The following is a 72089-nucleotide window of genomic DNA, read 5'->3' as shown; positions in this document are numbered from 1 at the left end:
TAGGTTACAGGCCCTATTAAAAATCTAACAAAGTTTTAGACTCACTATCTAAAACATGTGCACACATACATGGTCATTTATACATTCATTCATCTAATAATTGTTTATTGATTTCCTGCAATAAGCCAGGCGCTCTTAGGCTAAGTCACCTGTATACAGGAGAAAAGAAGCTCTTATAAAGCTTAAAGGCAGACATGTATGTTTGCGATGATTCCACTTTGTTCTCGGTTATACTGAAGTCCAAATGTGGAGACTCCTGTTGCTATTGACCCCAGTTTCAAAATCCCTGGAGAGGATAGGTGGAGACATAAATTTGACGTAATAGATTCAAGGATCACAAAAGTAACTATGGGAATTCAGCAAAATAATAAGGCAGTGAGAAAATCAGATGTTAAAACTATAGATAATATCTTTACTGTGGGAAGAAAAGTTAGCAAGAGACTATAAAGAATGCTGGTTAAAAAAAAGAAAAAGCGTGATTTAAGCTGTTAGGCTCACTGAACTTTAAAGGATGGTCTGACTATCTGGCCAGAGACTAAGTCATTGAAGCTTTGAGGTGAGAGCACCTGAAGCTGCCTGCAGTGGCTGGTTTTCTAATGAACCATATCGCTCAGGATTCATACTCTTATGTAGTCCCCGTCCACCCTGAATTCAGTCTGGTCGTATAACTCTATGTACCAATAGAATGTGGTGAAAGTGACACTACTCACGTTTGGGGACTAAACCTTAAGAAGTTCTGAAAACTTCTTCTCTGGCACAGTTGGAACACTGAGCCACCATATTAGAAGTCCAGTTACCCTACGGCAAAGACCATATTAAGAAACTCATGTGGAAAGACACATTGAAAACCACATGGAGAGAGAGGAAGTCTTAAGATTACAAAGAAAGAGAGAGGGACTCTGGCTTCCAGCTATTCACCACAAGATGTCAAATATATGAGTGAGCCATCTTGGATGTCCCTGACTTGTGAACTTCCAGATAACTATAACTCCAGATGATATCATGTGCAGTACAAAAACTTCCCATCTTAGTTCATTAACCCCTGGAGTTTGTGATAAATAAAAATATAGTTATTGTTTTAAACTATTAAGCCCTGGGTAGAAAGAATATTGAGAGAGATAGTCAGCTCCAAACATGGGCCATTTCTTCTAGAAAATGAAAGATGACTCAGAGAGTGGAGCCAAGAGCCATAGAACTGGGGCGTAATCTCTAGAGATTCTTTACCTCCTGAATAGTGGGCCATTTTTTGTGTGTACCTTGCTGGATTTAGAATTGCTGTGGAGGGGTGACTGATATAGTTTTCTACATACCCTGCCCTTTTTGAATGCAAGTGTCTACTGTGGTTCTTCTCTTTCCTATGTTATCTCACAATTTTATGCTAGGTGTTTATGTGTGGGGGGAGAAGGGCACAGATAATTTCTCTTTAGAATATAGATCTTCAGCTAAAAAGAAACCACACTTAAAGAAACCTGATCTGGAACTGAAACTGATTCAGATGGTGAGATTTTAAAGCTGATGGCATAAAGGAAGGGAACTTCAGGGTATGTGTACTTGGCATGTGGGAGGAGTGTGAATCATTAGCGATCAGAGGGAGGACTATGGTGGCTGATCTCCAAAAATGATCTCTCAATAAATCATATCTTCTGTATTAATGCCCTTATGTACTTCTCTCCCACATCGAATCTGGGCTGGCCAGATGACTTTAACTAAAAGTATGTGGCAGAAATGATGCTCTGCCAATTTTGAACTGGAGCTTTAAGAAAGCTTGGCATCCTTTGTTCACATATTTTTAAGGTGATGTTCAGGAAGTCTGGCTACCTGGTTGGAGAGGACATGTAGAGAGGGAGAGTTGTGTAATTGCACCGAGAAAAGCCTCACTGTACCGGGTTTCCAGCCGACTTCAGGCATCCCAACGTCCCAGCTGAGCCAATATTCCTGCTCTACCCTCCAAAGTTCCAAATGGTTGCAGCCCCATCCAACAGGAGCTCAGCAAAAGAGCCATCCAGTTGAGTCCAGTCAACCTACAGAATCAAGACAGATGATGAAAACTTTCTTGTTTGAAGTTGCTACATTTTGAGGGTTTTTGTTACATAACAATATATATCAGAAAGTGTCTTATATGCTTTGGACATTACTTTCTGTGCTGAAATAACAGCTTGTCCAAAAACTTTGTTTTGAGTTCCACTCCCTTTGGTTCTATCTCGGTCTAACTTATCTCAGCCTATATTTAAAAAATCATGAAATAAAAATATTATTCTTTCCTAATAGTTTCCTAAAACCAAGATCTTATAGAGTAAGTGGCCTACAGGTGCTTTTCCCAAACTAACTCTGTTGGCTAAGCTGCTTTCCCCAAACAAGAATTCTTAAAGGACTCACTCTTTTGATGAAGACTCATCAACCAAAGGCCATCATGATCAAGCCTAGAGTTCAACGGGATCACACTTATTGACTTGCTGCAAGTGACATGTTTCCAGAGGAAATGTGGAAGGCCACTCTGTAAGAGGAAGCTTTTTTTTTCAAAGGCTTGGTTCATGTTGAAGTGTTCGGAGGAAGGTCTGAGTGAAACAGGATGTTTCTGAGGAAGCTTTAGGAGAAACAGAGATTAACCAGGGATCGGTGCTGTTTTAAGGCAAGGGCAATTTAACAACCGGATATTCTCATTAATACATGAAAATAGCCAAGTGGATTTGGGGCATCATTGGTAAGAAAGCAGCAATCACTCGGAAAGGGGGTCGTTAAGGCATTTTACAATTGCTGCATGACTTTGGGAAAAACAACATTTTATCTAACTTTTCAAATGGTTTTATCTGTCCTCCAGCGTGATTAATGGCAAGACTGCTTTTGCTTTTTCAGTCCAAGCTAATTTTCACTCTTTTATCTCTGGTAGGTCTTTACTACTTTACTTTTATATTTTGAAATTTTACATTTTAAAAAATGCTGAAAATAATTTTCAATGTAAAAAGTAATTTTAAAATTCTACCTTTTTTTTTTTTTGGTGGAAGATTAGCCCTGAGCTAACTACTGCCAGTCCTCCTCTTTTTGCTGAGGAAGCCTGGCCTGAGCTAACATCCGTGCCCATCTTCCTCTACTTTATATGTGGGATGCCTACCACAGCATGGCTTTTGCCAAGCGGTGCCGTGTCCGCACCTGGAATCTGAACCGGTGAACTCCGGGCCGCCAAAGCAGAACATGCTTAACCGCTGCGCCACCGGGCCGGCCCCAAAATTCTACTTTTTTATCCTTACAACAGCTTATGAAATTTGGTAAAGAAAAGTACTGTTATGTATAACTGCTGTCAGATAAACCACATAAATTATTCATTAATTTTATTTTATTTTTAAATGTTATTTTTTTCGGTTTTATTGAGAATGATTGACGTATAACACTGTATTAATTTAAAGTGTATGATATAATGAGTTGATATATTCATATATTGAAAAATAATCTTTACAATAAGTTTAGTTAACATCCATCATCTCACATAGTCACAAATTATTTTCTCTTGTGATAACTTTTAAGATCTACTCTCTGAGCAACTTTCAAATACACGATACAGTATTGTTAACTATAGTTACCATACTGTACATCAAACCTTTAGAACTTATCCTATTTATCTTAATTAATCTAATTTCAAATTTATAAATATATTCAACAAATATATTTTGAACATCTACTAGGTAATGTTTAGAGGTTTTCAATTAATAAATAACGTTGATGACAGATAAAACTTTTATCTCTTTATTCCAGTTCATTTCTTTTTTCAATTAACTAAGCTACTTACTCTAATTATATGATTGCTTAAAGTACAGTAGGTCAAACTGTGTGTGCCAGTTTAGAAAATCCTAAAACTCAAGGAAATTTAGTAGAATTACTTCTAAACATGCATAGCAGATGCGACGTAAATATGGATGTAATCATTCTCAAGTACTAGAACCTTTTTCACAGTCTTTGACTACAAAGTAGAAAATTATCATGTACCATCTGGTCTGTGTTATATCTATATGGCAATTTCTCTAATGTAAATTGTTCAAGGTCAATCTTTCTCTAAGCTCCCTAATGTGCAAAATCTAATAGAGGCTTAACATTACCATATAAAGGCAATTAGCATTGTTTATATCAGACAACAGCAAAACACAGTTCTAAATTTCGAGAGTGATTTCCATAATGCATTCATCATGATATGAAAATGAGTATGTTACTAAAATTTTAAATTTTGCAGAACAATAGAGTTTTATTTAATCAAGAATAGGTTTCTCAATGACACTGGGCTGATCATTTTACTTTCTTCCACATCTTTGTAACATATTTGAAGAAAATATATCATTTTCTTTTCTATCTATTTTTCTGTCTATTTATGCCAAAATTATGGCTAAGCAATTCTTTTATGTGTTTTGGAGGTAAGCTTTATATGAATGAAGGTTTTATACACCAACCTTTACTAGGTGTTTAATTTCTGAAGTAGGACTTTAGAAGTATATACTTTTGACATGACTTAAATATGAGTGAAAATTTTAAGAGTTTAGCTTTTATCGTTTCCCTGTGTTATTGCCCATCTCTTTCATATTGAATCTGTATCTAAGATACAGTGAACAACTGAAAATTTCCATAAAATTATTGACAACATAGTAGTTAACTCTAAATAAACAAGTAAGCAATCTGCTTAACGTCATGAAGACAAAACGACAGATTGACTTAAATGTTCTTTCTCAAGTAATTGGTTTATCATGTTATAGAAACATCTGCATATTATGTTATTAAAATCAAAGTGTCAAAAGAAAGAAAATGAGTTCAATGTTCTTTGTAGTAAAAGCAACAATGGTGATGGAATAAGAATCAGACTGGCATCAAACTTCTCATCAACAATAATGGTTCTTAGATGATAACAAAATAATGCTTTAAATTTCTGATGGAAAGCGTTGAAACTAATATTAATATTCAACTACTTATCAACTTTGGACATTCAAGAGCTCACAAACTTTACCTCTTACAAATATTAAGTTCCTTAGAATGTGCTTTATCAAAATGTGATACTAAATCAAAGAAGCAGAAGAAATAGAATCCAAAATATATAACATATTCCCCATTGAAGTAAAGACACAAGTCACATGTTGACAGTTCTGTAGGAAGGCAGGAGAACATTTATTTCAGGTTGGACTAGGGAGGGGACTCCAATAGGTACACAGCTCTGATGGAAAACGGGTTGATGCAAAATATTTTCCCCCAAATTTGGAACAAATTCATAAAGTGACAAAGTAGAAAAAAGAAAGCAATTATGTTTAAAGAATATAGATATTTGGGTCAAAATTACTGAATTTGATGAAACCAGATGAACCAGGACATAGATCAAATTAGCGAATTTAGGAATTTGTAAGTTGTGGAAAAATCTCAGATAGTAAGTAGTGCTTTTAAAAGCATTAAGTTTGGAAGGAAGGGTTAATAGTCTTTTCTCCGCCCTCAGGGATGCTTGAGGACTTGAGTTTTATTCTAATCCTCCTTCCATCCTAACTCAAGGTATTTATACCAGCATCTTTGGAACTACTTAGATTACTATGTATTGACCTTGTAATGTACCTCATTGTCAACATTAGTTTTTGTCTAATCTGTAATTGATTTGTAACTGGTAATTGATGAGATGTAGCAGCACCAGAGAATGGGAGCTTGTTATATACACTTCAGGATCCTACTTGACTAGAAAAATTCAAAAGCTAGAGACTTCATAGCTGACAGTGTTCCTGTTTTAAGTTAATCATTACCCACCTAACCTTGTCCCAGTGACTACATGTGTCCTAAGATTTACTAAGAGAGTAAATCTTAAAAGTTTGCATCACAAGAAAAAAATATTTGGAACAAATTTTTTGTAACTATGCAGGGTGACAGATGTTAACTAGACTTACTGTGGTGATCATTTCACAATATATACAAATATTGAATCATTATTTTGTACACCTGAAACTGATATAATGTTATATGTCAATTGTTCTCTAATTTTTTTGAAAGGGGGGAAAATATCAGATGCCAGTACAAGATATATGCAAGAGATTTATTGGATGAGTGAAAAAGGGGAGTGATCTACAGTAGGTGAAGAGTGTCTTCAAACTTTTAACTGTTGGGTTCCTGTGAAGGAGAGACGGAAATAAAAGATATTAGGTAGCAAGACTCTTAGACTGCAACATAGTTTCCTAAGAAACCTTCAGCTGGGTCAATGGGGCAACCTAGAGCTAAGATTGCTTGTTAAAATAGTTCCGCATCTAGTAGAAATGATCCTGTATAGTACATCTACCTTGCTCATGGAACCACTTCCTTCCTCCCTCATTGTTTGGGAGCAAACTGTGGGAAATGTAGCTTCAGCACAAATATGACGATGGGTCCAGAAGAGCAGTATCTCAGCATTCATCAATGTGCTTCCTGTAGAAGATGTGAGGGTCTTATTTTATTTTTTTTCATTATATTATTATTTTCTTTGAAGATTGGCACCTGAGCTAACAACTGTTGCCAATCTTCTTCTTTTTTTTTTTCCTTCCCAAAGTCCCCCAGTTCATAGTTGTATATTCTAGTTGTGAGTGACTCTGGTTGTGCTATGTGGGACACTGCCTCAGCATGGCCTGATGAGAGGTGCCGTGTCTGTGCCCAGGATCCCAATCAGTGAAACCACGGGCCGCCAAAGCAGAGCACATGAACTTAACCACTTGGCCGTGGGGACGGCCCTTAAGGGTCTTATTTTAATGACCAGCACAGTCCACTACTCATGACTCATGGTTGTACTGAAGTATACCGCAATTTCCAGGAACAACTCCTCAAAGGCTCCCTTTGGCCTCTCTTCCTGAGAGGAAACTTAAAAAAGACAGGTCAGTGGAATGTAGTTTTTTGTCGCTGTTGGTACAAAGGCCACAACTGGCAGCCATTCTTTCCCCCTGTTATCTATCCTAAATTCCCCTCACCTTCGTCTATCTCCTTGCACCTCTTGGTGTGTTACCTGATGAGGTTATCGAAACTGAAATTCCTATGGAATATTAGTCCTTGGAAATCATACCTTTTCCAGAATGGGTTACTACACGTTTGCATTCAGCGATTGAGGGGCAAGGAAGTACCAGGAGGTACCCAGTGGATCACCTGGGTTCCATATTACCCTGATCTCATTAGGCGATGAGATCCTCCTCCTGCTGACTGTAGTCATTACACTTCCCATTATGACGCCTCTTCTACTAGCCTGATGATCCCTCTACACAAGGAGACCAAAGTGCTCAGGTGGCAGTTGTAGTTCAGTAGAACATTTACTGTGTCTTGTGGCAAGAATGAGCCCCTTTAGGGAAAAGAACATCCAGTTCTGCAGAGCTCAGTGTTGCAGGGATAGGAAACACAAAATATCATTGTGCATCATTGGGAATAATGGCAAGAGGAACCACTCCTACTTCTATCACTTGGTTTACAGACTATTTGGGGACACAGAGCTATACAGAAGCTTCTGACTTAAAGCATGTTCTGTATCCTGAATAATGGCAATGCGACTTTTCAAAGGATTGCCTCTAAGGTGGTGCTTCATCTTTGCCTTTAGAAGGCTGTTCCAGCTCTCTATAGACCAGTTGTTTCTGAGTAGTACACTGGTAATACATGTGGATTACCTGATTATGGGTGCAACTCACTCACACTACCTTTGCTACGAAGTGAGTCCCCTGGCTGCATGCAATGTTGTCTGGTCTCCTGTGGTAGGAGGAATTCTAAAAGTGACCCCTTAGGTTCCCATCCCCTGATATGCACACACTGTATAATCCATTGTGCATCATTCTCATCTTATGACTGCCTATAGGCCCCTCTGAATTCATAACTTGATGGGTCTGGAATAATACGGCTCGTAATGGGAAGTTCCTGAAACCAGATCACTTGTTGCTCTCTGGTCAAGTGTTCTGCCTCTACCGAGACTCAGTGACATGCCATGAGCTGTTTCTCATAAGACATATTAGTCTTTGCTGGAGATTTTATGTCCTTGCTGGGGAAGGGGTTGGTTTCAGAGTTTCATTTGGCTTTCCCCAATATGAGAGCTCCTATTCTGCAGGCCACAGAATTAATGTAGAGGTTACTCCAAATGGCAAGTATATTATCCCCGTGAATGGGCCTTAGCTAATCAGATGAGTCATTTAAAAAGAGGGTCTAGAGACTAGAGACAGAATAAGTCAGAGAGATTTAAAGCTGCAGAAGATGCTCTTCTGTCAGCCTTGAAAAAGAAAATGACATGTCATTAAGAGGCATGTGGCAGGAAATGGCAGGCAGCCTGTAGGAGCTGAGAGTGGCCCCCTGCTGACAGCCAGAGACCTCCATCCTACAGATGCAGGGACCTAGATTCTGCCGCATAAGCTCAGAGAAGACCCTGAGCTCCAGGAAAGCACACAACCAACACTTTAAGTTTTAAGGTCCTGGGCAGAGACTCCAACTAACCTGGACCTGGACTTCTGATCAGCAGAAACTGTGAGATAATAAGTGGATATTGTTTAAATCCACTAAATTTGTGATAATTTGTCGTGAAGCAATGGAAAATTTGTATAGATTCCATACACATGGAAGAGAAATCTGTAAGCCCCGTTTAGTAGTATTTGTTAAGTCTTCACAGGTGGGAAAGCCAAACTTACACCTGGAATATGTTTCAATTTCTATAAGGATAAATTTCTGACTCTTCTAGAAAAGTGAGGGCCCATTGTATTTGATTTGCCACCACCCAGCTAATACTTGAAGAGTGGTGTCATATTGGGGGCTCACAATAGGCCTGTGTCTGGCAAATTTGGCATCCAAAGAGGCGGTAGCTAGATCCATCTTGGTAAGTGGAAGTCCATGTTACTGAGTTAATTCATAGTCTCCCTTGCTGCTACTCACTACTCTAGCAGATGTTAAACAGGGTTTGATTGCTAAGGAAGACTCACAATCCAAGATGAAATACTTACAAATCCCAGTTTGTTACAAGAAAAAGATATATTAGCAACAGCAATAAAGTAAGCGTATGCATTACAGAGGAAGGCTGTCTTAGCCAGGGGTTCAGAGACATCAGATGTGGACGCTTATTGTAATCTATCTCTAAAGGCCACGGATGGATACACTTTTTTTCTTGGATCAGGAACCAATGTGTGCATGGAACATGCTGGAATTAGGGAGCTCAAAATGGAATCTTGGCTGGAGATTTTTATTTTTTGCTGGCCATGTAACATATTTCTGCTACATAACCAGCTTTAACAGCAGAGTCCTCCAGGGTCTCACAGAGACCAGGTGTGAATCATCAATCTCATTGTTATCAATAAACAATGCTGACGAGCTGGAACAAATGGGCCGGAAACTCTTCAGACCCATGGTTATAAAGCAACACTATTAATCAGAATGTTTCAAGCCTTGACTAAGGGTCATTGCCATGCACAAACTTTAGCAAGACAGTTCAAGCTAGTTCCAAGCCTGCTGTAATTAACCTTCACAGCACAGCCATTATTTCATTTGTGTGCCTATCATGCCAGTCCCAAAATGGCATATGAAGTTTGGCTAACATCAACTGGCCAAGCCATTTTATCTACTTGGTTTTCCAATGCTGCTTTCATGATGGATGCTTTATGATGGGCATCAGCATGTAATACAAATATCTTCACACTTGATGTACACTTCCACATGCCATCTATCCATGTGCCACTTCTGCTACCACACAAAGTAGGTGGCTAACTTCACTGTTAGTAGCTCCATCCACTGGGAAATATTTTCTTTCCACTGTTATTCATAGCCATCCTGAATGTGGCTATAATTCTGATGACACCCATTTTCAGCTTGTAACCACATACTGAAAAAACCCTTTCATAAATGAAACCTGGGGGTTATTCCTTCTCCTTCAATTGAACATACAGGAACACCCATACGAACAAAGATGTGAGCTGTGAAGGGTTTATTTTTGCAACATTAGTGGTTACATGAGGGTATAGGCTACCCACTCATGCAAGCTTATCTATGCTCTCATAAATTGCTCAAACTCAATTCAGGACATAGCAATTCCAAATTATGCCTGCCGATGGGACCTCTACATTTATAACTTGGTGGGCCCAGCAGAACACAGCTCATGATGGGCAGTTCCCGTTGTGCGTTATCACTTGCTGCTCTATGGTCAGATGTTCTGTCTTTATGAGGATTCAGTGACATGCCATGAGCTATTTCACAAAAGGTGAATAAATCTCTGCTGCAGATGTTATGTTGTTTCTCGGGGAGTGAGTAGTTTCAGAGTTTCATTTGGCGTCTCCCAATGTGACAGCTCTTACTCTACAGGTCAATGAATCAATGTAGGGGCTACTCCAACTGGTAAGTGTAGTAGTCTAATTACACACTTGGTGAATAAAGAAATGGCCACTGGGTGGGCCTGTGGGCTCAGCAGGCCCACTGTGAGCTAGACCTTAGCCAGGGCCCCATTTACTGTCTGTTATCCCTAAGTCTCCATTCTAACAAGGGAGCTATAATGACAATTTGTGTCTCTGAGTATCAGTATCAACTGGATCTTATGCACAATAGTCCTCAAAATATCTGGAAACTATCCTTTGCCTAGTGTGGAATCCCCTGAGTAAATGCCTGTAGCTTCCTTTGATGAGACCGGGAAAATCATTACAGAATCTAATTGCTGTGGTATTAAGGTCCTTCCTTTTAGGGAGCTGATTACTTCTTATGCCAATGAGTTCTGGATTCAAACCTGGGTGAGATGTGAGTTCTAAGTAGGGATTGAGGCTTCAGCTCTTGCCTTATTACCTTTTATGGTTGGATATGTTAAGTAGCACTTTGCTGCCTATCAATTTTGTCCATAGGCACACCGTGCTCTATTTAATATCTTCACTACTTCTTGTCATTCCATCCCCCTCAGCATCCCTGAAGGTCCCTTTAGCATTGGTGGTGAGATCTGAGCACAAAGTGGGCAGCAGATGTGAGGTTTAATGATTCTTTTAGACTTATATAATTTTTCCTTTCTCACATAAAAATAGATAGCTGGACCACAGAAAACCACATCTGAAATTGATGGAGATGATTAAACGTCACCCATAGATTGTGAGATGAGATGAGTGCTGTATCAGGATGAGACTTGACTTGAACCCGTATAAGAGATGGTGAATTTGTTCTTCTGTGTGAAGAAGTATTCAGGATTTGGTGACCAGAGGGAAAGACTGACCCACCGTATTTGTGCTCTTTTCCCACAGAACATAGTTACTGCCTGAAGTGCCGTGTGAGGTAGGCACACCATCTCTGAGCCTTCCCTTGCATCTCACAATGGAATCTTTCTTGTTTATATATGATGAATAGCAATGACGAGTATTACTTCAGGGCCTGAATATAAGGAGTGGTTGTGCTTTCGCTACAATCTCCTCCTTCCCCAGCTGTTTGCAAAGAAGATGCCCTAAGACAAGGATTCTGAAAGTGTGCAACAGCATCAGCAGCATCTAGGAACATGCATGAAGTAAGTTCCTGGGCCTTCCTCTGACTTTGTAAATAATAAATACTGTAGTGGGAAGGGTATGAGGGTTGAAAGCAATGTCTGTAATTCTGAAGCACAGTAAAATTTTATAACAGCCCGGGGGAAGGATAGACACAAAGGATGAAAGGAGACTAGATCCCTGAATCGCCATGTAGAACAAAGTCCCTGCTCTCCAGAAGCCCTTCCATGAACTGGGAGTGAGAAATAGATTCTCTTTTTAGATCTGTTATAAATTTTTTGCAATAGTTTAGCATTATCATAACTAATACAAATGCAGACTGAGGGAATGGTGATAATGAATTTCAAGTGTACTATGAAGAATACTATGTCTCAAGAATAAGAGAGGTGACATGATAAACAAAGGTGGGCAGAGATGCAGCAAAAGGATTGCTTTCATTAGGAGAGCTTTCTTTATTTGTATAGCCTGATTGGAAAAGACTATGTATATTTTCAGTTTGAAAATGATCTTGTGAAATAAAGATGCTTCTGAAAGTATTCACTTTTCATTGTGTTATAGACCTAATTCTGTCTGCCACAGTTTTTTTTTTACTCAGCAGTGGTGCTTTTAAGATCATTTTTGTCCCTATGTATACAACTAATTTGTTGCTTCTAACTGATGTGCAATATTTTATGATGCATGTGTGTATTTTACCTCCTTTCCCAATGAAGATGGGCTACATATCCAAACATGGAAAGTAAGGCAGAAATGAGAGGAAATGTGACAACATAGGAGAAAGGTGATAGTGATAGGAAGGGATATGTACAAGTTTTAACTCTTTTGAACTACAGATTTAGTTTTGTTGTATTTGATCTGCATAATTGATTAACTACATAATTTCATAAAATATTATGCAGTAGGTAACATGTAAACCATAAGCATCATTATCTCACTTTGTAACTAGAGACTACTCTGTTGTTTTGCGGATAGACATAATTTCTAGAGTTTGGAGCAATTCGAATCAAAAGCCAGAAATGTTTGCTCTAAATAACAGTTGACCAATATGCAGTTCATGTGCTACAAGGGCCTAGAGATTCACCTTATTTTCCTGTAAAATAATTATTTTTCCCAATCAGCTAATAGTTAAAAATTGATGGTTTCGTTTCAAAATTAGGTAACATTTGTTTTATTTCATGGAAAATATTTTAAAACATTTTTATACCAAATATGCATATTTGTAACAAAATATAAGATTGCCCCTAAAATGTTAGGTAAAATAGAAAATTCTAAGAAAAAGTTCATGCTTGTTGAAGGCCCCTTCAGGCTATAGAGCAGGAGTGAAAGTTTACTTTTCCCCAGAGTTAAGGATACTACCTTGATGCAATTTGAGATGCCCTGCCCTAGAGCATCCTGTCATGTCATCCCCAGACTCTCCCTTCAAGGAAAACAGCTAAATGGAGTCTAATACTTTTGGGAAAAGATGGCGAAGAGGTTTTACTGTAGCATTCACTCTTATTAAAAATGTAAATTCTAAATATTGTGAATAAGAAAATAAAGCAAAATATATTCTACATGGTATTTTTAATGAATCATTAATATCAGGTATTGTTTTTGAAAACTCGGCTAGTGTCTTTAAAAACATGTCACAAGGAATTTATCTCTCTGTTTGATTAAACCATTATCCAAAAGATTATACTTACCTTTCTTCTTCAGTTGTTTAACAAGTAATATTTATATTCCTTTTAGAGCTTTTTTGTGTATTAGACTCTACGTGGAGCAGTTTTCAAAAATACTGTGGCTTTTCCCAGGACCAGACAGCTTCCCTGGAGAATTCTACAAACTTTCAGAGAGGATTTAATACCTATCCTTCTCAAGCTATTCAAAAAACTACGGAAGACGGAATGCTTCCTAACACATTCTACAAGGCCAACATCACTCTGATACCAAAGCCTGACAAGGACAACACAAAAAGGGAAAACTAAAGGCCAATATCACTGATGAACATAGATGCGAAAATCCTCAACAAAATATTGGCAACCCGAATACAGCAATACGTCAAAAAGATCATACATCATGATCAAATGGGATTTATACTAGGGACAAAGGGATGGTTCAACATCCACAAATCAATCAATTTGATATACCACATTAACAAAATAGGAATAAAAACCACATGATCATCTCAATAGGCATGGAGTAAGCCTTTGACAAGATCCAACAGCCACTTATGATAAAAACTCTTAACAAAATGGGGATAGAAGGAAATTGCCTCAGCATAATAAGGGCCATATGGAACACACCCACAGCCAACATCATACTTAATGGGGAAGAACTGAATTCAATCCTTCTGAGAAAAGGAACAAGACGAGGGTGCCCACTATCACCACTCTTATTCAACATAGTACTGGAGGTTTTGGCCAGAACAATTAGGCAAGAGAAAGGAATAAAAAGAATCCAAATAGGGAGTGAAAACGTGAAACTCTCCCTGTTTGCAGAAGACATGATCTTATATATAGAAAACCCTAAAGAAACCATCAGAAAAGTATTAGAAATAATTAAACAACTACAGTAAAGTTTCAGGGGACAAAATCAACTTACAAAAATCAGTTGTGTTTCTATTCTCTGATAACAAACTTACAGAAAGAGAGCTCAAGAATACAATTCCATTTACAATTGCAACAAAAAGAGTAAAATATCTGGGAATAAATTTGCCAAGGAGGTGAAGGACTTATACAATGAAAACTATAAGACATTATTGAAAGAAATACATGATGACATAAAGGAATGGAAAGAGATTCCATGCACATGGATCAGAAGAATAAACATAGTTAACACGTCCATACTACCCAAAGCAATCTACAGATTCAATGCAATCCCAATCAGAATCCCAATGACATTCTTCATGGAAATAGAACAAAGAATCCTAAAATTCATGTGGGGCAACCAAAGACCCAGAATTGCTAAAGCAATCCTGAGAAAAAGAACAAAGCTGGAGGTATCACAATCCCTGACTTCAAAATGTTCTACAAAGCCATAGTGATAAAACAGCATGGTACAGGCACAAAAACAGGCACAGATCAATGGAAAAGAACTGAAATCCCAGAAATAATACTGCACATCTACAGACAGCTAATCTTGGACAAAGCTGCCAAGAACATACAATGGAGAAAAGATAGTCTCTTCAATAAATGGTGTTGGGAAATCTGGACAACCACTTGCAAAACAATGAAAGTAGACCATTATCTCATGCCATGCATGAAAATAAACTCAAAATGGATAAAAGACTTAAACCCATGAAACCATAAAACTCCTGGAAGATGATATAGGTAGTACACTCTTTGACATCGAACTTAAAAGAATCTTTTCGAATACCATGTCTTCTCAGACAAGGGAAACAAAACAGAGAATAAACAAGTGGAACTTCATCAGACTAAAAAGCTTCTGCAAGGCAAAAGAAACTAGGATCAAGACAAAAAGACAGGCCATCAATTGGGAGAAAATATTTGCAAATCATGTATCTGACAAGGGGTTAATCTCCATAATATATAAGGAACTCATACAACTGAGCAACAAAAAAACAAACAGCCCAATCAAAAAATGGGCAGAGGATATGAACAGACATTTTTCCAAAGAAGATATACAGATAGCCAACAAACACACGAAAAGATGTTAAACGTCACTAATCATCAGGGAAATGCAAATCAAAACTATGCTAAGATACCACCTTACACCTGTTAAAATGGCTATAATCACTAGGACTAAAAATAACAAATGTTGGAGAGGGTGTGGGGAAAAAGGAACCCTCACACACTGCTGGTGGGAATGCCAACTGGTGCAGCCACTATGGAAAACAGTGTGGAGATTCCTCAAAAAACTAAAAATAGAAATACCATATGACCCAGCTATCCCACTACTGGGTATCTACCCAAACAACTTGAAATCAACAATCCAAAGTAGCATATGTACTCCTACGTTCATTATGGCACTATTCACAATAGCCAAGAGATGGAAACAATCCAAGTGCCCATCAACCAATGGTTGGATGAAGAAGATGTGGTGTATACACACACACACACACACACACACACACACTATGGAATATTACTCAGCCATAAAAAAGACAAAATCATTCCATTTTCAACAACATGGATCGACCTAGAAGGTATTATGCTAAGTAAAATAAGCCAGACTGAGAAAGACAAATACCATATGATTTCATTCATATGTGGAATGTAAACAAACACATGGACAAAGAAAACAGTTCAGTGGTTACCAGGGAAAGGGGTAGGGGGCTGGGCACAGGAGGTGAAGGGGAGCACTTACAGGGTGACAGACAAGACATAATCTACAACTGAAATTTCGCAATGATGTAAATTATCATGAACTCAATAGAAAAAAATATTGTGGCTTTTATTGTGTATTTAATCCTCCATTTGCAAACAATCATGTTATTTTACCAAATTTGAAGTAAAAAATAACTTAGTTATTTTGCTTGATTTTTTACTAAAATACATTGATTTGTGTGCTATTGGCATTCATATTATACAGTGTAATTGCCTCTAATTTCATGGAAAATCTCTCATTTCTTTTTCTCTTTAGAAATTGATAGATTTCACTGTTTTTTTTCTTAACTTTAGGGTATGAACATTGTATAATTATTGCTAAATTTATTTCTAAAGTTTTCATAATTGTTCACTACTACGCTTGAGGAAATAATGTATTTTTTCTATATTTTGTATTTTGATTTTGTGATTGAATATAGCATTCACACAAAAGTGATGATGCCTATACGTCTTAGAGAATAATAATTTACTCCCAAGTACAAATACCCAAGTTTATCAAATAGAGTAATAATTTTAATCATCTTATTTTCCTTCTATCTCAATCACACATTTAAATAAAGGGCTTTCCAACAATATCAAACAGCTATTATTTTAGTTAACCATGTTAGGTAGTTTTTTCTGAGAAGTCAATCTGTTATATTGCTAAAAATAAAATATATTTTCAAGTATGATTATTGCAGACAGTTGCATTTTTAAATTTAGTCATATTCAATATGTATCTTAATAAACTGTCTTATCTCTAAGAACTTTTCAGTTGATTGTCTCAGATATTTTAGATAGAAAATCCTATTCATTTGCAAATAATTATCATTGTGTCACCAAACTTCTAATATGTCTTATTTGAATATCTTAACTTATTGTTTTACTTTTCCAAGAACACTATTAAATATTGATACAGTAGTCATCTTACTGCCACTTGATATTATGAATAATGTTAAAAGAGAGTGCATGAGATAAAAAATGGAGAGAAAGAGACACAGAGAGAGAATATTTGGGAAAACAGAGTATCTAAATGATTTTTGAACACATATAAAAATATAATATGTTTTTTATTTAACATAATGGAATATATTATTTATAATTATTATATTTACAACTTCAGTTACTAAGCTAGAAATGGGATGTAGGATATAAGTAGTAGGGCTAGAGAGTTAAGCTGAGGTAAGAGCTACCAAACAGGAAGAGAGAGAGAAGGAAGGATGAAGGGAAGAAGGGAGGGAGGAAGGAAAAAGAAGAGAAGAAGGAAGGAAGGATGGAAGGGTGGAAGGAAGAAGATATGACAGGAAAGTTGTCAGTTTCTAAAAAGGTAACATGTGCACTAAGGTTATTTGCTCAGGAGAAAAGAAATCATATATCCGTATAAGAACATGTGCATGAGCATTCAGAGAAGATTCCAACTGTGATCATCAAAACTGGAAGCAACCCAATGGCCAATGACAGCTATATGTATAAACAATTTGTGGAAAATCTATCCATAGGGATTATATTTAGCAAAAAAATCAACAACAACTGATAAACAGAACAACATGAATAAAACCAAAAATAATTATGCTGGGGAAAGAAGTCAAACAAAAAGTGCATACAATGTAATTCTAATTATATAAAAATGTAGAAGATGCAAACTAATTTATAGTGACAGAAAACAGAACTTTTATAGGTGGAAATATGTTTATTATTTTGATTGTAGTGATATTTCTTTGACACACACACAAGCATAGACATTCTTAGCAATTGTGCAACTTATTATGTGCATTTTATTATGTCAATTACAACTCCATAAAATATTAAAAATTAATGTCAAAGAGGTTAATTATCATAGCAGTTTCAGAAAAAAAGAACTGACAAAAAAGTAGGGAAGGCAATTTGGAATTGATAAAAGTAGATGACACTCTAGGATTGAAATTAGACACAAGTGTTCAAATAAAAATAGCCCATTGAATGTCAAGTTGTTAATATTAAAAAGGCCCAGAGAAAAGCATATTCTCAAGGAAATTTCAAAATTATAAAAATAAAATTATAATCTTAAAACATTTGAGGAAGAATGTAGTCACCAGAAAATGAAAATCAGATTGTCTACCAGTTTTCTGTAACAACATGCAGAAATGCCTTCAAGTTTCTAAGAAAAAATGATTTGGAACTTTTAATTCAACACCAACAAAAATAGGAATCAATTGTGGAGGTAAATAAGAAATAGGATGAAGAAAATTGAGACATAGAATCCATATATAAATAAAATGTTAACTTAGAACTGAAGTACAATGAAATAAGTTCCCAGGATTTGGTTATAAGGCAGTTCTAGAAAGCAGCTGGAGCAGAGTGAAGCAAGAGGGTAAAGCACTGTGGAAAACAGAGAGTAATATAATAGATGGATAACATGAAGAGATTTTGAATGATAGAGAGAAAATTCAAAAATAAATTATTTAGCATTAGCATTTTAGATGTTTTCACTTGAGCTATGCAAGAATGAAGGCAATGAAGCCATGACAAAGACAATGTAAGTCTGTCCCTCAATTTGGGTTACGTGTTGAACAATGTTAGTATAGCCATAATGCTGTAAACATATGTTTTCAGGGATTTTTCAGTTTTGAGAGTTAATTTGACTGCACAGCATGGAGAATATAATTAAGCCCATAGAAATAAATATTCGATTACTATATTTTGATAATTGAAAAAGTTCTTTTATACTTTAATGTAATCGGAGGCCAGCTTGTCTGAGATAGCGTACGTGGAAAAGATGAGGGGGTAGTAATGGCCTGTTATTAAACCGTCTAACATAGATGGAACAAAAGATAGGAATAATTGTTAAGAGATATTTATATATTTGTATAGGCTTACTGATAATAGTAATTATAATGTTAGATAACTTTATTAGATGATTATTAAATGCCAGATAGTGTTCTAATTAATTCATTTACATTCTCTCACATAATCCACCTGTCTGCCTCCAACCTGGGCAACTGTGGTGACATTGTAGATTAGAAAACCAAGAGACAGAAAAGTTACATAACTTGCTCAAAGTAGATATATTTTTAAAATATATACATACGTATAAATATAAATATTTGTGTGTGTGTATATAGAAAGAAAGAGAGATTGAGGACAGAGACAGAGTGAGACAGAGTTTCAGTCATGATTTGAATACAGTTAATGTAAAAAATATGATCATTTAAATTAACTAAATGAATTGAATTAACTGCTTATTAAATACAGTCATGCATCAACTAATGACAGAGACATGTTCTGAGAAATACATCGGTTAGGCAATTTCGTCCTTGTGTGAACATCGTAGAGTGTGCTTACACAAACCTAGATGGTATAGCCTACTACACACCCGGAATACACGGTGCTAAGCTTCTGGGACGACGGTTGTACATGCAGTCCGTCTTTGACCGAAAGGTTATTCAGCGATGCATGACTGTAAGTAAAGTTAGTAATATGAGCACAGAAAGTAAGTGATAGTAAGATGAGCATAAATGAGCTAAACTTTAATTCCCCAAAGATGGAAAGATAGATAGTAAAAAACATATTTATGAAAAAAGATATAAATACATATAATGTATATTTATGGAGTAGTCATTTAAAGAAGTGACTACTCCAAAGATAAAAGAGTTTTCCTTTAGAAAGTGAGCTAGGATTTGGGGAATGGTTTCAGAAGCTTGTTTTTTATTTTGGTATTATGTGATTCAAATTTTTTTTACATTTGTATACATTATTTTGGTAAAATGGAAAATGTGCATACCTTGTTATCATTCCCCAAAATTCGATAAAGTTTCTTTGCAAATTTGTTTTCGATAATAGGTCTCTGTGCACACATATTTAATAAACAAATATATGCACACGCAGACTATCTAATTATGACACAAACAAACCTTGTTAATTCACATCCTCTAAAATGTATATTATTCTATGCATATCAGAGTACATTCAAAAAAATATTCTAGTCGGAAAATTTTTGTTTGGCTGGAATATTACAGAAAAGGTAAAATTTATACAATTGCTGTGCTCACTAGGCTGGGTTCGGAAAGCATACCTCCTCCATTTTACGTTTCCATGGTTGTGGTGGTGCTTATGCCTTCATTAGGCGATCTGCAGACATAGAGGCTAAGTTGTGAAGAGTAAAACAGTAAGTACTCTAAGCTTGGGGATAGAGGGGAAAAGAGAAGACAAACAAGGAGAAGATAAAACTGTCTTTAGGTTGAAATTTTTAGGATGGCTCCACAAATTTACCAGCACTGTCTTTTAAGATACGGAAACTTATTAACACTGTGGCTTTTACCACAAATTACTTTTAGTTGCTTATATATATACAAAACAGTTATCGGTTTGCAGAGTTTCTATCGCAAATACAAGTCACTTTTACACAAGATTTAGGTTTGACACTATTATGAGAAATTGCTAAGTGACGGAAGTACCCTGTGCTTCCATCCTATCCTACAGCAAAGCTGTAGCAATACCTCACCGTATTTACTCTAAATTCAAAACACCTTGAAAAAGATACTAAAAATTATTTCTCCTTTCCCATTTTTGCAAAGATAAGATTTTAAAAAGATATGAAAATGTATTCGTCTGTACAAGGAACATCCAACTTCAAAGATGTATGCTTTATGTGCCAAACATAACATTATCATAAAAAGCCCTCCAAACTTCCACAGTTTAGGAACAAAGAATGGAATATATGAGTTCTCTAGAGAGATATACCTAATTTACTGGATTTTATCTGTATAAATGAAACCTGACTATAAGGCAGATGCTTTGATTTCAAAATGCACATCTTTATTTTAGTGGGCAGATCTCCAGATTTTATAGTCTATGCATTCCTGCGAATGCTCTCCAAGCTGTTTTCTCTTCAAACTTCTCGCATCTGAGACAAAGGCAAATTAAATCTCCATCATTCTCTTATCCATTGGTCTCCCTTAGGTTTAACTCGTTCCTTCTCCCTGCCGGTCACTATTCTCTCACGTACATTTTTATATCTCCACAAAATTAGAAAGGGGGGTTACTTAAAAAATATTTTAAGGATGCTTTGAATTTAGGGTAAATACAACAAAGTATTGGTATGACATTTATGAAGGATAGGTATGAAACTATAATTGTATCTCTGTCACTTAAGTTCTCACAATAATGTTAAAAACTATCATTTTTGTTACATCCTCACTGACAGGAGCTTATCACATTGACATCTCCAGCTTAATAGGAAAAAGCATGGCTGGCCTAGGTAACTAAAACTCAGAGCTACTTTTACTAAATAGGGAAAGAGGACACTGCATGTAGCATAGCAATGATCAGACTCTGCCTCAGCCACCCAAATATGTATGAATATTGTTGTTGTTATCTGCAGCACAAACTCAACCCTCCCCAAAATGAAACAACACAAGACTGATAATTATCACATCCCTATCCAGGTCTAAGATAGTTGTCAGTGCTGTGTAGAACTCTTCATCAGTTTGGATGTAGCTATTTGTGGTCTAGTGACCTATAATCTAATGAAAAACTATCTTGACACCTCACAGCCAGTATCCAATGGTGTAGTATGAACAGGGTAGGCTTAGGAAAAATTTTCATACAGGAAACAAAAGAATGAGAATTTCCCAGAATTCCCTGGTCTGTAGGAGTTACAGCATATTGTTGGGCAAGAATTTTGAAAAGTGCCTGCCTGGGCAGTGGAGCAAGTTACTTGTAGAGTCATTGGTTTTGCTCTCTGAGTTGACACCTGCTGCACTGTGTTCTGTAGACCCTGCCTTTGCCCACTGGGAAACGTGTCCTTGCACAGTGTCTACTGTGGGTGCGTGAGAAGCATGAGACGGCACAGCTATCACAGCCGGCTTCCATCTAGTGCAGGTTTGGAGCCCGAGTTTTGCCTTAGGAATCAAACAGCCACTGTGCTTTTCAGGCTAGACTTGTGGTATCTTTGGCAATGTAAGTCCCTAGAAACTAATTTGACTTTAGACTTATCTTCTGTCAGTCAGTTCTATGGGCCAACACTGACTCTTGCTTTGTCCATTTATCAACGCCTTTGTGCTGAACCCTTTCCACTCTTTTAAATTAATGATGGCAAACTTGAGGGCATCTGAAATTATAAGCTTTGGTGGGAGGGTAACATCTGATATTTGATATTCGGCTTTCGGCTTAAAGGAGGCTTATAGTGAGACTCTTGGAAAATTCTTGCAGTCTTCTCTCCTGCTAAGGCTGCTTCTTCACAGCCGCCTGTTATAATGAGCCTCAGTTAATCGCTCTCTTAACAGTAATTTGGTGAAAGTCAAAGGTAGTAGCCAACACACAGTTACAATTTGAGGTTTACAAAATAGTCCTAGGAAGTCTCAGCCTCTTAGTAACGTGGACAACCATTGAGAATAACACAGACTACAGTTTCATGAGACATTTTGCCACAGACTAACAAATAAGTACCGTTCTTTGCCTTCTGCCACTGACACATAGTCAATGCCACATATTTTAACTCACTTTTGATATCACCTACCACGTTAGTTCTGAATTCAGAACGATAAATAAAATCAATTTTAGTTATGTTAAATTAGAATATATTTAGTTATTGTAACATACTGTGTATTTACAATGTTGTCGGAAGGGATCGAGGAGCAGGCTTTTGTCAGGGATTCAACAAATTAATTGTCTAAGACGTAATTATCCATTAAGGAAGCTGCCACCTATCAAGCCAGTACGAGAACCATTGATCTAAGAACTCTATGACCTTGGCAGCTATGTAAGGACCAAAAAGTAAAAATAAGAATTCAGCACTACTACCACCATTATGATTGAAAAGGAAGATGGAAAAGGGACTTTGGAACAGTAGTGCAGGGTAAAAAATCCTCTAAAACCTGGCCTAACAAGCATAAAACTTGCAAAAAGAAGTAGGAGATTAATCTCTGTGTTAATTGTGCCTTCCACATCTTATGTAAGAGCATCAACCAGAAAACGCCCAATTTGTATTCAGAACTTTAGCTACAAAAGTTTTCAGGAAATGTAGTTTTCAAACTTATAGGCTTCTGTGGTATAAGAAGGCATCTTAGGAAGTGTATGGAATAGAATATCACAATAATTGCCACATTCTGTCTCTTTGGCTGTTCAAAATCCATGCACAACCTTCTACTTAAGTTTCAAATGAGAAAGAGTAGCAATAAAAATTTCTTTTGCAGGCCAGTGGCATAGTGGTTAAGTTCACATGCTCCACTTCGGTGGCCTGGGGTTCACAGGTTTGGATCCTGGGTGCAGACCTACATACCACTTATCAACCCATGCTGCGTCAGTGTCCCACATACAAAATTTAGGAAGATTGCCCCAGATGTTAGGGCAAGGATGATCTTCCTCACCAAAAAAAAAAAAAAAAAAAAAAATTTCTAATATACATAATTACCTAATTATGAAAATACACCCAATCTTTTATCAGTAGGAGAGATCCATAACCCATGAAATTTTCCCATCTCTAGGCAGTATTCAATACTCTTGCAGGCATCTTACATTATTAATTTAACCACTACTAAAATAACCTAGATTATTATTAAATATGAGGAATAAGTAAGAGGGAAAACCAGAAGTTAATATTTATAAATACTATAAATTATAAATGTGTGATTTTATATTTACATGTATAAATTTTATAATTTATAAATTATAAATATGCAAATATACATCAAAAAGAAAGACAAGACATATAACTGCTATAGTCAGGTCTACATGTAAAGTTATTCAGTGTTAGTTATACTATACCACCCTAGGTGGTATCATTAATATCATATACGTCAATTGTATATTAATTTATTTATTATGGCAATTTTCTATCAGATGTAAGTAAACTGTCTTGAAGAAAGAAACACCTCTTTCTAATTCACGGAAAGATACTCTATGGTCTAGGTTGCCACTAGTGTAATATTGTGTCTCAGGGATATAACTAGACACTTCTAAACAGGCTATTATTATTGGATTCCTTTGATCATGGAGGGAGTAGTGATTTGTTCTTATCAGAACAGACATTTCTTCTGATTATAGATTTGCCTTCTCTGTCCAAAATGCTTCCCCACCATGAATTTCCTATATGCTTTCTTCACAGTAATTATATCCCATACAATGTTGTCCTAATTAAGGAATTTAATTTATAGCAATAGAAACGGAACAGTAGTCAATAGAAATGAAACTATGGTCTGTTTCTACCACTGGTCATGAGACTGTGGTCAGTACAGTAAAAGTCAACCAGAATGTGATATGTGGGGTTGAAATAAAAAATTTCTTAAAATCATGATCATGTTATTTTTTGGTATGTAAAATGACCCTTCGAAATCATGAGATATAATAAATGGTTTTTATCTTTAACTACTAGGTTTTTGAGTAGTCTGTTAAACAGCATTAAATAACCATGCAGGTGTGATGGCCGCAAGCTTAGCAGTACGAATCCTGCCATGTTCCTTTACCTGGTTAGAGTTGACTGAAGGTGGGAGTGTACTTCTTAATCCTCTTCCCTCTGTATGTCTCTTCCTTCCTTCCTTTATTTCTTCTTTATTCCCTCTTCCTTTCTTCTTTCCTTTCTTCCTTTATTTTTCCTTCCCTTCCGTCCTTTCTTCTTTCATTACTTTCACATTTCCACCCCACTTTCCTTGTTTTCTCCCTTATTTCCTTTCTTCTCTTATTTTCTTCCTTCTTTGTTTATTCCCTACTCTCCTCTTTCCTCACTTGCCCCTTCCTTCCTACTTCCCTTTATCCTTTCTGTCTAGCATTTCTCTCTCCTGCACTCAGAAGGAAATACATGAAGCAAGATTATCAGACCTACCAACCTGGTTTGCTCATACTCTTTATTAGTTTCATTTTTATGTTACTTATAGTTTGACTAGAGTGTAGGTAACCTATACCTAAACCTCCCAAACCTTATTTATTATTGCCCACGGTTGTAAAACTGTCAGTGTTCATTCTGACATCCTTGAACTGGGCTGGACGCATGAATGAGTAAAAGAAAGAATTAGGGTCAGTGGCAGACATGCACTTTGCCAAGTTTGTCATATCTATAGTGAGCTGCCCTTCTGTCTTAATAACCTGTACTTTACATTCTCTAGCACATTCACATAAACAGTTGGTTCCTCTTACAGTTTTTTCCAAAGCAGAAATTAGTACCCCAGTCTTAGATTGTCTCACGATAAAGTTGCAGAGTTGTGGGATACCCTAGGGTTAACACATTTGAGTGTACGGTTTTAACCAACTTACTGAGTCACTAATAATGCCAATTTTGAGTGGAGGTCAGAGTAATGGAAAGCTTTGTATCCGATGTAGGCTACAATTAAAACAATGACCTCTCCTCTGCTATTATGGCTAGAAATATTGGAGAAGTGATAATAAAGAGCTTTGGAAAAGAGAAACATTGATAGTTCATGGGCTGATAAACACGGGACCAGCATCTTAGTATGTATTTGGGATCAATGCAAGTGCTAGGAAAAGAGAGGTGAGGAAATTCTTCGTAATAAACATTATGGATTAGAGGAATAATTCTGTGGATGTCAACTAATGGGCTTATGAAAAAGGCCATTATACTTAGAGTTGTAGAATGGAGGGAATGCTATTGCTGAATAATAGAGATGTATAAAACATTATCTGATAATGCCTTTGCTGATATGTTCCCATTGCTGTAAGCATCTTCCACCCTATCCCCCACTCCACATTAAGGCACTCACTGACTAAAAATTTAAATGATCAAATCATATTCCCAGATGTCATAGATCTTACATATCACTAAATTTACCACTAATAGCAAAGGATTTGAGCAAAAACCAGGCAGAGGAATAACATTTCTCTCTTCTGCGCAGCCCTACACTTTCAAATTATTTCTTTGTAGCATTGGTGCGTGTTTTGGCTTCAGAGAGGCAGGCTAACACTAATTATATGTGGTAGATGTGAGCTCAGAGGAAGCTGTGTCAATTTGGGACTTAGACTTTGTACTCTATTAATCACATAAGCTCAAGAATTTACACATGTAACTTCAACTTTACAGCCAGATTTGTTTCAGGAAAGCAGCCTAGACAGACCACGTGTACTCTTTTAAAAACGTATTTACATAATTTCATTGGTTATCTTCTTTCTAGTAAAATTATTTTAGCATGTTTACAAGAAGGTTTATGAGGTCAACATGGACTTATGTGTCCTCAAGGAGGGAGGGAGTAAATTTCATATGTGCTATGGGATTTTTCTTTCCAGCTTCCAAACCTTGGGGAGAAGAAGAACAAGATAAAAAATTAATTAATTACATTGGAGTCTTTCCATAATGGTGGGAGCAGCAGGATTAGACAGATTTTGAATTGGACACATTACCCTCCTCATTATGTTTCTATTATTAATTATATTTGCATGTTTGCTGGAGCTGTTAAAACTTATTAAACCATACCACTTTACTTCTAAAGAATAGACTCTTTTTGCAGCGAAAGGAATAAAGAAAAGAGCTGATTTCATGTGATTTACCTGTGATTTATCATATGCTACATCAACCAGAGAATATAGCCTTAGATATTATTGAAATGCTAGAAAATTACATATTGGAAGATTAAAGGTGCCGTTCCTCAAGTGTTGTATATCTTTTGACCTAATAAACAAAATATAATCTATTCTTCCTAATCAGATTTCATGGATTTGAGACCCAAATATTGGAACTGAGGATGACTTCTCTCATAATTATACCTTATTAATAGTAAATTTTTACCATTCTTCCCTGTGATTCTGTGATCTGCTGATATCATAATGTTAGAACCCCAAACAGAAATATTTTTATTATGGATAACAGCAACAGTCCCATCATTGTTGGAAGTTAACTGTCTATTTGGGGATTCTCACGACTGAGTCAATAGGCAAAATGTGTGGTTACATCACTCTCTGAGATGACCAGTCCTGGCAATCAAAGAGGAACAAAGATTTCTGTCGTATGGTGAGATTATGGGAACATGTGAATGGAAGACAGGGATTACTGAGACTATGAATCATATCACAACATCAAGTAATAAAAATAAGGGCAACTCTTGGTATTTGCTTCATTTTCCAAGTCCCATAATCTTAGTGTGATGGTTTGTTCTTTGTCACAGCACACCCATAGGATCATAATGGGAGGGATTTTCCTTCTCATCATCCACTAATAGTTAAAGAATAAGCCTCAGGAGTAGCATCAGTCAGTAACATTGTTCTTCCTAGGGTATTGAAGCTGAAGAGAAAGAGAGAGAGAGAGTGTGAGAGAGTGAGAGAGAGAAAGAGAGAGGGAGAGATGAAAGAGAAGGTGGAACTCCCTTTTCCTATCTGGTGGTGGCAAGGGCAATCCCCAGCAATGGTAGTGGTAGCTTCCTGACAAAGCTGTCTCTGCAGTGCAGTAAGTGAAATATTTTTACCTTTTTTCAATTTTTAAACCTCCCCACCTATACTATTAGTTATGTAATCCTCAACATTGCTCCAATAAAACCCCTATTTGTTTAAGAGAACCAGTGTTAGGCTCTACTGTTTACAAAAGATAACTTTGATTGATATTATCTTTTTGTGTCCCATGTTGCTTTTGAAAATTTTGTTCCCAATTGGAGTCTTTTTTCTTTGTGAATAACTATTTTCTTATTCCTGGAAACATTTCTATACTTGCTGTTGTTTTAGTTTGTTTTTATTCTTCTTTGAAAATTTTCTTTTACAATTTTATTTTATTTTATCATCTCAGATACTATATTTTTCTCCCTATGCAACTCCTGTTAGAAGGATAAGACAAATTTTGAATCATCTGATATCTTACATTTTCATTCACATTTTCCATATCTTTGCTTATATCGCTTGCATTTTGAAAGGATATTCAATTTCTGTCCTCAAACTCAAATTTTCATTGTCATCTATGTTTGCAGTGCTATTCAGTCCATTCATTGAATTTTTTCCCAAATTTAGAAAAATATATTAAAATTTCAAAATACTGTTTATTTCTACTACATGATAGCTTGTTTTTTCTTATTATGGACATTAGATACATTATAACATTTAAAATTTTTAATTTCTCACTTTTATTCTTTCAGAGTTGAATTTTCTATAATTTTGGTACTCATATTCATTTGGTTTTCCCAAAGCATTTAATTCCGTGTTATCTCTCTCTTTATTTTTTTTTTTTGGCAGTTGAAAATCAATATTTGCTTGTTCTTAAATTTGGATTTGATTTTAGTAGTATATTTAGTAGTATATTTATATACTAGTTACAGTATATAAATAAAAAAGCAGCACATAATAAAATATTTAGGATCCCAATTTACAAATCCCTTTTGGGTCCTGAACCTCCAAATCAAATGCTACTATCCATTGCGACTGCATCTCTTTGGTCACAATGATAGTTGAAACCTGAATATCTTATTAGAAATAGGGAACAGCAAGATATTTATAAGGTGTTATATTTATAATTTGAGTATAAGTGTTATATTTGAAAAGTATGAGTATGTTTGATTTAGTTAACTTATTTTAAAGGGGTTGGTAAATTGTTTTACAATGGGTAGCCTAGCTCTCATCTTCACAGATGTTCGACACCAATGCTTCTCAAATTTTGATGTATACACAAACTATCTGGGATTGTTATTAATTTGCAGTGTTTCAATAGTTCTATAGAGAGACCGAAATCATCACTTTTAAAACACTCCCAGATGATGCTAATGTTGGAACAGCAGATTACACTTTGAATCATAAGGATATACCTAGGAATTATGGTGGCTACAATTATTTGTAAGAGGATCACCAAATGCATGTTAATTAACTCAATGGGGGGAATCTTTTCACAGTGCAGATGTATAGCAAATCATCACATAGGACACTTTGTCTTACAATTTTGGCAATTATACCTCAATAAAGCTGGAAAAATAGAACAAAACGATACTGCTTTAAATAGGACAAAATAAAGAATATAACTATGTATATTTCTGAAGCAGTTTGAATTGGCACGTAGGATCTCTTGTCAATGAAGGTGCTGCCACACCTGCTGGAATCCCACTGTGGAAGTGTGATACCCCCCTGACTAGAAGACGTCAACTCAAGTCCTCAGGAACCTGAAGGATACACATCTGATCTCAGTGGTCCACTATTCCTTGCTCAGCTCCTTCTCTGGAGTGTTGACAGTATCACCTTTATTCTCTCTTGAGTTGATGGTCCTGCGTTCTCTCCTTTAGTGTGTCAAGGTTAGCTGGAAAGCAGGGTTAATTCTCGGTATTGTTTTACTCCTTAGTGTATCAGTTTGCACAAATGCTATGAAAAATGAACTTTCTCTTGATTTCACTTTTGGATAAATGTGATTCTCTTATAAGACTAACGGAAATCTTCCTCTGCTGACTAGGGAAGGTGCTGGACGGTGGCAGTTGAGCTGTATGTACAGGTCTCCTAGTTTCTGGATCTTGAGGCCTTTAGATTCCAAGTCCCTTTCAGAAGTCATCATTTAACTGGTGGCACTGTCATGTATCTAGCCCCAAATACACTATTATTCCTCTCTCCGTAGCTCCAATTTCTGTGATCTACACTTAGAAATTCACCCTAGAACTTGCACTAAGAGTGGTTATTTTCCCTCTAAATTTTTGTCTTCTTCTGGTCTCCTGAGGATATCTGGAAATACTTCAGGATCCATTCTGCAGCACCTGGATCCTGGGTAGGTAAACTATCCAAACAGATACTTAACTTATTTGTGAAGCAGTTCTGTACTTCTCCAACCTGTTGGAAATTATCATTGCTACTGCTTCTCAGCATAGGAAGTAGTCTGGGGGGAGGTGATTGTATTGCACTAATAAATGTTCCTTTTATCTTGTTCCAGATTTTGCTATTGCTCCTTTTTATTAGTTGACTGCAAGCTTAAGGATTCCTGGCATTGACCTTATTCTGTACTTGCTTTCTCCAGAGCTCAATTTGAACTCTGATCCTTTGTTCTAGTCTCTGCTAATGCCAATCTGTCCTTTCAGACACTTATCTATCTATATATTTATCTACTTTTAATTTATTAACCATGAAATATTATAAACATACAATACCAAAGTAGAGAGAATGATATGAACATCTACAGACTCATCACCCAAATCAATCTGTTCATTATCAGTAATTTGTTACTTTAGCTTTATCTTAATTTTTGGTTTTGTTCGCTTTTTACTGCTGAAATGTTTTAGAGCAAATCCCCTTCCTTATACCATTGTCCTCCTACATCACTTTATACCTCTAAAACATGACTATTTTATTACATTGCAGCAATGCTATCATCACCCATAATAACATTAAAAATAATTCTTCGGCATCATTTGTTATCTACTTTATATTAAATTTCCCAAAAGTTACAAAATTCACTGTCATATTTTGATTTGTTTGACTCAGGATTCCAATTGTTTGTCTGATTCTTTGTGATGTTTTTTAACTTATTATTGTACTTACCATATTCCTGTGAGTAAGAGTTAAAAGTTACTTGCAATGGTTTAATTAGATTTTGGTTCAAGTGTTTTGGTTAGGAACACTTTAGAAGTTGTTCTGTGTACTTCATACTTTGTCACATCCCAGATAATAATTGGTTGTCTCACTCTTAGTGATGTTAAGCTTGATTATTGGGTGTATAAAGTTTTCTATAAGCATTTTATAAAACAGTCGCACAGTAAGAAGCTTTGCTTGAATTAGTTTTTCATTAGGGATTCCAAAACTATGATTTTCTAATTCTTTCCACAATTATTAGCTGAACCTCTGTAGAGAAGAATTTCTCTTATCTGCTAGGGCTATTTTGATATCCAGAAATGCAGTTATTTCAGAAAAGACAAGATAAACGTTTAATTATTTCCCTTTGTTTGACACTTTTAAGATTACAGTATTGGTGACCTCGTTGCTGCCCATGGTGAAACTGGATTTTTATATATTCAATATGTTTGAATCAACTTTAGTCATTCTTTTTAATGCTCAAATTACCCTTTCCTTGGTTAAATGAACCCTTTCAATCCATCTTTGAAAGGTGACTTGCTTTGTGGCACAAGGTATTCTGGTCTCATTTCATCCATCCTGAGCAAGACTCAGAGTTTGTCATTTCTTTAAGAAGCCTTGGCTTTTTGAAGTTGGGGAATATATCTGGAGACCATATGTCGACATTAGTCATGCTTCTTAATACTGAACTATTATTGCTTCTTGGTCTTTACATGGACAGGGCTAAACATTTATTTTTGAAAAGACTATGACTCACTAATGATATTTAAAATTTAAGAGATTTAGTTAAATTATTTGATTTTATACTTTCTTTTCTGTTATGCTCATGTCTTGGTTCTGGAAGGCATTAATACAATTATTTATTTGCTTTATTCATCTATATATACATATACAATATGTGAAAGACATATATGTTTCTAAATATGAACATAAGTACTAACAGGAAAACTATGAATTGAGGTTGGCACTTTTCTTGCAGCTCTCTTTTTCTTACAGGATGTAACACTCTGGATATCACATGAAATAATTCTTTGGGTATTTATACCAGACATTCATTTTGGGATCTAGAGTTTTCTTTTTTTTCCATTACCATTTTAAATAGATAAATAGCTTACAGAATGCAAATTTAAATCTTCATATCAAATTATATTCCTAAAAATCTTTTACTTTTTCATTCATTTTCTGTTCCTATACATAATCTTTATTATTTAAATTACTTTCCATTGATCTTTATTCAAGTGTGTCCAAAAATATACTTTCTGCAATACGTCCTAAAAATCCTCATTTCATTTTGTCAATACAGAAAGTTCCACATTGTGGATGCATCAGGGTATATTCAACCAGTCTTCAATTTGTCAATCATCTAAAATTGATGGACATTTCAGATGTTTTCAATCTTTTGTTATTAAAAATTATGCCTAAATAAAGAATAAGAATTGCATAAGCATTTTTTCTCATGCATCTTTAGGATATATTTATAGATTTGGGATTGCTTGGTCAAAAGAAAAATGGTATGCAGTTTTGATACTTATTTCCAGTTCTCCTTCATAGTAGTTGGAGTATCTTTCATCTCCAGAAGCTGAGATGACCTCTTTTCTATAGTCTTGCCCAAGATGTATGATGAGAAACTTTTGGATATTTGTGAAACTCTGTAGTTGAAATATTGTAGCTCAGTGGAGTTTTAATTTGTATTGTTCTTACGAGTAAGTATAAGAGAATTTCTTTATATTTAAGAAACTTTTTTACTTTCCTTACTGTGAACTTATCTACTTATTTATTTTTCCTATGTTTTAATCATTCTTGGTCTTATTTTTTATTTTAAAGATTTATTTATATGATATAAATATTCGACTTTTTATGATATATCAATTGCAAATATTTTTCCCAGTTTGTATTTTTTAAGTATAGATGGTTTTTACTTTTGTTTACATTTTTTCTTTCATTCAAGATTAAAATTGTTTTTGAATATTTTTTATGGATATGGAGAAAAATTGTTTTTTCCTCATGCACATGTTATAACAAATTCATGTTTTCTTTAAAATTTTGGTAGCTTATTATTTACATTCATACGTTTAATTATTTGTAATCTATACAGGTATATAGAATGAGATATGGATCCACTTGTATCTTTTACCTAACTTCCCAGTTTTGTAATACTATTTATTTTAAAAGTTTTTTTCCCCTTAGATATGAGATGCAACCTTTATCATACACAGTATTTTCAAAGTTTTGCTTCAATTCCGTTTGTTTCCTCTTGTATTCATAAGCTAATTCCACAAAGTTTTAATTTTAGGGATTTTAAAATATGTTTTAAATTCAGATAAAATTACATCCACTATTGCCCTTCATTACAGTTCCTTTTCAGGATATTCTTAAGATCTTTTGCTTGTTTAGTTTTCCATATGTATTTTAACATCATCTTGCCTACTTCCATGAAATGCTTGTCAGTATTTTTATTTCAATAAGAAATTTATAAATCACACTAAGGAGATTAACATCTTTGTAATGTGAGTCTTCAGCGAAGACGACTTGTCAGAGTTTACTTTGGTGTCTAACTATAGAATGTTAAGGTTTTCCTTACATAGTTTTTATATATGTCCTGCTAAGTTATGCCTAAATTTTAACTTTTCCTTTGTGATTTTTTTTAAAAGTGGAGTATTCTTGTCTGAGTACTATTGACTTTCACTTGTTAATTTTCTATTCCACTAAACTATGTTATTGTTTGCAGTCATTTCTCCACGTATTTTCTGAATTTCAAAAAGATTCAGTTTGTTCATTGTCATAAAGCTTTATAACTTTCTGTTCATTCTCTCCAATTGCCTTCGTCTAGTTGCACTGGCTAAAACTCCCAATACCACCTCCAATAGTAGTTGCAAAAGCATTTACTGTAGTGCAGTAGCAGTTGAAGACTTGTAGATTCATGTTCAGGAGTACTGGTGGCATCAAATTCTTGTATTACCCCTTTTCTTTTTTAATTAAATTCTCCAGCCTCATCTTCTTCTAGCCTTCCCAACATATTTGTACACAATTCCTTATATTTCTGATGCTCACATTGTCTCCTCAAACTGTGTGTTTTGTCTTTTAATATGCCTTATATTTTTTTGTTGAAAGTAAGAGAGAATGTACTGGGCTGAGGGAACCGAGGTAAAAAGGTTTTAGCATGAGGTTTTATGTTTCTCTGTCTCAGAGTTAAGCTGTGCTTATTGTTTGTTGTAGCTGTGGTTTAAGAGGCTAAAATTCCTCTGGTGCTTTTTGTCTCCCTTGTTATCTTGGAGTGTCCCTAAAGACTTCTTTGGGTATTCTTGCTTTCTTTTTTTTGGTTAGTAAATTTTTTATTTTGAAACAGTTTTAGATTTAGAGAAGAGTTGGGAAGACAATAGAGAGAGTTCCTGTATACTGTTTACCTAGCTACCACTAATATTAACATCTTATATAACCATGTACCTTTATCAAAAGTAAGAAATCAACATTGGTATAATATGATTAAATAAACTAAGGACTTTATTAGAATTTCATAAGTTCCCTCACAATAGCTTTTTTTTAAAGTTTTTTTCCAGCTTTATTGAGATATGATTGACATATAAAAGTGTGTAACATTAAGGTATACAATGTGATGATTTTATACATGTATAAATTGTGAAATGTTTACCACAATAAGATTAGTTAACACATTCTTCACTTAACAATTACAATTTTGTTGTTGTTATGGTGAGAAAATTAAAGCTCTTCTCTCATAATAGCTTTCAAGTATACAGCACAGTATTGTTAACAATACTTGCCCTGCTGTACTTTGGATCCCAGAACTTATTTATCTTATGATTGAAAGTTTGTAGCGTTTGACCAACGTCTCCCCATTTCTTCTACCCATCAACCCCAGCAACCACTATTCTACTCTCTGTTTCTATGAGTTTGATGTTTTTAGATTCCACATATAAGTGCAATCATACAGTATTTGTGTTTCCCTGTCTGACTTATTTCACTTATCATTGCCTTCAAGATCCGTCCATGTTATCACAAATGGCAAGATTCCCTCCATTTTTATGGCTGAATAATATTGCATCATATATATACATGTATGCTGCATTGACAACTGTGTGGTCATTGGCGAGCTCTTCAGGGGATCCACACTGGCTGAAAAGGCTGTTGGAGTCCTCAGTGTCACCTTTAGGTCCAGCGGCTAGGGTCAAGACAGGCAGCAGTGGTGGCTGGAGCCAGTGGTATGCACACACTCAGCTGTGGGCGGCCAGCTGCAGGTACCTTTATAGTGTTAGGGGCTAGTTGCAGACACACACTTATTGTTTGTGCCAGGGTCAGCAACAAGGGCGAAGGCCAACTAAGGGTGCACCGGCATCTGTCGGGGCTCTGGCTGTCATTGTGCATTCCTGTGACTACAGGGTTTTGCCATGGGTGTACTCACAGCAGTGGAGGCTGGTGACAGGAATTGGGCCATCAGGGTGCAGGTGCACAACTGGGGGGCTAGCTGTAGGTGAACCCAGTGGTGTAGGCCAGTGACTGGAGACAGGGCTGAATTGAGCACATAAGCAGCCGTGGGGGCCTTAGCTGTAGGCATGCACTTCTGTGGCTGCAGGATCTCACCATGGGCATGCACATGGCAGCGAAGGCCAGTAACAGGAGTCAGGCAGGCGATGTACAGGTGCACAGCTGTAGAGGTTAGCCCTAAGCACAGCATGACAGTGGGGGTCAGCTGAGGGGGTTTAGGCTGGTGTCTTGCACTCCAGCAGCCACAGAAGCTTGAGCTGGCTGCCAGTGTGGATCTTGGGCTCCAGCAGGAACCGGAGTAGGAGGGAGTGGGAAGGGCCTTAGGCAGCTGGCTTATTCAAAGGCAAATACCTGTGAGGCAAAAACAGGGGAAATTTGCAGAGGGTCCACAGTGGATGTGCTGGCTGCTGCTTTCTTCAGTGGTGAAAACTGGGAGGATTCTCTGCAGAGCAGGTCACTGGGAAGCGTGGTCACTCCTGCTGCATGGCTGGTACTGATAGTCCCTTCTCTTCCTTGTTTCTAGCTGTCTGTGTACATCTCAGCTTTACCAGTCTCTGGGTGAATTGAAACCCAAGTAGATCCTTTGTGTGAAACCCTGAAAGGCAGGGGAGGCTGGTCACTCACCCTGCTTTCCCTTTTCTGGGGAAGGGAACTCTTTTTTATCCGAAGACCTCCCTCTGCACTGAGCAGTGCCAGCCCAGGGGACGGGATGATGCAGGCAAAATGAAGCTGTCCTTTCTCCCCTTTTTGTGGTGTTATTCTCAGGTGTTTTGTTCCACTGTGTTGCTGAAATTTCTTAAGTGGACGTCAGAGCTCTTCCAGAGCTGTTTTTGTTCGTAGACAGCTGTCTAATTGCTGATCTTTGTAGGGGGACAGAGAATTAGATATACTACTTGGCCATCTTGGTGACATCACTCTCCTAAAGACTTCTTCCGTAAAGTCAAGATGAGCAGTGTTTCAATTGTATTCTTCTGTCATAGGAGCCCTATTGATGCGGTGGTAAGGTGTGGGGGAGAGAAAGCATTCTCTAGTTCAGTGATTAGGTCTCAGTCTTTTAGTGAGCCTGTGCCTCTGGACTGTAAACTTCACAAGTGATTCTCGGTTTCCCCACCCTGCTTTGGGGCAAAATGGCTATAGGGGGCTGGGGTTGCATGTTTCCCTTCCACCAGGTCGTTTAGGCTCTGGTAATACCATGGTTTATTGGGCCCTACTAGTTTCTCTTGGCAGGAGTTTCTCTTGAGGGCAGGCCGTTTTAAGAACAGGGATTTTTCTCAGGTCTTCACTGTGAGAACCTGGTAGGATTCTTGGAGATACAATTCACAAAAATGTGGGGGCCTCCTTAGAACTGGGACTTCCTGGAGATTTAAACTCCCATCTTGTCCACATGGAGCCCCCACCAATTCATCAGTTACAGTTTAGGTGTTCTTTCTCTGTTCCTGTTTCCCATGAACCAGAAACCTTCAGTAAGTTGTGATTCTCTGTATCTCCCTGTCTGTCTCTCTAACTTTGGAGACAGAAGTTTGCCCTGACCCCAATTCTCTTATGGAGCTAAGAATAGTTGACAATTTTCTGTTTGTTTATTTTATTTCTTGTTGTGATCATGGGAATGACAACTTCCAAGCTCCTTACATGACAGACTAGAAACCAAAAGTGCTCCTCCATTTCCATGTATTTAATTCTCTCTCTTTGGCGTATCTAGAGAGATCTATGTTTTCCAGAAAGGACTAAATCATACAACACACAAATTAGTAGAGGTTAATCATATTATCTAAAATTATGGTAATACTCATCTGACAAATATTAATAGAAATGGTTAAAAGTGGTTCTCTGACAGGAGGGACAATAGGAGGAAGGACATTTAATATTTTTGTAGTGTATTTGAATATTTTATTTTCATTCAGTGAAACATTGTGCTTCCAAACTTAAAGAAAGTCATTCAAGGAAGAAAGAAAAGGAAAGAGGGAAAAGAAGGAGATAATGAAGAGGTTGGAGGGCCAGAATCAAGAAAGGAAAGAGAATGGATAGAAGAAAAGAAAAAAATGGATAGAAACTACTGATGCTTATTAATAAGAGGTTAATAGTAGCTTCCAAAAGATAGATTTCAAACTCAAGTTAGAGAGCCATTCCAATTCAGCAAGATGTCAAAAAGTAAGAGAATGATAAACATATATACTATATGTTTAAACTACATGTTTGTTTCCTTTTTGGAACGGTAGAGAGAAGTATTACAATACATAACAACTAACCAGATCAAAGGGAAGTTTTGTAGTTATTTTGTTTAGAATAGATCATTGTTTTGTTTAAAATAGGATCAAAGGCTGAGGGTCAGAAGAGTGATTGACGGCAGGAGAGAGAGATTAGACATTTGATAATGTATTCTCCTGGAGGATATGGAGAAGGTTGGATATGAAAGCACCAGTATTTTAAAAAATGATGCTATTAAGCTGTTTCCCCTCCTGGGAAAAGTTTAGGTGTCTGTTATAAAAGGACACCTTTTCCTTTGGGCAAAATAACTAAAGCAAAGCTGAGAAACAGGATTGCTAAACCAGGCATCTGAAGATATGGGGGATGGTCCCTGCACCATTTTTATTCATATAACCTTGGAAAAGTCCTTTAGTGCTCTCTGTGTTACTTACCTCATCAGTAATATAAATATAATAGGGATTTGGGGAAGCTTAGTGAGATAATGTCTCTAATGTGGATTTAGAAATAAATTAAAGAAATTAGTTTCTTGCGTGTACAGCCACTGGCAAGAGTGATAAAGTGAACATTTGCAGCAGGTGCTGTGTCAGAGGATCCTTCCGGAAAACACATTCAGACCTTTAAACTTGTGAATAAGCCAACATAAAACACTGGTTATGGCTTTCAAATGAACTCTAAATTTGCTGCTTAGACATTGTTTAGCAAACTCAAAATCCCTACATGGAAGTAATCTGGGATTAATTTATATTTATTAATGCAAATCTCAAGTTCTATCCTATAAACCAGGCCAAATAATGAAAACTTTCCCAGTTTCCATACCTATTATCCTGAAATCTCATTTAACTTGGAAATAAGTAGTTAGAAGGGAGTTTTTAGGTGTAGTGTTTTAAAGCAGAGATTTTTCTCATAAGGAACATTCTAGCACAAGATAACTTGTGTTTTGCCATCCAAAAATCTTTGTCCAAGAATAAATTTCTCCAAACTCTTTTTTGTCACAGTTTGTCTTTGAAACATCTTTTAATTAGAACTGTATATGTTTAATGGGATTTTATTTTGTTTTAATCAGAGAAGTCTCCTTCGTGTGACATTAATATTCAAGTGTAAATTTTTTGCACTTCCATTTCTCTTTGTTTCCCATTCTCTCAAAGCCTCACCACTACCCATTCCCATGGCAAAGAAACAGCTCCCTTCTAAGAGAACATTTTTCAATGTAAAGGAGAAGCAGAAAATAAAGAAGCTGATAATATAGCTTTGATGAGTAGTGAAGTAAAATATGGTAAAACCAGAAAACAGCAGTATAGAAGAGACGACACTGTGTTCAGAAAACTTTTTCACTTACTTCCTGGGCTCAAAGGAAGCCTATATATCCCTAGTACTACGTGGGGTCAAGCGTTAACCTCTGACCAATGAAGCCGAGTGACAGAGTTGTAACAACTTCCAGTCCAGGCACATAATGTTTCCAGTGTATGATTCTCTTCTTTCTTCCTCTTCCATAACAACCTTGATGGTCTTTTATGGAAAATAGTGAGTCCAGATGGAGGACAACTGAGTCTGTAAGAAATTGAATATAGTAGAGTACATTTTAATTGTAGTCCTCTTCCCCCATTAGTGTGGACTCTGATGTTATTGAGCATTGAGTTGTCATTTTGTTCAACTACAGAGATTTCAGGTACTTATTACTATAGTACCTGAAGGTTTCTGGAGGCATCCTTTTGCAACGGGTGCAGCTTACTGGATCTTTTGACTCTGAACCCCACATTTAAATCTAATTTTTCAAGAATTTTTCTTTGGTCACTCCTGGAAAGGGAATCATTTAATTTCATTAAACATGGCAGTTAATGAAGAACATGGTAGAATTTTTGATCAATTACTGAACACTTAGGATCAAATATATTGTATAACAAGTTATAGATGATAATCTATAAGTCATACCAAATAAGTAAGGTGTTACAATAGATTTCCTTTAGCTATCTAACCATGTGAGCATTTTCTAGGAAACTATAATGGGATTTGAATAGTATATTTTTTAAGACAATATTCAATCAATTGCTTTTCTTTTCTTTCTTTTTTTTTTTGGTGAGAAGAGATTGGCCCTGAGCTAACATCTGTTGCCAATCTTCCTCTTTTTTTTTCTCCCAAAAGCCCCAGTACATAGTTGCATATCCTAATTGTAAGTCATGCTAATTCTTCTATGTGGGATGCCACCACAGCATGGCTTGATGAGTGGTGTGTAGGTTGGTGCTCAGGATCCGAACCAGTGAACCCAAGGCTGCCGAAGTGAAGCCTGTGAACTTAACCACTCAGCCATGGGCTGGACCCTGACAGTATATTTTTAACCAAAATATTCTCTGCATTCTTTCACATGTATAATTCTTAAATTAACACTGAGATAACTATATTGTATTTTGATATTTTCATTCTTTGGAAGTTTTAGAAAAGTTTATCTTTGTATAAGAAGGAGGTAAAGTCTCTCCTGGGTGTTCTTTTTTCTTTTTTTCTCAGTGTCAGTATCCCAGGGAATGATGAAATAGGAAGCCAGAATTTGCCAAGCCTGATTAAGGTTGACAAGAGAGAAAAAATCTGGTTGTCTTCCTCTCTCTTCTTCTCCCCTGTCTCTTTCAGCCAAGTGTCTCTGATATGAAATAGAAAAATGCTCAAAGAAATTGAAAAATGCTTGACGGTGGGAAAGATGACCTTTGTAACATGGTTGCCAAGTAAGAATGAGGCAGAAATGTATCCGTGTGGGCTGAATCAACTCCTGAATTTGAATATGCATTTGCTTGTGTGTTTTATACCTTGTCTTTGTCCCTTGCCTGTTTTCCATTATTTATCCCTAGTCGTTTTCTCCCTGTTGACTGCAACTGAGGAAGTCCCAAATGTATGTTACAGGAAAGAAACTCCTTAGGAGAGAAAGATTATTATTATTTTGAAAAGGGGTCTATAAAGCCATATATGCAAATTACCCAATGGATAGGTACTTAAATACTAAATGAGTAGTTACGGTGTTAAAATAATCCAAAAAAATCATTCTCTACCTCAGATAAGTTTTAAATATTTTAGTTTGTCTTAACAATATTATTGAGAATACACATTTTTTCCTTGGATTTGTACTTGACAAAGTAATTAATGGAGGAAAACTGTTCCTTGAGTCCATGATGTTTGCGGTATTAGGAATGAGCCATATTTCACAAGCCAAAGGTAATTCCCAGAGATCAGAGTCAGGCCAATCAGGTCTCAAGTTCAGCCATCTGATTTTTGCTACCTTAGAAAATGAATGCTTGTTTTCCGTTAAGAAATTATGATAGTTTGTCTCATTTGTGTGGTGACCAGTAGTGGAACTGAATTTCTTGATCAACTTCATAAAGTAGTATTTTTCCAGAGAATAGAAAAAATATCATAATATCATTGGAACTAGCCCAGCGTATCCTATGATCAAGACTAAAAATATGTGAGTATGACTTCTGTGGGAGGTTGTGCCATAAAAGAAAAACTTAGCCAGTAAGATGTTTGCAAACAGGCAAAGAAACAAAAATGATTTCTGTAACAGCTGGCAAAGACTTTGGAGACCCAGAAATAGACCGTCCAAAAGGGTAGTTAGTTACAGGGATTTACAGACAGGAAATCGACCAAATGAAGCGGAAGAATTAAAGTTTAAGGCTTTAGGAGAATTCAACCGGTGGAAAGATTGTGTAGAAATCCAGGAGGAATGTTAGACACCAAGATGACTATCAGGAAAATGAGTGAAGGAAGTGAAAAATATAATGGAGGAATTCCCTGCATGTCGCAAATCCAATACCTTAGGAGGAGAGAAAGAGAGATCTCCATAATGGCAAGAACCTTAGACAGCATATTCATAAGTGAAGCATTTGCAGAAAACACTAATAGTCTGGCAGAGAATTGATGGAGAAGAGAGAGAACGTTCAATGTCTGTCCCTGTCTCAAAGAAGAAAGGGGACCGCCTGCTCTGGCTGCATTGATATCTTTTGGTTTCACACCAGTTTAGTTAGAGTTAAGATTCACAATGGGAAAAAAAAAAAAAATAGATGAAGAGACAGAGAGAAGAAAGGATAGGCTATGATCCCCTAACTCTCTTTGAACTTAAAAAACCAAGGGACATATATGACTTAGAGTTGCAACCGTTTTGCATATAACCATACCACCAAAACCTTCAGACCCATGTACTTAAGGTCTACTCCATTTATTCAGAGGTGAGTTCCACTTCCAAATTGTTATAGCCTTGGTGCCTGCACTCCAAATCATAATTAAGGGGATTTTGGTCAGAAAAATCTTCAATTTTTAGTTTTCTTAAGATCTGTGAGTTCACTTGATTTACCTGAACAAACTTCTCACTGGTCAGCTCACAGTGGCTTGGAATGTTGGTGTCTACATTATATTAGGTTTGGGCATAGCTGTATCTCTGTAAACTTGTATTCACTTTGAAAAGAACCTGAGTTGTCTCTAAGACTCAAGGACTGAGTCAAGATGCACCTGAAATTCAAGATTTGACTTTCAGAACAATTGAAACTGAGAAGAAGTGACATCTAAGGGTTATAGTCTGTTATCAAATACAGTCTCTAGTAAATTTCAGACCTGGTAGGGAGAGTACTATCATATATACAATAACGTTAATAACTAAATTTCCCACACTTTAAGCTTTTTTTTTTTCAGATTTGGAAGGTGAGGCAGAAATATACAATAGTGCTAATAATATGTGTCCTTGGATGAAGTTTTGGGTAAACATTTTATGTTATGTTTTGGGTTATCATTTTATTCATACTTTTACAAATAAAAGTAGGGTCCCCTTAAAAGGGAAAATCAATCCAATTGTTAATTATCTTGAGAAGTGGTTACTTTTCTATCAGTAACAAAAACTTGGAAGGAAGGCCTGCAGAGGGTGGTAGAGAAAATTCTTCTTTTCCTGTCTGGATCTTAACACTATTTGACCTGGACTTTATATTAGAAAAGGATTCCTCAACCTTAACACTACTGACATTTTGGGTCAGATAATTCTTTGTTTAAGGGGCTTTCCTGTTCATTTTAGGATGTTTAGCAGCATCCTTGGCCACTATCCATAGAGGTCAGCAGTACCCTCTTTTCACCACCCCCCCCCCCCCCATGTGTCACAACCAAAACTGTCTTCAAACATTACTAAATATCCTCTGGGGGACAAAATCACCCTTAGGTGAGAACCACACTATTAGAATTTTAGCTAGACTTCAGTTCACTCTTGGAGGGTGATAGGAGAATTTTGACCATATTCCAGGTTAGGGGTCAAGAATAAAATATCCCTGAAAAATGTCACAGTCTGAAGATGAATAAATTATTCTGTATACTTGTTAATTCAATTAAATGTTAGTCTTTCTGATTATTTCTTTTTTACTGTGGTTTTATACTTTTTAAAATAAAACGTCCTAGACTTACTTTACATGTAGTCACTGAAAGGGAAGGGGTACAAATTTAAATTTGAGTGGGACTTTTTAGGGAGAGATTCACTAAGTCTAGGTTATGATGGCAGTGGCAATTATGATGGAATAGTTAAGAAAAGTAATCTTATAAAATACAAGGCCTGGTCAGTCCTCCTCAAAAAATACTACCTCGCATCTCAATCTTAGAAAACCCAAGTTTGAATTTATATATTTTATTCATATGGACTATATTGCCCATTAGTATTTGATAGGACATGTCTAATCATAACTTAACATTTTGAAGGCCAGAGACTAAAAAGCCTAAATTCCAGACAATAGAGTACCTGGCACTGTTTTTATTTATGTGATAGATGAAAGTGGACATTAAAATTCTCCTAATCTTCAAATAATGCTAAACAGTTCCAGATAGAAAAAGCTCCATGGTTGTTCTACTGGTAAGCAGTTATGAGGGAAGCTGCATGAGTAGGCAGATGAGTGGCAGGTTTTGTCACTATTGTCATTTACCATATACAGAAGATATAATGAGAAAACTCTAATCTATACTTATCAAGGTCAACTTATGTAAATTACCATAGACATATGTTTAAAAGTGACTTCGAAACATAAAATTTAGTGTATATAGAAACAAAAATTTAGATATTGAGCTGGGCAAGTATAAATGATATAATTATATGTGGTTGATGGAGTGTCAATGAAAAATTTTTAAAAAAGCTTTTCAAGGACATAAGTTCAAAGTGTTTTAGAAGGAAATTTTCATTAGCTAAAATTGTAAACAATGCCACTTGGAATTATACCTTACCTTACAAGTTCTTTTGATCTTCCACAATACTCAAAGTTATTGGATGATTGATTAATTGAAAAATGCTCCTTGAAAACATCCCAATGGACTGCCAAGTGGAAAACAAAGGCCTGCACGGTTGTTAACATAAGCAAATAATTATTGTGTAAAACCAATAATATTATTTTTGAAATGTTTATCAGCATCCTGAAAAGCTATTTGAATTTCTATCAATACATGAAAGTGAGATACAAAATTTGGAAACAGTCCTGAGAAGAAAAACTGAAATATTTAAAAGCTTTTGAAAGACATTATTTCCTTTATGAGCAAAGTTAGTCAATTAAAACTTAGGTTAGGAGAGGTGAAGTCTTAGAAAAATGTGTGATATTAGGAGACTATATAATCTTATTAATATTTATAAAATCATGAAAGATATGTGTGAAAAATGTATTTCAACACAGTCTCTTCTCATTTTCCTCACCTCTGTCAAGAGTCATAATAAGTAAAACCCTTAGGAGCTGTCACCTACTTTCCAACCCATTATCTCTTTTTATCTGGTATGCAATTTCTAAATACTATACCAGTGCCTCAGATAATCACTTATTTTAAAGTTGAAGGGGAAGGAAATTAAATGTGATAATGAAGCAGCTATATATTCATTTCTTATTCACCTTCTAAAAAATCATTAGTGGCACAGTCCTTTTCTTTTTGTGTTATGTCATACACTTGCTTCAGTTAACTTTGAGTTACGACTTTAAAGTTCGTACATTTAATGGTAATTATTTCCAAATAAATTTCTGATGTCTATTCTTGGTTGATAATTCACATTCTCTAATTACACATTGAATTAAAACAATATCTCAACAAATTAAATAGGAAAATATTTATTAGCATTTAAATACTAAAGAGTAGGACTGTATTAGTTCTTTGCATAATCTTAAAGTCAAGGAGATGTGAGTCATTTTTAGCATATAATTTGCCTTAAGTCAAATAAAATATACTTTTTATTTTAATGTTCATAAGTTTATTCAGTTATATATGTAATTTGAATATTTATCTATATCTTTATGACAGAAATTGTTTTAAAGTGATCACCATAATTGTCTTAAATAAAATCATTAGATGATAAAATACGGTTTTATTTAACTCATTCATAGTGTTAGTTTGTTTATTAAATTCATAATTTAATTATGAGCATTAATTTAAAAGAAAAAAATGGGATAATTACTATTGTCATTGCACTATATCTTGGGGTTGTAAAGAAGAATTAATCAGAAATGGAATAAAAGAAACAAATCACAGTAATCTGATTAAAAAAATTATCTCAGGTTGTTGTTAAAAACGGGACAGGAATGTTCCTGTCACAATGGTGCAATTCCAATTGAAGCAGTGAAATGTCTATATCGCAAGAAGAGAAGAACAAGCTCACGTTGAATCCCCTTTTATTCTTTAATGGTTAAAGTTTCACATTATTGAAGGAAAGATATTACTAAGAAAGCATGCCTGAGGCAACTAGATAAATATTTTTAAATGATTAATTTATTATTCATCATACCGTACAGCAAAAATGGATTCCAGATTACTTTAAATGCAGTTTGAAAAAATTAGGAAACAGGAAGAAAATAAGGATGAATATTTACATAATTTCAGGTTAGGGAAGTACTTTTAATTTAAAACAAAATTATGTGAATAGACCCCTCCCCTCAACAAACACACACTAAAATCTCTTCAGCAGAGAAACAAATGCACGGAAAAGCATCAACTAGTTAGAAATTATGACTGTCATATAGATCACCATTTTTTTTTTTTAGAGCATCATTTTTAACTAACAGTTTACCATTACAAAAGTAATATTATCCACCATTGGTTAGGGTAAGGTCAAACAGAATTTTAAAATTCTAAAACTTAGAAACTATTTGTTTAGATATTCAATAATTTTGTTAGATATTTTTAGAAGACAATTTTCCATGAGTCTCTCGTGTTTGTCTTGTGAACAGAGGCACTAGCTACCTTTGTTCTGGACCATCTCTTCAGGATGTTTGCATAGCAAATAGCCTTGGAAGATAAAGACAGTATTTCTGTCTGAGCAAAGGGGTGAGTTCCTTTGCTTTCAGTATAATAAAGAAATTTGTCTCCACTCAAGGCAAAGGTCAGGCAGATTTGCTGCCCATTATAAAATCTCAGGGTTTCCTAAGCTCAAAGTTCCTCTGTCTTACATACCCCAGTGTGTACGGATATCACTGCAGAGGCCTCTCATATCACCCAGTGGGAATGGGGCCTCAAACAATGAGCACAAATGCTGAAATTCTGGCTACTGCTGTTGCTGTGCGTTTTAAACTATCCTTTCTAAAAAAAGAAGTCTTGTGCCTGCTCTCAGCATCTAATAAATGTGGCAAACTACCTGTAAGTTTGCAAGAATAGCTCTTCTTCACAGTTCTTGACGGATACTGTGGTCAAGTCATTGTCTATGTTTAATAGCATAAAATTTACTGTTTGGTTTCTTTTTTAGGCTAAAATTAATCCATCTGGCTAATAGACTATAATTTTATTTTTAATCTATAAGAATCAGAAACAATCACTTAAAATATGCAATACGATAAAGATTATTTGCAATAAATATATTGTAGAATGATATGATAAAATATTTTCAAGGGTTTTATTGAGTGATGCGCATTGAATTAGAAAAAAATTATATAATGTCTTATGTGTTGGTATTGGCTAAATTTGTGTATGAATATATATACTACCAATTTAAATATATATTAAATATATGTCAAAACTAAATTGGTAGTTCTGAAAAACACTACCATTAGATTTAAAACAATAAGCACGTGTAATCAATATTGATTTGGTTGCTTGAAGCTTCATCAGAATGATTGAAAATAATTCCTCATTGTTTAAAGATGAAAAATAAAAGACATTTGGGTGTTTTATATCTTATTAACGTGTATTTGCCTTGTTCCTCTGAGACCTTCTTATGAGAGAGGCAATTTTTTTTTTTTGCTGCTTTCAGGAAATGAAAGAAATTAAGTAAATATTTTGCTGTAGAGAAATCTTTACCTACATTATTTCCTTGTTTTTTAAGTGACTTGATCAATATGCCTTGCTGCCCAAAGGAGTATTTATAGTTAAAGTTTTATATTTAATATTCATATTTAAAGTCTCAATGTGGAGAGGTTTTTGTTAATTTTCTCTGGAATACAACGTTTTCTATCAATATGTAAACCTGAGCATTCTGTTTTTTTCAGAAAGGTATCAAATTATATTTTAAAACCTTTCTGTACCATCCTTTGGTTATCTCCTCTATGGTCTTCAAGTTTATATGTTATAAGTATCTGTATATTCATGTATACAGATATATACTTTGTTTCTACAGGTAACGCTCTCCTCTCCAATTATTTTTTTCTTGTTTATTACATTCGTTATTCTGTCTCTTTCTTTCTCTGTCTCTGTGTATACATGTATATATACACATAATTTCAGATTACACACAAATATATATGTGTGTGTATATATATATAATATTCTGTATTCATATATATTGTGTGTCCTTCATGTTCTCTGTTTACTGCTTGCAACAACAGTTTCTGCTCAGAGTGAGGTCCTTGTCTTCTGGGGGTGAAGATTTCCTGCTAATTTCTGGCTTCTTGACAGTCTGACCTTCAGATTTTTCTATATAAACTCTCTAGACCATTACAGTTTTTCATACCAGTTCTGCTTGTTTTGGCTGTGTTAATGAATATTTACATATAGTTTGGAATAAGCCAGATTTCTCAGTTTGATATTTTCATGTGAGATGTATTTCATTCAATTTTGATGCAGTTTTCTTCCTCTATGATTTCCAACAGGATTAGTAAAATGATTTAGACTAAGTTCCCACCACACTTCTACTCAACTATTCGGGAAGAACTTCTGATAGAGCAAATTTAGAGAATAGTACATGGGAAAGATTAGCATCTGGAATATTTAATTCCTTAAAGTTATCCTTACCTAGGAATGTCTATTATAATGGCTTTGCATATTACAAAGGTTTATGTACACCAGTTTAAAAATAATTTTCTTAAAATACAGGCATACCTGGTGAGTCTGTGAAAGTAAGGTAGTTTAAAATTGGAGAAAATAAGTCATGAGAAAGTAGAAGTAAGGGAAAATAAGGGAACTACAGAGATAGAAAAGTGACTCATAATTATAAGGGAATGGCTAAATCCTAATAGTTAATATATATTTATCTTATTTAAGCTCGTTTTGGTTTGGTGGGTATCATTATCTTCTTTTTTGTGGATGACAATAAAGAGAATTAGAAAGGTTAAGTAGAAGTCTCAAGTTCGTTTAGCTACAAAATGACGGGGTTTAATTCAAACAGTTGATTCAGGAGCTCAAGCTTCTACTTATATGTGAGAATATACTATGAAAAACTGGAAGCTCTTGCTTGGGAGGAGGCGGGCAGAAGCGGACTGCTAACACTGCTCTCACAGTGGCTTCAAAGGAACTCTTGCGGCCACTGAACCTGCTGATGTTTCCTGAACAATTTTCCAAATTATTCTAAGCATGGCTGTGCTACTGAGTCCTTTTTGTTCTTCATATATATATATATATATATATACACACACATAATATATATTTAATTTATTTATTTATACATATTTGTATACTTGTAAATAAAATATAAAATTTATATTTATATGTTCATATATATATCCTTAAAGCTTGATTAACACAATAAATGTGAGTTTCTATTTCTTTAGTTTAGAGATTCTAAACTAAAAATATGTAGCAATATTTTTAAATACAACATTTGTAAATGCAGGTACTTATGTTGATTAAGTACATATTCCTTCTAATAAAATCCACTATTTCTCATGATCTAAGGTTGGTTATATTTTTCTTTTGCACTTATGTCTAATTTAAAATCTTGGCTAAATGAACCAAATCTTCAATGTGTGCAACTATTTGAAATAATTCCATTTACATGTTTTCATTTTATTTGATTTTTTTCTTTTTTAGTTTTCATTCTTAGTTTTTAAGTTTTTTATGATGGGATATGTCTTTTACTTATCTTTATTTTCTACTGTCTCTGTATATTTATAAATACTCTTATGGAGAACTGCCCTCATTTATAGTTATAAGCATTGAAACATGGAAAAATAAAAATTCTCATCATCATATCCTGAATTTTCAATCATTTTTCTCTCTGTTGTCTTCTTTCATTTCAAATATGTGAAATATTTAAAATATACGTACTAAAAACACATTCCCTTCACTATCTATCTCACAGTTAAAGAATGTGACACAAATACTTAATGATGGGTTCTGCTTCTGGTTAGAATGTAAAAGGTCTCTGTTAAGTCACTCAATTCTATCAATAACATAAATAATTGTATCTATTTTTAAAACATCATCATAAACTTTACTCCTGCTTAAAGAGAGATATGCCTCAGACTCTTGCCATTTTACACAACTGAATTAAATGAGAAAATGGCACAGATACAACAAATTTACCCCTTCTACTGTATAATGATCCCAAATAAATGTCCTAAAGATAATATGTCTATAGCGTAGTTTTTCTACAAGAATTTTAGCACACTGCATACCTTAGATTTATTACGTTCTGTATTTGCCTTTTAACACTGTTGAAATATTATGAAAATTGATTACAGAAAGACTAAAAAAGATTTCAAAAATGCATGGAGATATTAAAAAAATCAGGGTTTAAATTCAAAGTTAGAAATGAAACCTAGACTTTCTTTTGTGTATCCCTAGTTTATATCTTCAGAGGATCTGGGTATCCAGTTCTTGTCATCTCACCAACATCCTCAGATAGTCTACGTAAAATACTTACATATTTTCTGGACAAAAGTTCAGATAATTAGCACCCTTTTGGCATCTAAACTGAGACAGCACAAATTGAAATATCCTAATCCTCATAGGTGGTTCCTCAAGCTGAGGCCTGAGGCATTGTGTCAGTGTGGAGTAGAGAATGCCGTAGTTATTGTATATAAAAATAGAAGACTTGTCAACTTAGCTTGTCGTCTTGGCATTCTCCATGACTGCTGAGTTCACTTTTAAAATATGGAATACTATACAGGGTGGATGGATAAATACCTCTAGAAGATTATTTTCTATAAGCTTATGATAGACTTGGAAATTTATTTTTCATGTTTCATGTTTAGTTACACAGGAGACCATTTAGTCTCTTGATTGAGTTGTATTCAAGCTATTTGTGTAGCTCCAAAGGATGTAAGACACAAGAGAGATTTGAGTTTAGTCTAAGGGGAAAAAAAGAGCCAAGTATAAGAGAGATGTAAAAAGATGATCTGTCTGTAATTCCTAGCACTGGAGGTGTTCCGAGGCTAGAAGACAACCAAGAGCCAATTTAGGACAGCTGGAACAGAGAGGCCCCTTAAGGTCCCTGCCTATTGTGATATTCCATGGCCTAAATTCTCTGATTCAGGTACAAAGTTCTTGAAACACATTGTAGAGAAACACCCACCCCATAAGCTTTGTATCTCCGAAGTGCTCTCTATATTGTTCAGCATATCGGAATATGCAGTGAGTACCAATTGAAAATGTTATCTTAATAAAGCCAGTGCCAGAAGTCACAAAAAGAACTGGGATCTAAAACCAGCTGCCCCAACCACATCTGACCCTGTTAAACCTTTGGGATAATAACCTTTTGAGCAACAAGCACATAGTCAGTAAAAAACTCATGTTAGCTTCTGCCTTCAACTCTGCTTTCAGCTGGCATTGCTGTGCCAGATGGTACGTTTACAGGTGTATTTCTACAATGTTACTTCCTTAAGATTTTGCATGTAAGAAGCCAATTTTCTAATTTGCTCTTTTTTAAAGTGAAATGTTGATAGAGTGCTTAAAATAATTATAAGTAATTATTTCAACATCTATCAAAATAAGTACATAAATTATGAGACAATTAACAGAACCCCATATTTCAATCATTTTTTTGTGTGTGGCACATTATTCAATCTAAGGATATCAGTAACAAGTGACAGAAAGACTTACATTAATGTATTACATCTCAATTATTTACCAATTTTTATCAAAATGTGACTCAGAAGGAATTTAAATTTTAAAGGTTGCATTCTAACAGAGCCTGTCCTCAGTTTGTGGGTTAAAAAACGCAAAAACAGAGTGAGTACTAAAGCAGAATTAGGATTTTCAAGAGCCAACTGAAAACTTCATCACCGTTTTGTATAGACTCTTCACGAAATAAAATCGCGTTAATATCATCTGTAAAATCATGAAAGGTATGCTACTACATGCCGAGGTTGTTAGGAGTGCATTTTATTATTTTATGGAATGTGACCCACGCTTGGACAAAAGCATTCAGCATCTTAAGTGATCAACATTAAGAGTTTTAGCTTGACTGTTTCCACTCTTTTATAAACTCTGACCTTGCACTTTGATACAATTTCCGGTTTTATGTTTCTCCACATGGCATTTATAGATGAAATTGAATCATGAATCACTCGAAGCACTTTCTTACATGGTCTTTGCAACAGACTTACTTTGAATTTACACAACATCACTTTTTAAATGCAAATAAAGCTTGCCAGTTTCCTAAAATGTCCTTCCCCTCAATGGAAGGGATTAGATGTTGGCATTCTCAGCTGTGAACGGTTGACAAGCCGATTACCGCTCTGTCCTTGCTGCAGTCACAGCCTGTGACAAGGAAGACGTTGGAAATTCTAGCCACTCATTTTCCCATTTCACTGTCCATAGGAGCTACGGAAAGATGGAACTCTTAAATTCTACCCTTTTATGTCAGTTAAAATAATAGCCAAATTCATTTTCCCCCCACAGATTATAATTGAGATATAGGCAATGATTCTAAGAAAGACTGAGCATTCTTGGACGAGTCAAATCAGTTTCTCGTTCTGCACTCCCACCAAATAAAAGGCTTTAGGATTTTGTTTCTTGCGCGGGAAATGTTCCAAAAGCACTGCCAAGTACAAGGGCATTCTTCTGTTTCCCACTAGGCCTCTGTCACAATCTATCCATTTGCTGCAGTGTTACCATGACATTTTCCTTTATTAAACTTTATTCAAGGACATATAAACTGAAATAAAAAAGATCAAAAACATATAAACATCATTCTCAAAGATATTTATCATAATATATACGCAAAGGCAAAATATATATAAAAGCAGACCTTCCAAACACAAGTAAAAATTAAATCAAGTGCCTTCCGCTTTAGGATTTCCACTGTTGAAGATACTTGATATTCTCTGACTACATAGAATACACTCCCCCAAATATTTGAGACTTAATATAATTTTTGAATTGAGCATGGCATTTTAATTAAAACATATTTGGTGAAGACAGTGTGTATTTATAAAAAGTACAAATATCAGGAAACGATTTTGATAAACACTTTCCTTTCTTTTTATAGTATCATATTTAAAGTTTTACGTTGTTATAAAGAATATAGTTCCCACTTTTTGGAGGAAAACAAGTAATAAGAAAGGTTTCTGGGACAAAGAACATTTAGTGATTGTGTATCATTAAGGAACCATAAATAGCAGAAAAGCATAAAGCTAGTGCGAAATGAGTTTCACTAAAGGAAACTGGTATTCTTTACTATATTCTCTTGGGTCTACAAAGAGACGTCTACAGTTAACACTTAATGAAGCTAATTTATTCAGAAAACTGAAGCTCTCCAGGAAACATTTGGTCATCAACAGACTACACTGCCTCTAATACGTTTAGGGAAAGATAAATATAGCCTGGGAACAGCAGCATGAGCACTGGCTAAACCCACTGGGAACAGATCTTGAGATTTTTCACAGTAGTGTGTATTTATAATTCTCAGTTAAGTATCTGAAGATTAAAGGGACTACATAAATTCTCAGAATTCTTGACGCAAAAATCAAGTAACTTAATTAGATTACATTAATGTGTATCATATTTGCATAAGTTATTGAAAATTGTAATGGAGAAAAACTAGGTAAATATTTTTAAAGAAAAATTATACAATATATAGCCAGTTTAGATCTGAAAGGCATAATTATTTGTAACTTTTTAAATTTAGGATCTAGAATCATGTATAATAACTTTAGACAAACTTAACAGGCATTTGATCTAATTTTATATCTGATTAGGAATCTCTTCTACAATATTCCTTACATTAAGTAACATAATCTTGTACTTCAAACTTCTGGGAAAAGGTAGCTAAACTATTTTAGAAGCTGTTACTTCTTTTTATTAATTTGAAATCTGCCTCATCGACTCAATATTAGCTGTTTTCTCTGGATTTATCTATTCACCCAATTTCTGACTAGAAATCATATAGTTTTAAATAACTGATATAAATTTATACTCTGGTCCCCAAATCTTCTCTTCTCACACTAAATATCAATTTTCTTCCCATAGCACACATTTCACTTACTTCATAATTCCATTTAGCTCCCTTTACATTTCTCGAGTTTGTAAATTTTACTCTCAAAACGTACTCCTAAAAAGGAGAATAGCAGAATGCAGTAGAAATAGTACTACTTTTGCTCTAAAAATAATAGTTGAGTGTTTCTCAAGGTAACATTCTACAGGCTTATGTTCCACAAGAGGGTGTGTTTGTGGGAAAACAGTTCTATTATTATATACCTGTGGGAAATACTGTGTTAACAGGTTTCTATAAAACAGAACTTATAAAGACTGTTAATTCCCTATGAAGTGTCTACGCAGTCAGTCATAGAAACAGAAGGTAGGATGGTGATTACCAGGGACTGGGTGGAGGGAGAAATCAGGAGTTGTTGTTTAACGGGTATAGAGTTTCAAATTTGCAAGATGAAGAAGTGGAGAGCTGTTTCACAACAATGTGAGTGTACTTAACACTACTGACCTGTACACTTACAAATGGTTAAGAAGATAAATTTCATATTTTTAACACAATAAAAACTGTCAGTATTCTATTGCACAACGTGACTTACAGATCCCCATATAGGATTTGAAGCACTGCCCATGCCAATTTGATCATGCTTGTTTTTTCGTTACTTTGAGGTACATATATTAACACCTCAGAGCAATATAACATGCAACACGTTTTGATGAAATACTTCTGCAGCTTTATTTTTGAAAATGAAGATTGTAAGATTTTAAATTTATCTTTGTGAGAGTCAAATATCTATTTTCTATTTTCTATTTTCTAACCTTTCATTCCCTCATAGAAAGGTAGGTTTTAATTTGATTCTTTACTTAAGAATCCATTTAGGTTTGTGCCATCAGGAAGGTATGAGAACCTGCCTGCTATATCTTCATCCAAAAATGTAATAACACATGTTTAATAGGATCTATATAGGAAGGCAATTTTGTGTATCTTGTTCAAGTCTTCCTCCTTAACTGCTTTTATTTTATAAAATAACATTACATTGTTTCCCTTATTCAAAAAGATACTTAAATCCACTTTCATTCAGCCTAAATTACTCCTTACATGCTCTGAGCTATAAGAATGACTATGTCAAATGCTGTGTTAAAGTCATAGCATGCCATAATCAGGTCATCTTTTCTCTGTCTATTGGCCAATTATTAGATAAATGTTGAGTAATTTTATTGACGTCTCATGTATCCACTGCCCCCAAAAGTAATTTAAATATTATACCAAAACAATAAGGCTAAATACATTACATAGAGCCAATTTATTCAGAAAATAATACGTTGAAATTTTATTTTTAATGTACATACCAGTTATTTCACCTGCATAAATAATGAGTTCACATTGTCTTTATAGACATAAATCCATGGAACCCACACCATATTTAAACAGGTTAATGAATAATAGGAAATATACAGTATTGATTCATGACCTTTCAAAAAAGCTGTTAAAATCTGTAATGGAGTCTCATTTATGCATAAAAACCTATCCTTTCATTTTTGCATTTTGTGTATTGGAATACAAAATTAAATCTCATGTTTATCTTTTTCTTTTTAATAGAGGAGAGAGTTTCAAAAATACTATCAGAATCTGTTACCACACAAATGGGGTTCTCCTACCCAATGCACATTAAAAACAGTCAATTATTGCGGCAGCAGCTTTTGGAAAAAGAAAACAGCTTTATTGCTAAACTGATCTGCAAGGAGAGAGGAGGCATATGTCCTCAGATCTGTCTCCCAGGTCCAGGAGTTAGGGCAAAATTTATGGGATAAAGGGCAGGGCAGTCTGAAGTGTGGAGATAGATTATTGGAAGTAAGGAGAAGTGAGGTAATTATTGATCTGCACAAGCATAGCCAAGCTTCATGGCTCTTCATAGGATACATGTTCATAAAATGGCAGTGTTACCATGATCTGAGGGTGGAGTTTTCAGCCCTTTGGCATCAAAAAGGTCACTTATCACACATTTGCACAGGTCCAGTTGATGGGTTGGTGGTCTCAATTGGAATGAAGTGCACAAGAGGTCTCAGTTCCTGAATAAACAGTCTTAATTACTCTGTTGATAAGATGGGGTCAGTTGAACTGGTCCTAGAGGGCCCATAGTTACAAATCCATTATTATAGCGCCTTTTTTCTGTGCAGAATTTTCCCTCCATAGTTCCTTCTTAGAATATTTTCAGCTTCTGCAATTTTGATGTTGTTATTTCTAGTTGTTCGTAAAAGGGCACAATGTTGTATCTACAGGGAAGATTGTATTTGTATCCATCCTAATGAAAAATGCTCTTTCCCTCATTAGCTTCCAATCTGAATAGAAAACATTGTAAACTTATCTAGGCTGATTTCTAATTATAGCTTCTGCTATTCTTTGAGTGTTGTGTTTATTGTTACCAATCTCAACAGAGAACAATCACAACAAGTAAATACGGCTGTGCCTGCAATCTTGTGGTCCATTCACTTTATGTGACATGGAAACAGAGACATTGCAAAGAGGAGAAAACTGTCATTTTGTAAATATCCATTTTGTAAATATCCATTTAAAAATGGGCCCAGCTTGTGTAGGCAGGTGAATGTGGAAATGTCTATTATAAAACAGCAAATCAATCTTCCTCTTTCCTCTGATAAAAATTTGAAGTGAAATAGTAGAAGAAATTCAATTTTATTATATTTTCTGTAAATATTAATTATATATTCAGAGTCAGGCAATATGGTAGGAAGTGATGCATTTATAAGATAATTATTCATCATTTTGAAGTATAAGGGACAAGTTTTTCAGCTGTTGTGTTCTGCTAATAGACCACCAGTTTCTCTTACTGTTCACCTGTATGGCAGCAATTTAATAGACCAAATTCCTCCCAGCGCCACCCACCAAAGCTTAAACATCATTCCCCAATGTTTCTTAGTTACCTTTATTAAACAAGGCTGGATTTCTTTTTCATTTTTGCTCCATATGCTTGAAGCATGGCTGACCTTCATTGTATAGCTTGTAAGCAGCAACTGCATCAGATACCTGTAAAATTAATCAATCGATCAATCAATAAATATTCACTGAATGATTATTCAGTCTTTAGAACTTAGCTAAAACTATAATTTAAAACACTCTGCTATATCAATCATCATTTGGAATAATCATCATGTAAAAAATACAGCTAAGTACTTTTTATTACCAATAAGTGTGTCCTGAACATAACAGAGACAATCATTGTTTGCATGTTTTGATATCCTTGTGAAAAAACATCTAATTTTTTTCCTTCCCCTAACAACTAAGTTCAGACGAATGATTGTAGCAAGGCAGAGTTGAACTGATTAATCGTTTAATTGAATAAGGTGAAATCAGAGTTTAAATCTGAATTAAACACGGGTAGATTCTATTACCTACACACTAATGGTAACTCTGCATAGCACATGACAATGTTTAGGATTATGTTATGGTTGTCTACTGCTGTAAAACAAATCAACTAAACCCTCATTGGCTTAAAAAAATATTTATTTTGCCCCCAAATCTACAAATGTGGGCAGGACTCATCTTCCTTTCTCCACACAGGATCAGTTGGTACAGTTCAACTGGATAGAGAATGCACTTCTAAGGTAGTTCTCTCACATAGGCAGCACAGTGTTAGCTGGCTATTTCTCTCCATGTGGGTTTCTCCATGGGATCACTTGGTCTTCCTCAGAGCTGGGTTTCCAGAGCAAGCATCCAAAGGGACAGAACATGGAAGATATCAGTTCCTTAAGATCTAAACTCATAAACTGGCCTAGAGTCATCCACACTTTTTCTGTTGGTAAAGCGGTTAGAAAGTCCAGACTCAACGTGAGGGAACATAAAGCTCGCTCTCCATGAGCTGGGCACAAAAAAAAAACAAAAAACAAAAAATTGAGGGCCATAGATAAGGTGGGCTTGAAAAAAATCTGAGGGCCATGTTTTAAAATTTCTAATTTTGTCATCAACAAACATCTCTTGACAACCACATTAAGTTCTAGTACTAGTAATGATTCTTTATCAACAAATATGTTATAAAAAGTATTGCTGAGACATTCGCCAATCCAATAAGAACAGATCCCCAACAGTTAAGTTGATGACACATGATTTTACTTGCTTGGCGAGATAGCTTGTCAGTGAAATACTGACCCCAAAATAAATTGATCAGATTCTTTCTTCTAGGAATGGATTTGAGAGACAGTCCATCATCTTTGAAAGTGGATTGATTTCAGATTATGTAAACTCAGGAATTTTGCAGAGACCGTTTCAGGCTATGTACGCACAGAGGAAGTGAAATTGACTTAAAGAGAAAGAAAGCAATGAATCAAATAGGGCCTAAGAAAGAAAGTAAATAAGAAACAGAAGCTTTCCAGATACTTGATTGCTGACTGTTTCCAGATTCTTTTCCCTCAGCCATTTATGCATTAATTCATATTTATTTAATTTTTCCTCTGGGCCAGGCCCTGAAGATACCACGGTGAACAAGAAAGACAATGGCCCTGCTTCCAGGGAATCTGCATGACAATGAGGAAGATAGTAAACAAACAGCAACATGAATATATAAACAAACATGGTACTTTCATATAGACACAAGCCCTTGGGATAAAGGTAGAGATTTTAGATAGAATGTTCAGGGATGGCCATTAATTTCATGGTTATCAACACATTCTACATGGATGTCCTGCTCACTAAATAATCATAATTTTTATTATAACTTCTTGATAAAACGGGTCATAAATCTATGCAATGAAGATCAGAAGTAATTACACTGATTCAATTATAATTTTTAAGCAAAGGGCTGGTAAGATTAAAATGGGGCTTTAATCTCAAAGATCCCCTAGTATGTATAACACAGGAATGTAATTTTCCTTTTTCCTCTTTTTCATTAACAAGATATGTCAAAGCAAAACATGAGTTTTTAAGAGCTAGAATGTGGGGATCATACACTATCTGTGTTGTCTAATTGGCTTTACCCAAAGGAAAAGCAAACTTTCTCCTAACTTCATGACAGAAAGTAGTTTCACACTTTGGAGAAAGGTGCCTGAAGTTAGGCTTCTATCCTACCACAGACATTGGGAGATAGGGGTGCTATCCTCCTTGATGACTACATTTCAAAGGGCTAAATATCCATCATACTATAATATCTCTTTACTATCAGTCATCTGTCTATGTCTATCCCATTTGTGAAGACCTAACTATTCTCATTTTATGATAAAGTCTTGACCAAGGTGGCCTTAACAGTTCCTTCAGCTTGATCAAACTTTACACAAGCTTCTTCCTGCCTCTAGGCCTTTGACCTCCTTCTCAGCCTCCACCCTTACAGAAGCCACAGGACCCAAACACAAAGGCCTCCGACCTCCCTTTCCTTTGAGTATTTAATTTACTCTAGAAAACTTGTCATTGCAAATTCTTTCTCTTCCCTTTAAGATGTAAATCTTTTTAAAAGTTTCTTGCCAATTTTATAAGGCAGGAATGTCCTTCTCAGAGACCTCATGGATATTTATTGTAGATATTATACCAGTACAGTAAGATATTCTGAGACCACATTCACATAACTTTAATTGTTAGAGTATATTGTTATAATTGTTCCATTTTACTATAGGCTATTGTTGTTAATCTCTTATTGTGCCTAATTTATAAATTAAACTTTAAACATACTATATACAGGATTCAGTACTGTCCCCAGTTTCAGGCATCCACTGAGGGTCTTGGAATGTGTCCCCCATGGATAAGGGGGGACTACTGTGTGTATAAATAGGTATAACAAGATTAAAATGAGGCTTTAATCACAAAGATTTCCTAGTACATATGACATAGCAATATAATTTTTATATATGTATGTGCATATTCATAACACTAATCAAAGCTTCACATCATGAAGTGTTCACATCGTTTACCAGTTCTTGTTTTAAGCATTTTAAAGAGCTTAATTCCTTTAATACTTACCATAACCTTACAAAATAAGTACTACATTCATTTTAAACAGAGAAAAATGTGGAATAGAATAGTTGATGTAATACCCACAGAGAGGTGGCAAAGAAATGATGGAAACAGATTTGCGTGACAGAATTATTTTACTTTGAAGTGGATGAACATAAACACATATCAAAACAATGAATTTTCCTCATATTAAATATAGGAGAATAAGTTTAGTTATTTGAAAATAAAAATCTTAAAATTTATTTATTTGAAAATATATAATTTAATTTAAAAACAGCTGATAGAGCTTTATTACAATACATATATAATTTATAATGTGGGTTTGGTTTGCTAACTAAATCCTAGATTCAAGTATCATAGTGATGATGAGTCCCTGCTCATCTAGGGGGAAATCATGTACACTGACAGAAAAATAAACTACAAAAATATTTCACTTATAAAACTGCTGCAATAAAAACAGCAAAAATAAAAACTATTAAAAAATTTAATTTATAAAACTGCCTAAATAAAAACTGATAAATAGCAAATACCACAAAATTTGAAAGAATTATCATGTAGCTATGAGTTATAATTTTTGTTTACTTTTATTTCAATTAATGCAGCTCTTCTACCCTCTCAGAGAATCACTGATGGTAGTGTTCAAAACGAATATTCTCTATGTAAAAAGAAGAAAAGAAAAAGTGGATATAATTTAACACATGTCTTATGGTTTTGAAAAATAATTAGAAGTGCCATAGATTATCTATTTAACACAATAAAAAAATAGTTTTATATAGAACCATTGATAAATAACTAATTTATTTAATCGAAAAGGTTGACATTCACTGCATCACTTGAAAACATCATTAAAACATAATGGACTGACTCAGTAAGGAAGTGTTTTTCATCTTTATAATTCATAGTGCTGAGAATATGCATCATTTTATTATAATTAATAATAACTACCATTTATTGAATGAATTCTAAGTAGTAGTCACACTGCTAAGTTGTTCATGATTTTATTTAATCCTTACAAGAACTATTAATGATTTCCATATGAGAAATTGGTTCTCTGAACATGGCTGTGTCCCAGAGTAATAAAAGCATTAAGTGGTAAGCTGAAATTCACAAAAAGGTTTAATTTGAAAACACCTTGTGCTTGAGACAACTCTAATGAGTTGTATATCTTCAAAAAAAAAAAAAACAGAAAAAATATATTGTGGAATGCTGACTGCTTGTTTAATACAAATTGTTTACTAAAACTGCCTATTAAAACAAGTAGAGCTAATACGGACAAAAAGTAAATTACTAATTTATTATCTGAGTTTGTTGAATATCTAATTATCACCATTACCTTTTGATCTTGGAGCCCTTTCAATACTGTTGTGTACGTGATGACTAAATATATTACTACCTATGTAAAAATACCGTGGATTTCTCACAAGGGAAATTGACCTGTACATCACCGAATAGGTGTCTTCATGGCAGGAAGGAGGGTCTGCGACTTCCTTTTCCACCATCTTGCTGACATCACTTTCTCATCCTTCAAATTTTTAATTAACTATTCAAAATATTTTGATGATTTTTTGAATTTGCACTCATTTTTAATATAATTGATTTATGTAACACAGTTGGCTTTTATTTTGGGGTAGTTATATATTTATAGGCACACACTCATTTACTCAATATCTCTTAATTGATTCATAATTCTCTAATGTAATTCTTAAATATGATATGAACTAATATTGTGTTTTCAAGTCTGTTTCATCATTTGATCTTTTTCTTATGCTAATACTTCACTTTTTATATTATTTTGTGATATTATAATATGTTTAATGTTTGGTAGAGATAGTGTTAATCCCTTCTTATTTATTTTCCATTCTATTTTGTTGCTTATCTATATTTCTACATGAACTGACCTAAGATAACCAAATACTCAACTCTGAATTCTCTGTACATTTTTCACAGAATCTCATTCAGAGCTGCTAATTCACAAACACAAATGCTTCTCAGATTAGTACAGCTTTATCTTATCTGAGGTCGAAGTTATCTGTAGGAATCAGCCAAGGACTCCTCTTATGTCTTTCTCAGTTAGATTATCTCTATTGAAGCAGAATGTTACCATTCATGGAAGATATTTCTCTATCCACATTTTTTTAATGTTATATTTAGGAGATTATTCCTCTGATTTTCTTGTATATGATAGTTTTTTTGTGCTTGCTTATTAGTGGTGGACTTCCTTTTTCTCTTTGTGTGTTTATATACATATAGGAAGTGTTTAGGATTTTTTTAACAAAATATTTTTTGGGGTAAGTGTGAAAAGTGACTAGACTTTGAAGCATGGAGTAATTGAAATAAATGCAAATAAGATGTGTTCTGTTCTCTCAGAGAAATCATTCTATACTGGGTCCTGACAGTACAATGAAACAAAGTACTCTTGATGTGTGGTATTGAACACACAAATTTTATATAAATGACTAATCTTAAATAGTAACATTGGTATTTCGGGATAAATAAGTTTTACCTCTGATCCAGTAGTGTAACTATTAGAACACACTGCTAAGTATGAAGCCACAAATGCTAACTACAAGAAAAAGATGCCTAGAAATCCTAGGGATATGGCAACTGCTAAAAGTTTCTACCTAAATATAGTGACATGACTGCACATTTAAGTGTAAGCTATATTAAAGGTAGTTTTGCAGTGACATAAAAAATAATGAACAATTTTATAAAGAATAAAGTTTAGAAAACAAAACAGAAAACTAAAAACACTCTTTTATTCTAATAGTTATAAACAAAAGCATTTTATTTGTTTTCACTTTTTTAAATTTCACTAAAATATCTTTTAGTGTTGTAATATTATCTTTGAAAGACAATTTACGTTGTAAGTTTTGTGACTTAATTACTCTTGCTTTAAAAAACATATCCTGGAAGTTGTTCTACCACACAATAATTATCTACAAACAAGGTAAATTAGCTACAAATCAGATGGCCTTCTCAAAGTGCACTGATTATAAGAAGAATATTATTCTGATAAGAGAAAATTAAAATATATTTAGGGAAGACAGACAAGTAACATAGCTTTATTCAGAGTATAATTTGAAATTTTGATCCAACAATATTTTCTCAAGGGTGCCTGTAATTTAATTGAGTGCAATCTGAATACAGTTAAATGAACGTTGTTATATTTATAAGCTATTTGAAGGCTATGTATAGAATTATGAACAAAAATATAGAAAAAGTGAATTATTATTGCATATGCTTTCTAAGCATATACAGTCAGCATATTGTAGTAGTAAAGAATGCAGTCTTTAGAGTTTAACACACAGCCTCTAATACTGTCTACCTGTATGACTCAGTTTTCTCATTTGTAAGATGGGGAAACTGTGCACCTAACATATACAGTTATTTTGAGTATAAACTTTACAAATAAAATATTGTTAACTTAAAGATAGTATACTGACTTTTATCATAAAAATGTATATAAGTGTATACACAAAAGATATTTTCAGAGCAAATATGATTCTAGACAGAATTTTAGTGTGGTAAGTCAGCTTATTGGAGGCAGAAACTTTTATATGTTGTCTATGGTCAAATGGAGTGGTAAACCTTGCTAGCAATAAATAATTCAACCTCCAAACTCATGTATATGGAATAAAAATCAGGAGTTTTCTTTGTCTAGCTATACCCTTTTCCTCATAGAGAAACATCAGAGATTCTATAGATTCCTCAAATTTTTAGACTGAAAGTAACTATCTAGGTCATCTGAACCAATGCTCTTATCATAGAGCTAAATAAATTTTTTAAAAAAGCCCGAAATTAATTACTGGCCTCACATGTCTCTGGCCGTACATATAAAAAATGCTGAAATCACATTCCTAAATGAGCTCAAGACCAAGTACTTTGTAAAATCCATTAACTGCACTCTTCGCACGAGTCAGTTGATTTCTTGATTCTTCCTTTCAATATAACCATTTTTTAAATAGTAGAACCTATCCTATTAAACATATTGTATATTTTAAAACTGAACAAATTTTATTTACTGCTGTTCAACGTGTCAAACAATAACTTCGGTACAATGATCTGAATGATTTTTTTTTTAAGTGAAAACACAGAATGGCAAAATTTGGTCAAGCTCATTTATCTTAACTAAGAGTATAACTTTTTAATTTTACTGAACAAGGACGAAGTTCAGGGATTAGCAGAACATTTTACTTCGTATTAATAAAAGAAATACTTCACTTCCTTTCACTAAAATGGCAGAATAAAACAGGGCACAGAAAATGCCTGTAACCAACATAGTAGCAGAGTAGTCTCCACTTTTACGATCAGTACATTGTACAATCAATTATTGAAATTCAGGAAACATCATTGTTGAAAAAAATGATGTCTTTTCTCTTCACCTGCTGTATCTGTTTTATTTTCTTGCTTGTTTCCAACAGCTGCTGCACTGCATGAACTATTGTGATGTCACCAACCACACGATCTTGATTTTTCCTTAGGCTGTCGTTTCTTTGAAATGTTTCCCCAAACAGGAGAATGACCCCCTACTACGATAATTTATGTGGACAAGTTCTATTCATTCTGCAAAATGTAGCACAGTAGCTAGTGAACAGTGGGTGCTCAATTAATGTTAGTATTACTTAAATAGATGAGAACTAATATCATTAATTTACATGCACATAGTAATAATGATATGGAAAGCCAAATACAACCATGCATTTTATATACTATATACAATGTACTGCATTTCATTAATTCTAAGATGGACTTTTTTCACATTTTAAAACATTAATTTTAAATCTCACAATTGATGTGGTTATGAGATATTGGGTCATATTTTAATTGACATTTTTAATGGGAAGCTTCTTAACATGATATAAAATAATGGTGCATTTTACAATTTATGCCATCGTTCCATTTCTGGCAGGGTCTCCTTTTATTAGATAGTGACAGCTTGTTTATATTTCAGATGTGTATTTACCTTATAGTGGCAATAATAAACAGGAAGATGGGTGCTTTATGAGAGCAAAGCTTGGTAGACTTGCCCTGCCTGAAGGCAGTGTCAACCAGAGTGACAGGTAGTTGCCAGGACCACATTGTGCCTGCAAGGTCCATGTTGACGTCAATCACAGAATGCTTCATAGAAAATGGAGGCAGTAACTCTGGCCACAAGTGACTCCAAATTTTAGCATTCTTCTACTGTGAGAGATGAAATTCTGTTCTTTTTTAGAATTGTCCTGAAATGAAAGGTCAAAGTGAGGAAAGATCTCAGTTAATCTAATAATTAAAAGTCAATAATTATAATGATGACCTGCTGCTGCTGATGATAATAATTATCTATTTATCCATCCATCTATCTAATGTGGGATTGGAGGAAAGAAGAGGCTTATATCTACTTGTTTATGAAGTGTTTTGGTCTATCAAAAGGAAATCTTTCTCTATGCAGAAAACATTGGGAAGGGAGCTTTCTGTCATCTCCTTACTCTCCTATCCTCACCTCTATAAAGGAGTGGATGATTTCAGAGTCTGACACACAGTGAGCTATGATTTATTAGAGGTGTAGCAGCCTCACTATATTAGACATCAACTATCATTTAAAACACACCACTTCATTTCTTGCTCATTTTCCTTGCTCTCTTACTTCATGGATTAATAGGAATCAGGACCTTTCCTTCCCAAGTCAGAGTTACGTGCCCTCTGTTCACTCTTCTCTCACAGAGAAATAGGCCCACTGTTGCCCGAGTCACAAGCTACGCCATCAACGCCAGATAGGAACTAAGCATGAGGGAACTGAGCATTGATCTCCCTCTCTACCGCCAAGTGTGAGTGAGAGAGTCAAGCCCACAGCCTCATCCATGGGCAGTGTGAACAGACTTGGAATTTGGTCTGCAGGCCTAATTATCTTGCTCTATTTTTCGGTAGACACAGCAAAGGGTACAGATCCCACGCCTCAGATTTGCATGGTATCATGAAAGCACTGTTTAGCCTTTGTTCTAAATCATATTCTCCAACATATTTGGCTGCTTAGCTTTTCCTGTATACTCAGAAGTGAAAGAAAAGAGAAGGGATTAGAACACCACAAAAATATTAGCAGACATTGCTATGAAGTACTTATCATTTCATTCCTGCACCATAGTAAGTCCTTTAGATACATTGTCTTATTTAATCCACTCAACATCTCTATAATTTAGCCTCTCTGTTTATCCTCATTTATGGGATAAGATAATGGAGCCTCAAGACATTTAAGTAATTCAGTAAGATCTGACAGGTGGCAAATGGCAAAGTCAGACTTCAACACACAGTCATTCTGATTCCAGAACTTAAGTTCTCACACTATATTGAACACAGGCTGGTGCTTTTGGCTTGGTGACTCCAAGAAAGCAGCTGCCAAGTGAAAATCATAGAAGTTTCTCACTGTGATTCAAAAGAGACAACTGCTGTTCCTGCTGTTGTCTCCTTGCCCGAGTGCGGGGCCATAGGCGCTAGCACAGATCTGAAAACGTTTGCTTCTGATGGTGACCATCACCTCCATGGGTGGATTGTGGGTATGGACAGTGAGGTGGTAGAGAACTGACTTTAGGAGGGGCACGGGTGTGTTTCCAGATTGGTCGGGAGGCATTGCAGGCACAAAGAAGCCTTGACTGAAAGAGATGGCTAGCAGACTGCTTCCTCACATCCAGACAGCAGGGCTCCTCCGTCTTAACTTTAGGTCCTGGCAACCTAGACTGGTTTCCCTGGATACAGGAGCTTCCCTGCTCAGAGGGATTGAATCATCAAGTGTGTCTGAATTTGTTCAGATAAACTCAAAAGGACAAATGCTCCCTGAAAAGTATGAGAGGTTCTATTTTTAAGAAAGTGAGCACAAATAGATGGATTTTTAAAACATTATATATGGCCAGATATTGCCTAGTTTTAGTTATTTTGTAGCGATCTTAAATTCAATCTTAAGAAGATTGTGGTAGAAGTAGGTGTTGTGGGGGCCTGGAATTCGCCACCCCAAGATATGTCTCTTTGGCAAGATTATTTGAGGCTGGTTATTTTGCAGATAGGAAAGCAACTGAAAAGTAGAATTTACTTACCCTTTGTAAGAGACATTTACATTGTAAAGGAAATCTCCATCTGTAAAGATATCTCCCTCTCTACCAGGAAGAAAGGGGGATGACCTTCTCTCTAGAAACTCCTATCAATACAGAACGCAAGGACTTAAATCTGCATAATAGTCTTATTCCTGTTTCTGGTAACCTCCTGTAACTGACTCCCCTGACCCCCAACATCCTCCTTTGTCTCTAGCTGGATATGATATTTAAGTGGGAATTTCATCCATTTTGACGAGTTGCTCAGCTTGCCTGAGCCTCCCATGTATACATGCTATAAAGCTTTGTTTAATTTTCTCCTGCTATTCTGTCTCATGTGAATTTAATTCATTCTTCAGCCAGACGAACCCAAATTGGGCAGAGGAAATGTCTTCCTCCCCTACAGTGTTGTAGTAGTACCTCTTTCGCCTATAAAAAAAGAGTATTTGAAACAGATTTTATTTAATAAATTATTTTACGGTATTGCTTACTATATATCAAAAATCACCCCCAAATATCAAGACATTCTATTTATTTATTTTTCTAAAGAATGAATGCAAATATACAACTCAAGGAGTGTTACATTTTTTATTTTCAGGATATCAAAATGGGAATCATGTCTTTTCATTCTTTCTGTCACTCGCAGTACCTAGAACAATGTCTTGCTTATAAATTTTTCAGTATTCCCTGAGATGAAGTTGCTTTCTCCTGCTCCTGAATAAACTAAGCAATAAAAAGAGTGAACTCGGATATCATTTTTACCATTCTACCTTAAGTACCTACTCAGTAATTCTACATCTTTCATTTGGTTAATATTGACTGGCATTTATAGCAAAAGTATTCTCAATTTTGGATATATAAAGATAGTTGACTAAGACGACATTAAGCTAGGGAGCCCTAGATAGTGCAGGCTAAAAGTGGAGAAGTGGTAAAGAAAGTGTAAGGACCAGAAAAATATCGTGGTCATAAATCTGGCCCCTGAGAGAAGGGTTGACACTCCAAAGCTGTGAACAAAGTGTCGTGGGAAGCATAAGCTTGATCTGGTTTGCTGCAGTGAATTCTTAGGAAATCTGATTTGTTGGGGTAGGGGAGAGGTACTATCAACAGAAACTTCTAGGAAAAGACAATATTTAGGGGGTTGACAACACTGTACTTCTTAACAGTCCTTTGTTAGGAGCACTTCAACAGAGCACAACTTAATGAGAAGGGTATCTAGGAACCGGTATCCACTTTTTGAGGAAAGGGGGCTACATTTTAGAGCATTCATGTTATGATGATTCCAGGCATTAACTTGGTTCAGAAGGGGTTTGAACAAGGGAAGGGAATGGAAGACAATCTGAAAATTGTAAGAATTGATATCAGGATAGTGCAGCTGGGTGGACACCAAAGGACACCTACTCCCAAATCAGGCATGCCAAATACAGCGTCTCTGTGATGCTTCTGCTGTGAGTGGAACTGGAAAATGTCACATGAGCTAGTTGACCATCTAGGGGATAACATGGAAGTGTTTCAAAACCTAAATAATCCCTGCTGTATAAGATGAATTGTCAACCTCACATAGAGAAGGCATGTGTTACTCAGGGAGAGACAGCATGTGTTGAATGTATATAATGGAACCACATCACAAATTGCAATATCTCCTACTTTGCCTATGCCTTTCATTATATATATTCTTGAACTTATGAGGAAAGCTTGATACTCTGGAAAGATGTCTGTTTTCTGAGATTCTGACCTGAAAATTTGATGTTTTCTGTTGGTGCAGTATAATATACTTCTACCAGCTGAAATAAGAGCTTGTAGGTCACTTCCACGATGAACAGCCTTTTCATTTCCCTATAATTATTTCATGGCTTATTTTTATCTTTATCTCCAATTTCATTGCTGGAGCAGATATGTTCCCTATGTTATATTTCTATCAAGATAGAAAAGAAGTACGATATTAGATTTTACATATTATATTAGCAAGTAATTAAGATTTCAAAGTAGATTATGTAATTTGAAAATTACAGTCATTTGTTTTTGTACTTTAAAAAGAAAGTGTATATGTCCAAGTTACAAGTACAAACATAGCAAAATATTTAACATTATCTAGAAAATCCAAGATAGACCTTTGCCAGTCGTTTTTTCCATCCTTTTCATACTCATCCCCTCTTCTGTGTTTTTGGGGTGCACTGGCCCTGTTGTAGTTCTTTTTATGATCATGTTCTCTCCATCCAGGCATCTACAAGGGCTTTGCACATGTAGGATTCTCCATCTGGAATGTCTGTCACCTCTTACCCTTTTTCATTTCTTACACTTTAGTTCAAGCATCATTCCATATAGAAAACTTTCTTGAACCACCCAAGTTAATTTTGAACATAAATTATTCCTATGTACTCTCATAAAACCAGGTAACCTGATTTCATAACCCATATTGCAGTTTTATTTGCTAACCAATTCATTTGACATACTTTTATTGAGGGCTTTCTACATACCACATATTGTTCTAGGCATTGGGAATACATCACTGAACAAGTTAAACACAATAACATTATGTATAGTTTTATTGTTATTTAATTAATGCTGTCTTTCTCATTGAGACGTTTTCTTGAGAATAATTTGGTCTTTTTTAAGAGCAAAAGATTAGGTCAGCTTTTGGTTACTCTTGCTCCCCAACACTAAATTCATATGTCTAATATGTTAATATATTAACTTGATTTTATATAAATATGTACAATGGAAATTCTCAACTAGCCAACTTAATCATTTCTTGTTTAATTTTACTAAAGCCTCCTAGACTTTGAAATTTTCTTCTGAACAACTTGAAGGTGACCATCTACCTTATTGTTTCTCAAATTTATTTGAACAAAATGGTTAGTAAGACCTGAAACCATAAAATTACTAGAAGAAATATAGGCAGTAAGCTCCTTTACTTTGATCTTAGCAATTTTTGTTTTTTTTTGCATCAGACTCTAAAAGTAAGGGAAACAAAAGCAAAAATAAAAAATTGGGTCTATATCAAACTAACAAGATTCTGCACAGCAAAGGAAACTATTAAAACAAAAAGGCAACCTACTGAATGAGAGAAGATATTAGCAAACCATACATCCGATAAGGGGTTAGCATTCAAAATACATAAAGAATTCATACAACTCATGAACAACAAAACAAATAATCCCATTAAAACATAGGCAGAAGATCTGAATAGACATTTTTCCAAAGAAGACATACAGGCCAACAGGGACATAAAAAGATCCTCAACATTGCTAATCAGGGAAATCAAAATCAAAACCACAACGAGATATCACCTCACACCTGTCAGATTGGCTGTTATTAAAAAGATGAGAAATAACAAGTGTTGGTGAAGCTGTGGAGAAAAGGGAACCTTTGGGCACTGTTGGTGGGAATGTAAATTGGTCCAGCCAGTATAGAAAACAGTATGGAGATTTCTCAAAAGACTAAAAATAGAGCTATCATATGATCCAGCATTCCCACTTCTGGGTATTTATCTGAAGAAAACAAAAACACTAATTTGAAAAGATATATGCACCCCTATGTTTACTGTAGAATTATTACAATAGCCAAGATATGGAAATGACCTAAATGTCCACCAATGAATCAATGGATAAAGAAGACGTAGTGTGCATATGCAATGGAATACTATTCAGCTGTAAAAATAAAATGAAAGCTTGCCATTTGAGATAACATGCATGGCCCTCGAGGGTATTATGCTAAATAAAATCAGCCAGAGAAAGACAAATTCCATATGATTTCACTTGCATTTGGTATCTAAAAAACAAAACAAATGAACAAATAAAACAAAACCAGACTCATAGGTAGGACAGATTGATGGTTGCTAGAGGAGAGGGGTGTTGTGGGTAGGTGAAAGGGATCAAGAAGTACAAACTTTCAGTTATAAAATAAATGTCATAGGGATGTAATGAACAGCATGGAGACTATAGTCAAAGAGATTATATTAACTTGGTAGGGTGACAGAGGGTAACTAGACTTATTGTAATGATCGTTGCACAATGTATACCAATGTTGAATCATGAAATTGTACACCTGAAACCTGAAATACGGTATGTCAATTATACTTCAATTAAAAAAGGTGAATGGATAAACTGCGTTACATCCATACAAGGATTATTATCCAGTACTAAAAAGAAATGTGCTATCAAGCCATGAAAAGTCATGGAGGAAACTAAAATGCACATTACTAGACAAAAGAAGCCCATATGAAAAGTCTACATATTGTATGATCCAACTATGACATTCTGGCAAAGGTAAAACTATTGAGAGAGTAAAAAGATCAGGTGTTGCCAGGAATTCGTGGAGGAAGAAGGGATGAATAGGTAGTACTCAAGGGATTTTTAGGACATTGAAACCATTCTGCATGATAATATAATGGCGAATGCATGTTAATGCAGGTTTCTTAGAAACCATATAATCTACAACACCAGGAGTGAACCTCATGTAAGCCGTGGACTTTGGTGATAATGATGTATCAATGCTGGACTAACTAATGAGGAAGAGTGATTGGAAAGCTGCTTTAGGTTGAATGGTTGGGGAAGGCCTCTCTGAGGAGGTGATATTTGAGCTGGGACTTCAAGCTGGGTCATCACTTATAACAAATGTACCACTCTGGTGTGGGATGTTGATGGTACGGAAGTGTATGAGAGTGTGGGGGAGGGGACACATGGGATCTCAATTCTGCTGTGAACCTAAAACTGCTCTTAAAAAGAAAATCTCCGAAAAAAAAAAGGACATATATTTTAACTGACACAGTGCAAAATTTAATGGGCTTATGCTTAGAGATGAGTAGTGTGTATTACCTGTATTTAAACGACAATGCACACAACTCCTTAATACCCACATATTAGATCATTTTAAAGGTAAAACAGCATTGATTTAAATACGAATTGCAACGCTGAATAATCTTTACCATGAGGCCTTCAACAATCTGAAGTTATACTGATAGGGAAAATTAACAATATTGTATGTTAAACGCAAAAATAATAACTGAAAGCAACAACCAATGCAGAACACCAGAAGTGAAGATGTTAACAAAGCAAACTTCCTGAAAATTACTGGAATTTTCAAATGTCTTTACATATAAATAACTAATGGAAGCTTTGCAATGTTGTGAAGCATTGAGCAGTCCTCCCACACCTCAGTGATATATCCAAGTATAGTCTTTAATTAACCCTAATAATATTCTCACTTTAGTTTATGAATCTCAAATTTTAGTGACTCTTCATGATACGCTTCTTATTAGACTAATAATAAACAGCAGCTTGTTATCTATGGAAGTGAATGCCACTGTTTGTAATCTGTATCATGCCGTTGTGAGAAGCAAGGGAAAAACTCTCTCTCTTTCTCTCTTTCTCGCTTTCTCTCTTTCTCTTTTTCTCTCTTTCTCTCTTTCTTTCTTTCCTTCTTTCTGTTGAGTGTGAGTCACTGGAATACTCTTAGTGGTAAAATTGTAGATAGAATTTTGTGACTCACTTACTCAGGCTAACCAAGGCTGTTCAATAAGATTCTGGAATCAGATTTTTGGAAACAACGGCGCTCTACATTAGCCCGTTAACAAATCAATTAAAACAAGTAGCATTGTAGCGGCATTTTGAACACACATGGAATGTGTTTTGCTTATCTTTTTGAGTTCCAAAGTTTAGTTCTTGTCTCTTCCACACAGTGGTAACACCTCAGAGATTCCCAAAAACGTAAACAGGTACACCAGGAGATTTATGCAAACATTCTACCTTCGTCCAGTTCTGCAGCACTGCATGGAGCCCTCTCCTAGTGTGTTCCCACAAAGAAATTTCATCGGTTTCACAATCCTGTCCCTGATGCGCAAAGTTATGTAAGCTTGACTCCACCCATATTGCCCAATTCTCAGTTGCCTATTTCCAAAATCAATTTATTATTTGTAGTTTTACTCTAAAAATTATTTTGTTGGGATCCCTCATTTTTAGTTTTATTAGTTTTATTTTTATGTTAGAATCTCTTGCACTGAATTTATTAAAAATATGAATAGATTTATTCATGTCTGAATTAGAGGCCCTAGCATCAATCTCCAGCAAATTGTTCAAATTATCAGAGCTTTAGTTTTGTCATCTGTAAAATGTACCTAGTAAAGATTATCATGTGGATTAGGTGGAATTTTACTTGAAAAACCTCTATCACAATATCAATCACATATGCTCTATTAAGGTTAGCTTTGCTGGGAATGTTTGCAATTTCTGCTTGAATATTGTGGCAAACTTGTAGTTCCTAGACAGGTCTGCAACCCAGAACAACCCAGTACACTTTCAAAGTAAATGTGTGTGCCCAGCATCTCTACAAGAAAGATGTATATGATACTTTCAGAATGTGGAACAAGCATTTCTGTTTTGGAAAAACAAAACAAACCTGCTATTTGATTCTGAAGCACATGCTTTTTTAATACTCCTGACAAAAAATAGCAACTTTAAAAAATTTACAAATTAAAACATTGACTTTGTATAAAGAGATATAGAAGCATTTGATATTATTCAAAATATTAGACAAATTAAAAAACAAACATTACAGGATGGTATTTCTTCTGTTCACATGGAAGTATTTTGAAATTCCACACATCCCCCCAAATAAAAATATGAAATCTTTTTTTAACCACAAAACATATGACTGATACACAAGAAAGTGATAT

The sequence above is a fragment of the Equus quagga genome, chromosome 6 (assembly GCF_021613505.1).
Source record: "Equus quagga isolate Etosha38 chromosome 6, UCLA_HA_Equagga_1.0, whole genome shotgun sequence".
NCBI lineage: Eukaryota > Metazoa > Chordata > Mammalia > Perissodactyla > Equidae > Equus > Equus quagga.
The sequence above is the reverse complement of the archived record's forward strand: the minus strand, read 5'-3'. Positions refer to the sequence as shown.